The sequence below is a fragment of the Rhinoraja longicauda genome, chromosome 38 (genome assembly GCF_053455715.1).
Source record: "Rhinoraja longicauda isolate Sanriku21f chromosome 38, sRhiLon1.1, whole genome shotgun sequence".
Taxonomy (NCBI): Eukaryota; Metazoa; Chordata; class Chondrichthyes; order Rajiformes; family Arhynchobatidae; genus Rhinoraja; species Rhinoraja longicauda.
In genome coordinates, this window is record NC_135990.1 from 17,535,608 (window position 1) to 17,601,139 (window position 65,532).

The window sequence follows — 65,532 nt, forward strand, 5'->3', positions numbered from 1 at the left end:
GTAGTGTACATGGGGCAGTGGCAAGTATCTCAACTACCACCAGCTCACTGGGTTTGTGTCTCAACTGGCAGCTGATTTGACCAACTGGTATCACAAAATGCTGGAGTAACTCAGCAGGTCAGGCAGCATCTAGGAGAGAGGGAATGGGTGATGTTTCGGGTTGAGACCCTTCTTCAGACTTCTTCACTACCTTCATCAAGGGTCTCGACCTGAAACGTCACCCATTCCCTCTCTCCTAGATGCTGCCTGTCCTGCTGAGTTACTCCAGCATTTTGTGATACCTTCGATTAGTACCAGCATCTGCAGTTATTTTCCTACTGAATAATACTGGATCGGGCTGAATGCTGCTTGACATGTTGGACATTGCTGTGTGATGCTTGATATTGCCAGAGTAACACGCGATAATGAAGATAGACACAAAATGCTGGAGTAACTCAGCGGGACAGGCAGCACCTCTAGAGAAAAGGAATAGATGATGTTTCGGGTCGAGACCCTTCTTCAGACTGAGAGTCAGGGGAGAGGGAAACGAGAGATATGAAAAGGTACAAAGAACAAATAAATGAAAGGTATGCAGTTGGATAAATCACAGCCAGGGGAATGTGGAGCCCAGAGTGGTCCATTGTTGGCTGTGGGGAAGGTGATAACGAGTGGATTGAAACAGTGAAACTAAGCAGGATGGCTGTGAAACCTGTAGGACAACAAGGGTGGAGGAGGGACAGAGAGAGAGGGAATGCAAGGGGTACTTGAAGTTAGAGAAATCAATATTCATATCATTGGGATGTAAATGAAGAATTGTGTTTGTGATGGACCAGGCAATGTATATCACTTACTGCAGACTCATTTGTTCCTGGGTGTTTGAGTCACCAAACCAGGCCAACCCATCAGTACGTCCTGCATTTTACACCGGTAGAAATTCAATAGAGTATTCAGCGATATGCTGAATCTCCATTAACTTCTAAGGAAGTAGAGGCATTGATGGGCTTTGAGCTTGAATCAATATGCTGGACACAGGACATCTTCTATGATATACACGCCCAGGAACCAATCTGTTCACTGTCTCCATCACTGTCCCATTGATGAATTTAGGTTCATGGACTCTCGAAATTCCTTTCCTGATGCCAACCGTCAGCTCCTTGGTCTTGCTCAAGCTGAGAGCGGAGTTGTTGTCCTGGCATCACTCTCCCTCCTGTACTCAGATTATTGGTGCCCGTTCTACATCCAACAATGGTGGGATTATTGGCGAATTTAAAGATGGCGATGGAGTTGGTTACACAGTCGCAGCTAATGAGAGAGTAGAGCAGGAGACTGAGAGGTAGGTCATGTTAGGTTGGGGATGTGGGATTCCTTTCAAAGTGAAATAGTGATAGTTCCTGCCATTGCCACCTGTGAAGGGTAAGGATGGAAAATTCCTGGAAGTCAAGTAATATTGAGGGTTTAATCAAGACAAAAAGAGATGCATCTGAAGATGGGTCCTGACCTGAAAAGTCACCTATTCTTTTTCTCCAAAGATGCTGCCTGACCCACCGAGTGAGAATCAACTGTACAGACCTTTACATTTCAATTCCACTAGATTGGAAATCCCTGAACCTTGATATAAACCACGATTAGTTTAATTTAGTTTAGAGAAGGAGGGTCTCGACCCGAAACATCAACCATTCCTTCTCTCCAGAGATGCTGCCTGACCCGCTGAGTTACTCCAGCATTTTGTGATACCTTTGATTTGTACCAGCATCTGCAGTTATTTTCCTACACAACTTGAAAGACCAAAGCAAAGTGAGTTACAGACCAAGTGCTGGTAAGTGGGATAGGGAGCTGATGGCCGGCATTGACACAATGGGCCGAAGGGCCTGGTTCTGTGCTGCTACACCCTCTGACTCTAATTCAGGAGTAACATCTCATAATTTCAGGTCACTGTTGGATAAAACTACAATATTTCTTGAAAGTCACGGATAACGCAGGATGGATGTTAGTGGATGATTGTTCTGGTAGGGTGGATGTAACAATGGAATAAGTTGGATGATCTGGTGTAATGCAGGGTTTGCACAGGGATTTGACATGGTGCTGCATCAAAGGGCATTGTGTAAAGTAAGCACTGGTGCTAGAGGAGGCAATGTATCGCTCCATGCAAAGATCAGGGAAGAGACACTTGGTGTGCGAGGAGATGCAGTTTAATGTAGATAAGTGTGAGGTTATTCACTTTGGAAGTAAGAATAGAAAGGCAGATTATTATCTGAATGGTGTCAAGTTAGGAAGAGGGGATGTTCAACGAGATCTGGGTGTCCTAGTGCATCAGTCACTGAAAGGAAGCATGCAGGTACAGCAGACAGTGAAGAAAGCCAATGGAATGTTGGCCTTCATAACAAGAGGAGTTGAGTATAGGAGCAAAGAGGTCCTTCTACAGTTGTACCGGGCCCTGGTGAGACCGCACCTGGAGTACTGTGTGCAGTTTTGGTCTCCAAATTTGAGGAAGGATATTCTTGCTATTGAGGGCGTGCAGCGTAGGTTCACTAGGTTAATTCCCGGAATGGCGGGACTGTCGTATGTTGAAAGGCTGGAGCAATTAGGCTTGTATATACTGGAATTTAGAAGGATGAGGGGGGATCTTATTGAAACATATAAGATAATTAGGGGATTGGACAAATTAGAGGCAGGAAACATGTTCCCAATGTTGGGGGAGTCCAGAACAAGGGGCCACAGTTTAAGAATAAGGGGTAGGCCATTTAGAACAGAGATGAGGAAGAACTTTTTCAGTCAGAGAGTGGTGAAGGTGTGGAATTCTCTGCCTCAGAAGGCAGTGGAGGCCAGTTCGTTGGATGCTTTCAAGAGAGAGCTGGATAGAGCTCTTAAGGATAGCGGAGTGAGGGGGTATGGGGAGAAGGCAGGAACGGGGTACTGATTGAGAGTGATCAGCCATGATCGCATTGAATAGCGGTGCTGGCTCGAAGGGCTGAATGGCCTACTCCTGCACCTATTGTCTATTGTCTATTGTCTATTGAGACACGAGGCTGCTGGATGCTGGAGCAAAAAAATCTGATGGATATTCTTAGATAATCAACTGATTGGTCTATTCCAAGTAGAATAATGCAAACTGCAAAGACCCATTCATATCGTCAGAAAATTATGTCAGAAAATGAGTTGCTGCCTTACAGCGAATGCAGCGCCGGAGACTCAGGTTCGATCCTGACTACGCCGTCTGTACGGAGTTTGTACGTTCTCCCCGTGACCTGCGTGGGTTTTCTCCGAGATCTTTGGTTTCCTCCCACACTCCAAAGACGTACAGGTATGTAGGTTAATTGACTGGGTAAATGTAAAAATTATCCCTAGTGTGTGTAGGATAATGTTAATGTGCGGGGATCGCTGGGCGGCGTGGACTCGGTGGGCCGAAGGGCCTGTTTCCGCGCTGTATCTCAAAATCTAAATCTAAAATATGGCACCAGAAAATAAAAGGACTGGACAAGCTAGGTGCAGGAAAAATGTTCCCAATGTTGGGGCGAGTCCAGAACCAGGGACCACAGACTTAGAATAAAGGGGAGGCCATTTAAAACTGAGGTGAGAAGGAACTTTTTCACCCAGAGAGTTGTCAATTTGTGGAATTCTCTGCCACAGAGGGCAGTGGAGGCCAAATCACTGGATGGGTTTAAGAGAGAGTTAGATAGAGCTCTAGGGGCTAGTGGAATCAAGGGATATGGGGAGAAGGCAGGCACGGGTTACTGATTGCGGATGATCAGCTATGATCACAATGAATGGCGGTGCTGGCTCGAAGGGCTGAAAGGCCTCCTCCTGCACCTATTTTCTATGTTTCTATTTTTCTAAAAGATGGCGCCTCTTGCATGCGGGCTCAGTAGACTATTTCTGCACAGGTGCTGATGGAGGATGTGCTGGGCATGGAAATACTGGACTGGACTGGATGTAAGAAAATAATTTCACTGTGTGTGCATGTGTGACAATAAAAGCACGATCGAATCATTGAACCGTTGAAGAGACCTGACCCAAAACACCAAGTGTTCATTTCTCTGCACAAATGCTGCCTGACCCGTCGAGTTCCTCCAACCCTTTGTCTTTTACTTGGTGTGAACGGATCTTTTTCTGGTTAACAAATGTAACCGGTGACACGGTTATCGTTACCTGGCCTCAGCGTTTTAGTTTATCGATGGTTTGGTGAAGGTCTCGAAGGTTGTTTAATTGGTTGCTGAGCGGAGTTGTGCAGAGGATTTATGAGGACTATCGGAGGTGGGTTAAGTAGGTGGGCGACAATCTAGAAATGGAATATAATCCAGGGAAATGTGACAGGGCAGGAGAGGAGAAAGCCCGTTATTTAATATGTGAGAGATCGCAGAGCAGTCAGATGCACTGGGACCTGTGTCTACTTGAGTACAACTTTCAAAAGTCTACTGTACCAGTAAAAAATGAAACTAACAGAATAGAGTTGTTCATTTTCATAAGTCCACAAGACATAGGAACAGACACAAAATGCTGGAGTAACTCAGCGGGTCAGGCAGCATCTGTGGAGAGAAGGAATGGGTGACGTTTGGGGTTGAGACACTTCTTTAAGGGGAGGGGAGGGAGGGATGGTGGGGGAGGGGAGGGTGGGGGAGGTGGGGGAGGGTGGGGATGTGGGGGAGGGTGGGGCAGTGGGGGGAGGGTAGGGGAGGGGAGGGTGGGGGATGTGGGGGAGGGGAGGGTGGGGGAGGGGAGGGTGGGGGATGTGGGGGTGGGGGAGGGTGGGGAATGTGGGGGAGGGGAGGGTGGGGGAGGGTGGGGGAAGGTGGGGGAGGTGGGGGAGGGTGGGGGATGTGGGGGGGGAGGGTGGGGGATGTGGGGGAGGGTGGGGGATGTGGGGGAGGGGAGGGTGGGGGAGGTGGGGGAGGGTGGGGGAGGTGGGGGAGGTGGGGGAGGGTGGGCAGGTAGGGGAGGTGGGGGAGGGTGGGGGAGTGGCAGAGTAGGGTGGAGTAGTGTGAGGGAGAGTGGGCAGTGAGTCAGGGTGGGGGAGGTTGAGTTGGGGCAGGAGCGATGATTGGGGGAGGTGGGAGTAGGGAGTAGGGCAGTGGGGTGGGGCAGGGTAGGGTGGGGCAGGAGGGGTGAGTGGGGGAGGGTGGGAGTAGGGCAGAGTGGGGTGGGGCAGGAGGGGTGGGTGGGGGGGTGGGGAAGGTGAGGCAGTGTTGTGGAGGGTGGGTGGGGATGGGAAGCAGTGGGTGGAGTGTGGGTGGGGGAGGAGGGGTGGGTGGGGGAGGGGTGGGTGGGGGAGGGGTGGGTGGGGGAGGGGTGGGTGGGGGAGGGGTGGGTGGGGGAGGAGGGGTGGGTGAAACATAGAAACATAGAAAATAGATGCAGGAGGAGGCCATTCAGCCCGTCGAGCCAACACCGCCATTCATTGTGATCATGGCTGATCATCCACAATCAGTAACCCGTGCCTGCCTTCTCCCCATATCCCTTGATTCCACTAGCCCCTAGAGCTCTATCTAACTCTCTCTCAACCCATCCAGTGATTTGGCCTCCACTGCCCTCTGTGGCAGAGAATTCCACAAATTCACAACTCTCTGGGTGAAAAAGTTTTTTCTCACCTCAGTTTTAAATGGCCTCCTCTTTATTCTAAGACTGTGGCCCCTGGTTCTGGTCTCGCCCAACATTGGGAACATTTTTCCTGCATCCAGCTTGTCCAGTCCTTTTATAATTTTATAAGTTTCTATAAGATCCCCTCTCATCCTTCTAAACTCCAGTGAATACAAGCCTAGTCTTTTCAATCTTTCCTCATATGACAGTCCCGCCATCCCAGGGATCAATCTCGTGAACCTACGCTGCACTGCCTCAATTACAAGGATGTCCTTCCTCAAATTAGGAGACCAAAACTGTACACAATACTCCAGATGTGGTCTTACCAGGGCCCTATACAACTGCAGAAGAACCTCTTTACTCCTATACTGAAATCCTCTTGTTATGAAGGCCAACATGCCATTAGCGTTCTTCACTGCCTGCTGTACCTGCACGCCAACTTTCAGTGACTGGTGTACAAAGAGACCCAGGTCTCGCTGCACCTCCCCCTTACCTAACGTAACTCCATTGAGATAATAATCTGCCTCCTTGTTTCTGCCGCCAAAGTGAATAACCTCACATTTATCTATATTATACTGCATCTGCCACGCATCTGCCCACTCACTCAACCTGTCCAGGTCACCCTGCAACCTCCTAACATCCTCTTCACAGTTCACACTGCCACCCAGCTTTGTGTCATCCGCAAACTTGCTAGTGTTGCTTCTAATTCCCTCTTCCAAATCATTAATATATATGGTAAACAGTTGCGGCCCCAACACCGAGCCTTGCGGCACTCCACTCGCCACTGCCTGCCATTCTGAAAAGGACCCGTTTACTCCTACTCTTTGCTTCCTGTCTGCCAACCAATTTTCTATCCGTGTCAACACCCTACCCCCAATACCATGTACTCTAATTTTGGTCACCAATCTCCCGTGTGGGACCTTATCAAAGGCCTTCTGGAAGTCTAGATACACTACATCCACAAGCTCCCCTTCATCCATTTTACTTGTCACGTCCTCAAAAAATTCCAGAAGATTAGTCAAGCATGATTTCCCTTTCATAAATCCATGCTGACTTGGACTTATCCTTTTACTGCTATCCAAATGCACCGTTATTACTTCTTTAATAATTGACTCCAGCGTCTTCCCACCACCTCAGGCTAACTGGTCTGTAATTCCCCGTTTTCTCTCTCGTTTCTTTCTTGAAAAGTGGGATAACATTAGCTATCCTCCAATCCACAGGAACTGATCCTGAATCTATTGAACATTGGAAAATGATCACCAATGCATCCATTATTTCTAGAGCCACCTCCCTGAGGACCCTGGGATGCAGACCATCAGGCCCAGGGGATTTATCATCCTTCAGTCCCATCAGTCTACCCAGTACTATTTCTCGCCTAATGAAAATGTCTTTCAGTTCCTCTACCCCCCTAGATCCTCTGTCCTCCAGTACATCTGGGAGATTGTTTGTGTCTTCCTCAGTGAAGACAGATCCGAAGTACCTGTTCAACTCTCTGCCATTTCCTTGTTATCCATAATAATTTTACCCGTGTCTGCCTTCAAGGGACCCACATTTGACTTTGCTACTCTTTTTCTCTTATCATATCTAAAGAAGCTTTTACTGTCCTTCTTTATATTCTTGGCCAGCTTCCCCTCGTACTTCATCTTTTCAGCCCGTATTGCCCGTTTTGTTACCTTCTGTTGTCCTATGAAAGTTTCCCAATCCTCTGGCTTCCCGCTACTCTTTGCTGTGTTATACATCTTTTCTTTTAGTTTTATTCCATCCCTAACTTCCCTTGTCAGCCACAGTTGCCTCCTACTCCCCTTAGAATCTTTCTTCCTCTTTGGAATGAAATGATCCTGCGTCTTCCGGATTATGCCCAGAAATTCCTGCCATTGCTGTTCCAACATCATTCCTGCTAGGATCCCTTTCCAGTCGACCTTGGCCAGCTCCTCTCTCATGCCTTCATAGTCCCCTTTGTTCAACTGCAACACTGACACTTCCGATTTAACCGTCTCCTTCTCAAATTGCAGATTAAAACTAATCATATTATGATCACTATCTCCAAGCGGTTCCTTTACCTCGAGTTCTCTTATCAAATCAGGTTCATTGGACAACACTAAATCCAGAATTGCCTTTTCTCTGGTAGGCTCCATTACAAGCTGCTCTAAGAATCCATCTTGGAGGCACTCTACAAACTCTCTTTCTTGGGGTCCAGAACCAACCTGATTTTCCCAGTCTACCTGCATATTGAAATCCCCCATCACCACAGTGGCATTACCTTTGTTACATGCCAGTTTTAACTCCTGCTGCATGTTACACCCTACATCCGGGCTACTATTTGGGGGTCTGTAGATAACACCAATTAGTGTCTTCTTGCCTTTACAATTCCTCAACTCAATCCACAGTGACTCTACCTCATCAGTCCCTAGGTCTTCCCTCACAAGGGACTGAATTTCGTCCCTCACCAGCAGAGCTACCCCACCGCCTCTGCCCACCTGCCTGTCCTTTCTATAGGATGTATAACCCTGAATATTAAGTTCCCAGACCCGATCCTCCTGCAGCCACGTCTCTGTAATCCCCACAATGTCCTATCTACCAACCTCTAACTGAGCCTCAAGCTCATCTACTTTACTTCTTAGACTTCACGCATTCATATACAATACTTTTAATTCCTTACTCATCTCACATTTCACATCGATCCCTATTACACTTGGCCATATTCCTCTGTGAGCTTTCTTTCCCGTTAATTCTGGGATCATTAACTATCCCTTTACTCTCTTTCCCTTTAACTCCATCCTTGACTATCCCATTTGACACCCCCCCCCCCCTATTTAGTTTAAACCCACCCGTGTAGCAGTGGCAATCCTGCCTGCCAGAATGCTGGTCCCCCACCTGTTAAGGTCCAATCCGTCCCTTTTGTACAATTCCCCCTTACCCCAAAGCACATCCCAGTGGTCTAAGAATCTAAATCCCTGCCCCCTGCACCAGTTCCTCAGCCACACATACAGGTCCTGTATCTCCCTGTTCCTGCTCTCGCCAGCATGAGGAACTGGAAGCAAACCAGAGATACCCACCCTGGAGGTCCTGCTTTTCAGCATTTTTCCGACCTCTCTAAACCCACGCTGCAGAATGTTCATCCCCTTCTTTCCAACATCGTTTGTGCCGACATGCACTACCACTTCCAGCTGTTTACCTTCGCCCTTGAGGATTTTCTGCACTCTGTCCGTGACGTCCTGGATCCTGGCACCAGGGAGGCAGCACACCATCCTCGAATCCCGCCTGTTGCCGCAGAAACCCCTGTCCGTACCTCTCACAATGGAGTCTCCTACTCCCAAGGCGTTGCCTGACGTCGGCCTCTTTGGTTTTGGCTCAACAGCACGTTTTGCTTCGCAGGCCAGTCTGCCGCTCAGTGTGGTAACGTCTTCTGTCCCGACAGCTTCCAAGTGGGTGAATCTGTTCTCAAGAGGTACAACACCCGGTGTCCCTTTGCACTCTATGTTTCCTTCCCTTTCTCACCGTCACCCACCTTCTCTCTTCCAGTACCTTCGGTCTAACAAGCTCACTGTAGGACTTGTCCAGGAACGACTCCGTTTCTCGGACGAACATGAGGTCATCCACTTGCTTCTCCAGTTCCCCAACACGGTCCTTCAGGAGCTGTACCTGGATACACTTCTCACATTTGTAGCAGCCAGAGGCACCAGCAGCCAGTGTCCCTGACCTCCCACATCCTGCAAGCAACGCACTGAATCAGCTTGCCTGACATTTCCTTCTTGTGTCTCTCTTCTTGAGGATGGAAAGCAGTGTTGTGGAGGGTGGGTGGGCAGGAGGAGTGGGTGGGGGAGCAGGGGTGGGTGGGGGAGGAGGGGAGGGTGGGTGTGGAGGAGGGGTGGGTGGGGGGGAGGGGTTGGTGGGGGGGAGGGGTTGGTGGGGGAGGAGGAGGGGTGGGTGGGGGGGAGGGGTGGGTGGGGGAGGAGGGGTTGGTGGGGGAGGAGGGGAGGGTGGGGGAGGAGGAGGGGTGGGTGGGGGAGGAGGGGTGGGTGGGGGAGGAGGGGTGGGTGGGGGGGAGGGGTGGGTGGGGGAGGAGGGGAGGGTGGGGGGAAGGGTGGGTGGGGGAGCAGGGGTGGGTGGGGGAGGAGGGGAGGGTGGGGGGGGAGGGGTGGGTGGGAGAGAAGGGGTGGGTGGGGGAGGAGGGGAGGGTGGGGGGAGAGGTGGGTGGGGGAGCAGGGGAGGGTGGGGGGGGAGGGGAGGGTGGGGGGGGAGGGGTGGGTGGGGGAGGAGGGGTGGGTGGGGGAGGAGGGGTGGGTGGGGGAGGAGGGGTGGGTGGGGGAGGAGGGGTGGGTGGGGGAGGAGGGGTGGGTGGGGAGGAGGGGAGGGTGGGGGGAGGGGTGGGTGGGGGAGCAGGGGTGGGTGGGGGAGGAGGGGAGGGTGGGGGGGGAGGGGTGGGGGGGAGAGAAGGGGTGGGTGGGGAGGAGGGGAGGGTGGGGGAGGAGGGGAGGGTGGGGGGAGAGGTGGGTGGGGGAGCAGGGGTGGGTGGGGGAGGATGGGAAGCAGTGGGTGGGGGGGTTGATTCTTATCCCTCTCTTGCTCAGTTCTGATGAAAGATCCTAGACCTGAAACTAACTGTTTCTCTCTCCACAGATGCTGCCTGCTCGTCTGGGTTTACCCAGCATTTTCTGTATTTATTTCAGATTTCCAGCATCTGCAGTATTTTTGTTTGATTTGTATTTAGATTTTCAAAGTGTGGGTGTGCCGTTTCGTGCTGAGACGAGGAGCATCCCCTTCACTCGGGGTCTTGAGAATTCCCAGTCAGGAAGACCTCATGACCAGCCCGGGACCACTGTGGTGCTGGGAGCTTCCCCAGGGCCTCTCCTGATGCCCACCGCCCACCATCCAGTGCCTCTCACTGTGTCCTGTCTGCAAGCAGTACCCCTCCAACTGGCAGTGCCTGTCCCAACTCCTGACCTGATGAGAGCTTCTACCTGTTTCTGTTTTTATTTCAAACTTGCAGCATCTGCGTTTTGCTGATTTCCGTGATCACAGCCTGACCTTGCCATTGGGAAGCTCCATATCCCAGCCCAGCCTCCCAGACCACAGCTTGGCCTTGTGTTCATATCCCAGCCATGCTTCCCAGACCACAGCTTGGCCTTGTGTTCATATCCCAGCCATGCTTCCCAGACCACAGCTTGGCCCTGTGTTCATATCCCAGCCATGCTTCCCAGACCACAGCTTGGCCCTGTGTTCATATCCCAGCCCTGCCTCCCAGACCACAGCTTGGCCCTGTGTTCATATCCCAGCCCTGCCTCCCAGACCACAGCTTGGCCTTGTGTTCATATCCCAGCCATGCTTCCCAGACCACAGCTTGGCCTTGTGTTCATATCCCAGCCATGCTTCCCAGACCACAGCTTGGCCCTGTGTTCATATCCCAGCCCAGCCTCCCAGACCACAGCTTGGCCCTGTGTTCATATCCCAGCCATGCTTCCCAGATCACAGCTTGGTCCTGTGTTCATATCCCAGCCATGCCTCCCAGATCACAGCTTGGCCTTGTGTTCATATCCCAGCCATGCTTCCCAGATCACAGCCTGACCTTGCCATTGGGAAGCTCCATATCCCAGCCATGCTTCCCAGACCACAGCCTGACCTTGCCATTGGGAAGCTTCATATTCCAGCCCAGCCTCCCAGACCACAGCTTGGTCCTGTGTTCATATCCCAGCCATGCTTCCCAGACCACAGCTTGGTCCTGTGTTCATATCCCAGCCATGCTTCCCAGACCACAGCTTGGTCCTGTGTTCATATCCCAGCCATGCTTCCCAGACCATAGCTTGGTCCTGTGTTCATATCCCAGCCATGCTTCCCAGACCACAGCTTGGCCTTGTGTTCATATCCCAGCCCTGCCTCCCAGACCATAGCTTGGCCTTGTGTTCATATCCCAGCCATGCTTCCCAAACCACAGCTTGGCCTTGTGTTCATATCCCAGCCCTGCCTCCCAGACCATAGCTTGGCCTTGTGTTCATATCCCAGCCATGCTTCCCAGACCACAGCTTGGCCTTGTGTTCATATCCCAGCCATGCCTCCCAGACCACAGCTTGGCCCTGTGTTCATATCCCAGCCATGCTTCCCAGACCACAGCCTGGCCTTGCCATTGGGAATCTTCATATCCCAGCCCTGCTTCCCAGACCAGTTGCTACTCGTCCTTCCCTCAGTCTTCCATCCCACATCATGGTTTCCCACCCTACTCATGTTCATAAGTTCCAGGAGCAGAATGAGGCCATTCGGCCAATCGAGTCTACTCCGCCATTCGATCATGGCTGATCTATTTTTCCATCTCAACCCCATTCTCCTGCCTCTCTCATAACCTCTGACACCCATACTAATCAAGAATCTATCAATCTCCTCCCTAAAAAGATCCATTGACTTGGACTCCACAGCCGTCTGTGGCAAATAATTCCACAGATTCACCACCCTCTGACTAACGAAATTCCTCCTCATCTCCTTCCTAAAGGTACACCCTTTTATTCTGAGGCTGTGGCCTCTGGTCCGAGACTCTCCCACCAGTGGAAACATCCTCTCCACATCCACTCTATCCAGGCCTTTCACCATTCGGTAAGTTCCAATGAGGTCCCCCCTTATCTTTCTAAACTCCAGCGAGTACAGGCCCAGTGCCGACAAATGCTCATCGTATGTGAACCCACTCACCTCTGCCATCATTCTCGTAAATCTCCTCAGGACCCTCGCCAACAGCAACACATCAGATTGGTTGCTAGATTCCAACTGTTTCCATCTTTCCTGAGCTCTTGCCTTAATGAGGGGCTCCCCACATCCATCATCCCTCCCCCCTCCATGTACTGATCGTTAGATAATTAGAATCACTTGACTACCACATTAAGGTCAGTCCAATCACATTCCACATTTGGCGACAAGTTTACCAATGCATTAAGAAATTCTATTTTTTCATTGGAAAGCAATTTATTATTGACCCTTCACTGCCCCGACTTGGAGATGACCCATCCCTACCCCAGTTTCTGTGATGAGAAGCCAAGAAATGGAAGAGATGGAGGCATCCAGTGCCACCGCATGGAGCCCCATGTCCTCCAGAGACACTGCCTGTCCCGCTGACAATCCAACCACTCTGTCCCACCACGAGTCAAGGCCGTGCCCTGGCACCAGCTACGCATCGGCTCAGAGTGCTGCAGTAACTCTAGTCTGATGAAGGGTCTCGACCCGAAACATCACCTCCAGAGATGCTGCCTAACCCATTGAGTTACTCCAGCAATTTGTGTCTATCTTTGCTGGCGTCACTCAGCGGCTCGGGTAGCGTCTGAGGAGAATAATAATAATAATAATAATAATGCATTACATTTATATAGCGCTTTTCTAAACACTCAAAAACGCTTCACAGGGTTTACTAAAACATAGAAAAGAACAGAAATAGATAAATAAGTAAACAAACAGAAAAGGAAAAAGAAGGTGAGGTGACGGTCAGTGGTTGAAGGTGGTGCTGAACAGGTGAGACTTCAGTGATGTTTTGAATGAGGTGAGTGAGGAGGAGTTTCTGACTGTTTGGGGTAGTGAGTTCCAGAGGGTGGGAGCAGCGATGGAGAAAGTCCTGTCCCCCCAGGATCTGAGTTTGGTCCGGATGGGGGGGGACAGGAGGTTAGCAGCAGCAGAGCGGAGGGTGCAGGTGGGAGTGTGTCTGTGGAGAAGGTCAGTCAGGTAGGATGGGGCCAGGTTATGGAGGGCTTTGAAGGTCATGAGGAGGATTTTGTACTGGATTCTCTGGGGGATGGGGAGCCAGTGGAGCTTGTAAAGGATGGGGGTGATATGGTCACAGATTGGGGAGTGGGTGAGTAGACGGGCAGCGAAGTTCTGGATGTGTTGGAGTTTATTGATGATTTTTGAGGGTGAACCATAGAGGAGGCTGTTGCAGTAGTCCAGACGGGAGGTGATGAAGGCGTGGATGAGGGTTTCTGCAGCTGTGGAGGAGAGGGATGGACGGAGACGGGCGATGTTTTTGAGGTGGAAGAAGGCTGTCTTGGTGATGTGTTTAGTGTGTTTGTCGAAGGAGAGGGTTTGATCAAGGATGATTCCAAGATTCCGGATGTGAGGGGAGGTGGATACTGGGAGACCATCAATATTGAGGGTGAAGTTGTGGGTGGATTTGGTGAGCGTTTTTGGTCCAATGATGATGATTTCAGATTTGTCGCAGGTGGATAGGTGACCTTTCTGGTTGGACTCTTCCTCAGGTCAACTCCAACTTCTGTTGATGTCCTTGAAGGACCTCCCCGGTCACAGCCACACAGCCTCGGGAAGGGTGCAAGGTTCACCTCTCTCTGCCCGAGTGCGATTCTCTTCCGAGTATCAGCGTTCTTCAAACTCTCGTTATTTACAATATATGCTTTCCTGTTCTTGTGACAAAATGGATGGGTCACCCTTTCCCGACTGTCCTGTTCAGCAGACCTCTGCTTTCCCATGCCTTGCCCCTGTGTCTGTGAGAGTCCCTGTGTCTATGCCCAGTGCCCAGTGCCCAGTGCCCAGTGCCCAGTGCCCAGTGCCCGGACTCCTGACTCCTCTCCCTGTCTGACTCCCTTTCCCTTCACTGAACTCCGGCTACCATTCTCCCTCCACAGATGCTGCCTGACCCGCTGAGTCGCTCCAGCTTTTTGTGTCCGACCCTCAGCCCTTGCCTGTGGGGGGTGGGGGGGACACCCCTGCATTGTACCCGGTAACCCGACACAGTGGGGCATGGTGTCGCAGCGGGTAGAGCTGCTACCTCACAGCGCCAGCGCACACCCACCCACCCACCCGCCCGCCCACTCGCCCACCCACTCACCCACCCGCCCACTCACCCACCCGCTCACCCACCCGCCCGCCCACTCACCCGCTCACCCGCCCGCTCGACCACCCACCCGACCACTCGCCCGCCCACCCACTCACCCGCCCGCCCGCCCACTCGCCCACCCACTCACCCACTCACCCACCCACCCGCCCGCCCACTCACCCGCCCACCCACCCGACCACTCACCCGCCCGCACACCCACCCGCCCGCACACCCACCCGGCGCCATCCTGACTACGGGTGCTGTCTGTACGGAGTTTGTACGTTCTCCCTGTGACCGCGTGGGTTTTCTCCGGGTGTTCCTGTTTCTTCCCACACTCCATCGACGTACCGGTTTGTAGATTAATTGGCTTGGTATAATTGTAAATTGTCCCTAATCTGAAGAAAGGTCTCGACCCAAAACGTAACCCATTCCTTCTCTCCAGAGATGCTGCCGGTCCCAGCATATTGTGTCTATTTTCGGTTTAAACCAACATCTGCCGTTCCTTCCTAAACTAAATTAAACATTTGTATGAAGGAACTGCAGATGCTGGTTTAAACCGAAGATAGACTCAAAATGCTGGAGTAACTCAGCCCCTGACTCTGTGTCCGACCCAAAACGTCACCTATTCCGTTTCTCCAGACCCGTTGAGTTACTCCAGCTTTTTGTGTCTCAGAGAGCGGTGGCCCATTCCATGGCCGCTGCCGGGGTGTGTGAAACATAGACACATAGAAATAGGTGCAGGAGTAGGGCATTCGGCCCTTCGAGCCAGCACCGCCATTCAATGTGATCATGACTGATCATCTAAAATCAGTACCCGTTCCTGCCTTTTCCCCATATCCCCTGATTCCGTTAGCTCTTGAAAACATCCAGTGAATTGGCCTCCACTGCCCTCTGTGGCAGAGAATTCCACAGATTCACAACTCTCTGGGTGAAGAAGTTTTTCCTCATCCCAGTCTGCGTATTGGTGCAGACTACGCTCCTCTGTGCCCGAGTCCCCCGTGCCTGGCCCGGTCCGTGTGCGGGCGGGTGGGTGGGTGAGTGAGTGTGCGGGTGGGCGAGTGGGTGGGTGGGTGTGCGGCTTGGGAGAGTCCCGCTGTGTGTGGTGGGGCTGAGAGGGGGGAATGTGTGGGTGGGTGTGCGGGCGGGTGAGTGGGTGGGTGTGTGGGTGGGTGGGTGTGCGGGCGGGTGGGTGAGTCCCGCTGTGTGTGGGTGGGTGTGTGGGCGGGTGGGTGAGTCCCGCTGTGTGTGGTGGGGCTGAGAGGGGGGAATGTGCTGACGCGGGCCCGCAGCCCACACCGCTCCCCATATACGGTGCTGGCGCTGGTCAGCGGCTCCCGCAACAAATCAGCTGAGCGAGATCGCCATCGGGCAAGGCGGAGCAGACTGCTTCCAAAAAAGTATTAGATATCGTGAGGAATTCAATCTGCCCCCCTCCCCCAACCAAGGAGATATTTCTGAGGCCACTGGAAGATTTGGTTCACTTCAGCCCCGGCTCCGCTCCGCTCGCTCGCCCACGGTCTCTCCCTCTCTCCCTCTCTCTCTGTGCCGCCACACACCGCCAGCCATGGAGGCCATCAAGAAGAAGATGCAGATGCTGAAGCTGGACAAGGAGAATGCCTTGGACCGCGCCGAGCAAGCGGAGGCCGACAAGAAAGCAGCCGAGGACAGGAGCAAACAGGTCGGACCGCGCAGCGCTCCGACACCGGGGAACGGAGGGAGGGATAGTCCGGGGTCCGGACTTGTCCGTAACGCGGGGTCCGGGGTCTGGACCTGTCCGTAACGCGGGGTCCGGGGTCTAGGATTGTCCGTAACGCGGGGTCCGGGGTCTAGGATTGTCCGTAACGCGGGGTCCGGGGTCTAGGATTGTCCGTAACGCGGGGTCCGGGGTCTAGGATTGTCCGTAACGCGGGGTCCGGGGTCTAGGATTGTCCGTAACGCGGGGTCCGGGGTCTAGGATTGTCCGTAACGCGGGGTCCGGGGTCTAGGATTGTCCGTAACGCGGGGTCAGGACCTGTCCGTAACGCGGGGTCCGGGGTCTGGACCTGTCCGTAGCGCGGGGTCCAGAGGTGGGGCAGAGGTGAACGTGTACATGTTGAGATGGAACAGCGTTGGGGTTAACATCAGGAACTTTCCCTGTAAGTTGTGATTCATTGCGGGATGGGAGTGATGTTAAAACTGTCCAAACTCCGGGGAGTGGGTGAGCAGAGCGTGTGTTTAATGCGCCTTTCATCTGTGCATGGTTGTATGTAGTTTGAGGACGAGGCTTTGCAACTGGAGAAGCAACTGCGGGCAGTGGAGGACGAGAGGGATAAGTTTTTGGAAGATTTCAACAAGGCGGAGGAGCGGCAATTGGCGGCCGAGGAGAACGCGGCGAAGGTATCGCGGCTGACGGACCACTCTGCTTGCTAATCTCTCTGCTTCTCTCTCCTCTCTCTCTCCCTCTCTGTCTCTCCACCTGGCTGCCTGTCGCCTCTGTCCTCTCTACTGCGCTCTCTCTCTCTCTCTCGCCCGCGGTGCGCCCTGAAGCTGGAAGATGAATTACTGTCGCTGCAAAAGAAGCTGAAGCAGACGGAGGATGAGCTGGACAAGTATTCAGAGGCTCTGAAAGATGCGCAGGAGAAGCTGGAGTTGGCGGAGAAGACAGCGACAGACGTGAGTATATGAGACACTCGCTTGTAGTCTGCCCACAGCCATTCTCCGCCGCTCCGGGCACACACTCACTCTCTCTCTCACTCTCTCACACACCCACTCTCTCTCTCTCTCTCTCTCACTCTCTCACACTCTCTCTCTCTCTCTCTCTCTCTCACTCTCTCACACTCTGCATGGGCAGCGCCGTCACATCTTCTGTCACCCCCATCCTTGCCTGAAGAATCTCCTTCCCCCTCCATTGCCCCCGGCCGGAGCCTAAAAATAACCGCGCAAGGGTTAACAGGGGCAGAGTAAACAGCAAAGCGAGAGACTGCTTTATAAGGCGCTGGGCTAATTGTGTCTTTCGCGGCCGAGGCGAGAACTCGTTGCCCGGTTGTTGCCCCATGTTTGACAAGCCCCTGGCTGGCGACCCGGGGAGTGTGGGGTGGGTGGGTGGTGGGTGGGGTCTGATGTGGGACAGAGGCGTCCTCCCCACCCCACCCCCCCCCGGGCCACCGGCGTGTAATGTGAGCGGAAGATCACGTTGCCGTTCACACTCCTTAAAAGGAAAAGTATGTGGACTATTCGGAGCAGCGCTTCCATCCTTGGCATCTGGAGCAAGGAGTACGCGCTGGACGCGGGGATGAGGGAGACCGCCGAGGGCAGGCCACGGCCCCCAGCCCCCGGCTCCCAGCCATCGGCCCCCAGCCCAGGCTCCCAGCCCACGGCCCCCAGCTCCCAGACCCCGGCCCCCAGCCCACCGCCCCCAGCCCCCAACCCACCGCCCCCAGCCCACGGCCCCCAGCTCCCAGCCCACGGCCCCCAGCTCCCAGACCCCGGCCCCCAGCCCCCAACCCCCGGCTCCCAGCCCACGGCCCCCAGCTCCCAGCCCACCGCCCCCAGCCCACGGCCCCCAGCCACCAGCTCCCAGCCCACGGCCCCCCGCTCCCGGTCCCCAACCCCCGGCTCCCAGCCCACGGCCCCCAGCTCCCAGACCCCGACCCCCAGCCCACCGCCCCCAGCCACCGGCTCCCAGCCATCTGCTCCCAGCCCACGGCCCCCAGCTCCCGGTCCCCAGCCCACCGCCCACGGCCCCCAACCCCCGGCTCCCAGCCCACGGCCCCCAGCCCACTCGCTCCCAGCCCACAGCCCCCAGCCACCAGCTCCCAGCCCACGGCCCCCCGCTCCCGGTCCCCAACCCCCGGCTCCCAGCCCACGGCCCCCAGCTCCCAGACCCCGACCCCCAGCCCACCGCCCCCAGCCCACGGCCCCCAGCCATCTGCTCCCAGCCCACGGCCCCCAGCTCCCGGTCCCCAGCCCACCGCCCACGGCCCCCAACCCCCGGCTCCCAGCCCACGGCCCCCAGCCACCAGCTCCCAGACCCCGGCCCCCAGCCCACTCGCTCACAGCCCACAGCCCCCAACCCCCGGCTCCCAGCCATCGGCTCCCAGCCCACGGCCCCCAGCTCCCAGACCCCGGTCCCCAGCCCACCGCCCCCAGCCCACGGCCCCCAACCCCCGGCTCCCAGCCCACGGCCCCCAGCCACCGGCTCCCAGCTCCCAGACCCCGGCCCCCAGCCAACGGCTCCCAGCCCACTTGCTCGGTGTAAATCCCAGGGTCTTTGCACCCAGGCCCGGTCAGCTCCACACCCGGGCACCGCGCCCGGCTCCGCCCGGCTGGGTCAACGTTCACATCCTCACCGGCCACACTGGCTGCTCCCTCCCGGGCCAATCCGTGTCCAGGGAGAGTGGATCCGTGCCCAGGGAGAGTGAATCTGCGCTCCCAGATAGAGTGACCATCCCGGAGGCAATACTTAGTTTCAAGGTTTTCGGAGACAATTCCAAATAATTCCGTTTCTCGCTGTCTGGGCCCCGCTCCCGGCCACACGCTGTCATTGAGAGCGGGGTCTACAGTGGACACACACACACACACACACACACACTGCTAAACGTTTACAGTAATGCAGCCTGGATTAGAGGGCATTAGTTCGAAGGACAGTTTGGACAAACTTGGATAGTTTTTTTCTGGAGCGGCGGTGGTTGAGGGAAGACCTGCGTATAAAATGGTGTGAGGCAGAGATTGGGTAGGTGGTCAGAACCCTTTCCCATGGAGTGGGAATGTCCGACATTAGAGGGCAGAGCTTTAAAGTGAGAGGGAGAAACTTTAAAAAAAAGTTGTGTGGTGCAAGTTTTCCCCACAGAGAGTGGTGAGTGCTTGGAATGCATTGCCTGCGGCGGTGGTGGAATATGGATCAGGTGCAAACAGGGGAGATCAGTTAGCTTGGCGTCATGTTTGGTAGGGACATTGTGGGCTGAAGGGCTTCTTCCTGTGATGCTCTGCTCCAAAATCTAGTCAGTGAGTTTCCACAGGAATAGGTTTATATCAATGATAAGTGTCCAACACAAGCTGACCAGCAGCTCTCTGCCGCCCCTGTGAGTCCTCCCCCCCTCCCCCCACACACACACACAGTGCGACAAGCCTGTGACACACAGCTCCCCACTGGCCACACGCATTGGCCATTCTGCTCAGGGGATAGGTCTGTTCTGTCCCACACTGCCCAGGGGGTGGGCTAGGGTGGTCTCACCATAGCACAAACCCAGGGTCAATACTGTAATCCTAACTCACTGGACACAGGTCATGGTCTGACCCTGGCATTCCAAAACAGAGGTCATGGTATGACCCCTGCACTCTGGGACAGTGGTTGCAGTCTGACCCCTGGTCAGAGGTCATTGTCTGACCATCAATGCTACTGGACAGAGGTCACAGTGTGACCCATGGTGCTGATTGGCACCGTCTGACCCCTGGTCGGAGGTCATGGTATGACCCTTGCACTCTGGGACAGAGATCATGGTTTGACCCCTGCAACTGGAGCAGAGGTCACAGTCTGACCTTTGATGTTCCTGGACTGAGTTCACAGTATGGTGAACCATGGACAGTCATGGTGTGACCTCTGGGATCCATAGACAGGTCACAGTCTGACCCCTGGTGCTCCTGGGCTGAGTTCACCCTCCCCCAGTTACAATCTGACTGTGGGGCTTTGGCACAGAGAGGTGAGTCTGTGTGCTCACCGAGGTTCTTGGGAAGAGGCCAGAGTCTGTCCTCTGAGACCGAACACCAGGGACAATTTACAGAGCCAATTAGCCTGCACGTCTTTAGGATGTGGGAGGAAACCGGAGCACCTGGAAAAAAGCCCACATGATCACAGGGAGTGTGTGCAAACTCCACGCGGACAGCACCATGGTCAGAATCAAACCCTGGTCTCTGGCACAGTGAAGCAGCAGCTCTACCTGCTGTGCCACCATGCAGCCCTGCAACTTTTAGAATCATAGAGTCATAGAATCTTACAGTGAGGAAACAGGCCCTTCGGCCCAACTTGCCCACACCAGCCAACATGTCCATTCACACTATCTCACCTGCTTGCATTTTGCCCATATCCCTCTAAACCTGTCCTAACCATATGATTTTGATGGCGTTGTTGCAGTCTCTCTAACATCCCCCCGGAAGGGGAGAGCTGCTGAGGCCTGAACTGGTGGAGCCACTGTCTGACGGTTCCATTGATCTGGTTCAATCCTGCTGTGTGTGTGTGTGTGTGTGTGTGTGTGTGTGTGTGGTGTGTGTGTATGTGTGTATGTGTGTGTGTGTGTGGTGTGTGTGTGTGTGTGTGTGTGTGTATGTGTGTGTGTGTGTGTGTATGTGTGTGTGGTGTGTGTATGTGTGTGTGTGTGTGTGGTGTGTGTGTGTGTATGTGTGTGTGTGTGTGTGTGTGTGTGTGTGTGTGTGTGTATGTGTATGTGGTGTGTGTGGAGTTTATGTTCACCCGGGTGGGTGGGTTTCCTCCCACGTCACAGGGGCGTGTGGATTTCTATGCCCCATTATCCCCCCAGCACCTACCTGATGCATGATCCAATTCAATTTAATGATACCTTATTGTCACATGTACCCAAGTAGTGAGTTTCTTTGTTTTGCAAACAACACAGTAAAATCATACAGCAGACTACACCTAGGCCACATACAAGCATTGCCGACAAAGTTGCAAAAGATCAAAAACAGTTCTATGTTCTGTGGTTTCCTCCCATGTTCCAAATACGTACAGGATTGTATGTTAATTTGGCTTTGGTAAATTTTGAATTGTGCCTGGTGTGTAAAGTGCTGGTGTGTGGGGATCATTAGTTGACGCAGTCTCGGTGGGCCGAAGGGCCTGTTTCTGCGCTGTATCTCTGAACTAAGCTAAAAGTAAAGAACCAGAAATTATTTTTTCAACTCACCTTTGGAGGCGATGTGGCTTCACATTAAAATGGAAAGCAACCCTCTGGTACAATACAGGAGTCACTTACTCAGTGTCTCAGCCAATGAAGGCAAATGCGTTTACCTCTCTGTCTGTGTCGCCACCTTCAGGGAATTATGTACCATTACCCTAGGGTACCTCTGTTCTATAAACCTCTTTGAGACCCTATCATTTACCATGCAAGTCCTATCCTAGTTTAAATCACTCAGATGCAACATATCCCACTAATCTAAGTTAAATTCCATCTGCCATTCCAGACCGCTTGTCATGTTTATACAGTTCTTGTAGCCTGTTGTAACCTTAGATAATCCCTTCACTGTCCACTACACCTCCAGTTGTTAGAAATGAACATGGGTTATTTTATCTGCAGTAATTATGGACAGTTTTGTGAAGCTAGAAGATCCATTGACCATGGAGAGGGAACAAGCATTCTGTACTAGGTTCTCAGGAGTGGTTGTAAAATGACATCTTCAAAAATGGACGATGATAAATCAGAGGATGGTGTGCACACATTCTGCGCATGTCCTCTCCAGCCCAGCTCTTGGTCGTGGGGTTGTATAGAAACAGGCTCCTCTGCTCTCCCTCCCACACTACTCCATTTCCCTCCCTCCATCCCCACTGCATCTCCTTCCCTCCCTCCCCATTCCATCTTCCACCCTCCCTCCACCTTCCTCCCTCCCTCAATCCCTCCCTCCCCATTTCACATCCCTCTGTCCACACCCCACACCTCTCCATCTCTCTTTCTCCCCCACTCCATCTCTCTCCCCTCACCACTCCATCCCCCTCTGTACCAACCCAACATCCCAACCATTGCTCCATAGACCTCTATGTCTTGGCAGTTATATTTGCCTGGATATTTATACAATCTTGTGACAATATCTGTCTCCACTGCTCTCACCACAGCGATCTCCAGATTCCAACCAGGTTCTGTGGAAGAAATCCACCCCAGATCCCATCCAAATCCCTTACACATTCTCCTAAACGTCTGGTCTTCTGGGGAAAGTTTCTTACAATCTAACTCTCTGGGTCCCTTAATTTTGTATCTGAATCAGGTCCCCCCTCAACCCTCCAAGGAAATCGAACCCAGCCGTTCCAGTCTCCACTCATAACTGAGATACTCCATTCCTGACAACATCCAGCTGAATCTCCTCTGCACCCTCTCCAATCTCATCCCTCCCATGGAGTGGAGACCAGAAGTACACACAATACCCCTTGCCTCCCCCTCGCCTCCATCTCTCTCCCACCTCTCTTTTTCCTCCCTCCTTCACGCCCCTCCTTTCTTCTCTCGCCCCCTCCCCTTCTTCCCGCCCAACCTCCTTCCCTCCCAACCTCCTTCCCTCACCTCCTCCCTCCTTCCCTCCTCCTTCCTCCCCTCCTTCCACCCTCCCTCCTCTCCTCCGTCTCCCTCTCTCTTCCCTCCCTCCTCTCCTCCGTCTCCCTCCCTCCCTCCCTCCTTCCCGCGGCCGGCAGAGGGTTAAACATTGAAGAGCACAGCGCAGATTAACGCCGGGTGACTTCCGGCGGGAGTGCCTGTGCAGCAGGGAGTTGGAGCCGGTAACGTGGTGTAGGTTGTCCCGGGGCTGGTAGAGTTGGTGGTGGAGCCGGAGCGGGTGGAGTTGGAGCGGGGCCGGGAGAGCGGGGCCGGGAGAGCGGGGCGAGGAGAGGAGAGGAGAGGCGAGAGGCGGGGATGGCCAACTCCATGCCGGTGGATGCGGTCAGGAGGAAGATTAGGAGCCTCCAGGACCAGGCAGATGTGGCGGAACAGAAGGCAAACCGGCTACAGCGGGACGTGGACAACGAGCGGCAGAGCCGGGAGCTGGTGAGCGCCGCCGGGGGGGATGATGGGGAAAGGAGCCGGGGATGGAGATGAGGTGTGGGGATAGGTTTGGGGGGGGGGGGGGGGGTGGGTGATAGGTTGGGGAGGGGGGTAGGGAGAGGAGAGAGGGTGGGGGAGAGGAGAGAGGGTGGGGAGAGGAGAGAGAGAGAGGGTGGGGAGAGGAGAGAGAGTGTGGGGGAGAGGAGAGAGAGGGTGGGGGAGAGGAGAGAGAGGGTGGGGGAAAGGAGAGAGAGGGTGGGGGTGGGGGAGAGGAGAGGGGGTAGGGAGAGGAGAGAGGGTGGGGGAGAGGAGAGAGGGTGGGGAGAGGAGAGAGAGAGGGTGGGGAGAGGAGAGAGAGGGTGGGGGAGAGGAGAGAGAGGGTGGGGGAGAGGAGAGAGGGTGGGGGAGAGGAGAGAGAGGGTGGGGGTGGGGGAGAGGAGAGGGGGTGGGGGAGAGGAGAGAGAGGGTGGGGGAGAGGAGAGAGAGGGTGGGGGTGGAGGAGAGAGAGGGTGGGGGAGAGGAGAGGGGGTGGGGGAGAGGAGAGAGAGGGGTGGGGGAGTGGAGAGAGGGGTGGGGGAGGAGAGAGAGAGAAACTAGTGGGGGATAGGAAAGAGGGCAGGGGGATAGTGGTGGGGGATAGGGAATGAATGGATAGTGGTGGGGGATGGGGACGGTGGGTAGTGGTGGGGGATGGGTGGGTAGTGGTGGGGGATGGGTGGGTAGTGGTGGGGGATGGGTGGGTAGTGGTGGGGGATGGGTGGGTAGTGGTGGGGAATGGGTGGGTAGTGGTGGGGGATGGGGCCGGTGGGTAGTGGTGGGGAATGGGTGGGTAGTGGTGGGGAATGGGTGGGTAGTGGTGGGGATGGGGACGGTGGGTAGTGGTGGGGAATGGGTGGGTAGTGGTGGGGAATGGGTGGGTAGTGGTGGGGGATGGGGACGGTGGGTAGTGGTGGGGAATGGGTGGGTAGTGGTGGGGGATGGGTGGGTAGTGGTGGGTAGTGGTGGGGAATGGGTGGGTAGTGGTGGGTAGTGGTGGGGAATGGGTGGGTAGTGGTGGGGAATGGGTGGGTAGTGGTGGGGATGGGGACGGTGGGTAGTGGTGGGGGATGGGGAGGGTGGATAGTGGTGGGGATGGGGAGGAGGTTGAGCCGGCGGCATCCCTGTAGAGAGACTGGGCCGCTGACTCAGCGCCGGACTGCACCTTGAGCGGGGGAGCTGGGGAAATAAATGCCGGCCAATACAGCTCGGAGTGGAGGCGCTCGTCTCTGGCTGCAACCTCTGGGAAACCGTAGCCCACTTATGGATTATCCATTTAATTCAAACCTTCCCTCCTACTCTGCACCGTAATTTCTGAGGTTGTCCCCGTGTGTAGCGTGTTTACATAGTGCGCTGCCTTTAATTTGGTCACGGCGGAGTATTGTTTAATAACACTAATGCGTTCATTCGGAGGTGAGACCCGTGTTTTGTGCATACTGGTGCATTCAGTTGTGGTTGTAGTCCCGGACTTGGGCCCAGGCAGTGTATGGGGAGGTAAGGCCGGGCTGCACTCCTGACAAGCCAGCCTTTGATGTGCTGTGCTGTGCCGTCTGGCACTCAGTGACACTGGTTGGATTTGATCAACTGGCCTAACTTGAAGCGAGTCTGAGCGGCGAGTGCAAAGGAGGGGCTTCATCGGTCCAGCCCTGCATGGTTTGCTGAAAGATCGCCGATCAGCCCCACGATAGCTTATCAAGACATGATGCGTGAGGCTGTTTATGTGCACAGGGACTGTTTCACAGGGCAATAGAAACAAATAACGTTCAGCAGACAGCCTGCAACGACTTTGTATTCACCCACCCCCCACAAGACATCATGAATCAGCACCTAGCCGGCATGACTTAGTGTTCCCTCTTGTACCCCCCCCCCCCCCCCAAATATCACGAATCTGTTGTTCGTTCAGTACCTTTAATTAAGAGTCATAGAAACATAGAAAATAGGTGGAGGAGTAGGCCATTCGGCCCTTCGAGCCTGCACCGCCATTCAATATGATCATGGCTGATCATCCAACTCAGTAACCTGTACCTGCCTTCTCTCCATACCCCCTGATCCCTTTAGGATAAAGGCTAAAGGGATCAGGGGATCGATTTAAACCAGCACCTGCAGTTCTTTCCTGACCTTTAATTAAGATGCTGCCTGTCCCGCTAGTTTGTGCCCACATTTAAATTAACAATAGTTTATCTTTTATTCTCCATTTTGGGACAAGGAGTTTGTGTTTGTTTATATTGGAAGACAATGGCCTTCACTACAAACATAAAATGTCATGCAAAGATTGCACGGATTCCTTATTTGGAGTTCAGTGTGTAACTTTGGCCCGTGTCCAAGACCCACGGCTGAGCTTCAAGACGGTGTCTGTGGGGGAGACTGGGGAAGGTGGTCCACAGCCGGGAGAGTTGGCCTCACTGAAGTAGGTGTAGGACTTGAGAGCTGTGAGCAGCTGAGGCCAGAGTAGAACAGCCACGTGGGGTGGGGTGGGGCAGGGTGGAAGGGCCGAGTGGCCTGCTATCTTTCCTATGTAGGAAGGAACTGCAGATGTTGGTTGAAACCGAAGATAGACACAAAATGCTGGAGTAACTCAGCGGGACAGGCACCATCTCTGGAGAGAAGGAATGGGTGACGTTTCGGGTCGAGGGTCTGAAGAATGGTCTCGTCTCGACCTGAAACGTCTCCCACTCCTTCTCTCCAGAGGTGCTGCTTGTCCCGCTGAGTTACTCCAGCACTTTGTGTCTCTCTTCGTGCTGCTATCTATCTTTCCTGTGTATTTGTGAGATGTCCCATCCTCTGAAAGGGCGGGGCAGTGTGGAATGGAGACCAGTGTTAGTGTGGGGGACAAATGGAGACACAAGGTGATTCTACTTCACTCAGCCAGTCGCTGGGGAGCAGCGGCACAGGCCCAGGCCGAGGGAGGGGTGTATGTAGCCGGGTACAGGATACAGCCTGACCTTGCTCCAAGGACACTCGCACACTTTAATCATTTTTGAATCTTTTTTTAAAATTCAAGCAAATCCAAAGGCTAAATTGTTTCTTAGCACTACACAATAGTGCCGTGGTTGATCCTGTCCTGCCCCTCCCCCCTCCCAGCTTTCTCTCTCCATCTCCACCCCCAATCAGTCTGAAGAAAGGTCCCAATCTGAAATGTGCCTATCCCTTTACCCCCGAGATGCTGCCTGACCAGCTGAGCTGCTCCAGAACTCTGTGTGTGTGTGTGTGTTGTTGAAGCTAACTGGCCGCCTGGTGAATGTTGAGGCCAGGTTTTCATGTCATCCACATTTCCCCTGACTCAGGTGATTCAGTGACCCCTGCTGAGGTTGGGGGAGGGGGAGGAGGGAGGAGGGGGGGGGGGGGGGGGAGAATATCCCATCAGACCCACTGCCCAACACATCTCCCTGTCATCCTTTCTCTCTAAATGTCCTGCAGCTTTGGCCTAAGCCAAATGTTTCAAAGTTGCACATGAATCCCTGCCTTGTATTCTGTGCCCCGGTTGAGGAGGGTAGGTAGGTATCCTTGGCCACCATGTCTACATGCCCTTGTGAAATCTCCTTGTGATGGCAGGTCCTTTGATCCTCCCTTCCCATGAGCTTGTGTTGTATAATCATTAATGTTTATAGCTCTTTTTCAAAATAAAGTCTATAGGCCACCACAGTAAAATGATTGTTATCGGTTCGGCTTGGTGAATTAGCTTCCTGACAGCGCCCATTCTCTTTATCAATTTGGCAAGAGCTATGGGGAGAGGGCAGACATTTCATGAACACAGCTCTGATAACACTCTCCTGCTTTTATAATGCAGTTTATTAAGGCTCTGATAACACTCTCCTGCTTTTATAATGCAGTTTAGTAAGGCTTAGAAATCCAGAGAGAAGGAAACCGAGAGTATTGTATAAATCAGCATATTTACAGAATAGAACCATGCAGCCAGGAAACTGACCCTTCGGCCCACCTAGCCCATGCCCACCTAGCCTATGTCGACCATCATATTGCTATCAATACAATGACAATTTTTCAAATACTCAGTCTTTCGTCTCTGCATTTCAAGCATTCATCCAAATACTTCAATGTTGTGAGGTCCATTTCCCTCACCAAGTCCAGATTTCAATCATCCTCTGGTGAAAACACTCCCCCCCCTTCCTTCCCCCCCCCCTCTGCAGTCTCCCACCCAGTGCCATAAACCTCTTCCCTTCAAGACACCTCTGCCTGTGCTGATAATGTTTCTCACTATCTGTCCCCCTCAATATTTTGTCCCCTCAATCTGCCGCCACCTCCCCTCAGCTTTCTCTGCTCAAAAATAAACAAACTCAGGCAATGCAGCTCTCCTCAAAGCTGAAAGCCTCCGCTCCAGGTAACATCCTGGTGGATCTCCTCCACACTCCCTCTAGTACATTGACATCCATCCTGTAGTGTGTTGACCAGACCCGAGTGCAGGACTCCAACAGTGGTCTAACAAATGGATGATACAGTATTGTGTAGAAATATAGAAAATAGGTGCAGGAGGAGGCCATTCGGCCCTTTGAGCTAGCACCGCCATTCAATATGATCATGGCTGATCATCCAAAATCAGTACCCTGTTCCGGCTTTTTCCCCATATCCTTTGATTCCCTTAGCCCTAAGAGCTAAATGAACTCTCTCTTGAATCCTCCCTGCACTCATGGGGACACAAGAGACTGCAGTTGGGACATGGACATGGACAGGCAACATTTCAGGTTGGGAGCTTTCTTCAGTCTGAAGAAGGGTTCCAACCCGAAACAGCACCCATCCAGTGATGCTGCCTGGCCCGCTGAATTACTCCAGGACTCGGTTATCTTTCTCCCTGAACTTATGTTCTGTGCCCTGGCAAATGAAGGCTATTATCCCAACCACACAGTTCAGAAGAAAGGTCACAGACCTGGAACGTTAGCTGTGTTTCTCTCTCTCCATAAATGCTGCCTGACCTGCTGAGTGTTTGCAGCAGTTTCTGATTTCATTTCAGATTTCTGGCACCTGCAAATTATTTTAGATTTTCATCTATTTTTGCCTCCCTAACCACTGCATCGACCATTGCTGTCACCCACACATGCATTCACATCCCTCACTTCCTGCCTCCATCCCAGGATCCCGCTCTTCAGTATGTATATCCTCTGTCCAAAATGCATCATCTCACATTTCTCCATCCGCCTTATAAAGCAATGATCAATATTGTTCTGTAGCTTCCTCACTGTAGCTTCCTCGCTATCAATTTGGGTGGCAGGGTGATGCAACGGTCCAACTGCTGCCTTACAGCGCCAGCGACCCAGGTTCGATCCCGACTACAGGTGCTGTCTGTACGGAGTTTGTACGTTCTCCCTGTGACAGCGTGGGTTTTCTCCGGGTGCTGCGATTTCCGCCCACCCTCCAAAGACGTACTGGTTTGTTGGCAAATTGGCTTCTGTAAAGATTGTAAATTGTCCTTAGTTGTGTGAGATAGCATTAGTGTTTGGGAATCGCTGGTTGGCACGGACTCGGTGGGCTGAAGGGCTTGTTTCCATGCTGTATCTCAATTAAACCAAACACAGACTATCTTTGGCAGCATCTGTGCACAGTGAAATGGAGATAATGGTTTGGGCCGATGATATCTTGCCAGATGCCAACCTGTAAAGTTAACTGTATTTCCCACTCCCCACAGGTGTGATGAGTTTCTCCAGCTTTGGCAGGACTTGTGTCTTCAGCCTGCGTTTCCTTCCCCCCGTAATATGTCATCACAGTGTTAGGGGACTCTATCAGTGGGAGCTGGAACTTTTGACAGGATCATTGGCCATGTGGGTCAGAACTGAAAGATGCCCAATCTGACCTCACTGGAAACGTTTATTGGCTGTTCTGCAATTTGAAGGAATTAATATTAATATGATTAAGGAGCCAAAATTGGAACTGGAGATTTCAGGGGATTTTTGAGACAGTGTGAAACCCAAGTCCTGCTGGGAGAGGTTGGGAAGAATGTCATTGTTGTATTGAGGGGGAAGCAGGAAAAGACACAAATGAGGAAGGGCTGGCAGGTTTTGCATAAGGGAGCAGGTGAATGAAAGGGAAGGCTTGTGTGTGGCATAAACAACAGCAGTGAGAGGATCAAATACGTTGTTGTAAATCCTATGTAAATAGATGAAATGTTTGGAGCTTTGAAAGTCCATGCTTCTGAAATGCTTTGCAACTGGCACCAAAAAGTGCAAAGTTGAATCATTCAAGAGTCAAGAGTGTTTTATTGTCGCAAACAGAACAATGAAATTCTTACTTGCAGCAGCACAACAGATATGTAAACATAATACTACTGTACAAACTGTAGCAGTGTTCACTTCACACTTCACATTCTGATGAAGTGTTTCAGTGTAAAAACAAGTCAAATGCCATCAGAAGGTCAGTGCCTCCATTTTGAAGAATGGTGCAACTGGGGGGGGGTAGAAGTTTAATTTTAGTTTAGTGTATTGTCACGTGTACCGAGGTACAGTGAAAAGCTTTTGCAGCGGAGAGACAATACGTGATTACAATTGAGCCATTCACATTGTACCTTGGAATGCTTGGAGCGTAGTTTATCTTCCGTGGAGCTCAGAGTTAGTTCGTTTAGTTTTATGCCCACTCCTAGCTCCATGTGGGGGTGGTCTGGGTATTCATTCCAGGACGGGCAGGGGGATGACACAAGAATGTTTGTGGGTGGTCATGTGCACCTTCCAGCCCCGTGCCTTGTGTGTGAGGCACACTCTGTGTTGCTTCTGGGCTCTGACCGCTTGTTTCCCCCCCAGGCCGAGGCGGACGTGGCCTCTCTGAACAGGCGCATCCAGCTGGTTGAGGAGGAGCTGGACAGGGCCCAGGAGCGCCTGGCCACCGCCCTGCAGAAGCTGGAGGAGGCTGAGAAGGCCGCCGACGAGAGTGAAAGGTAAGATTTTGCTGAATAGGGGCATCTGCTGGCTCAGCCATCTGGCTTTGTGTTTCATGCTGGGTTCAAAGAGTCATTGAGTCATACAGCACAGATGCAGGCTCTTTGGCCCAACTCATCCATGCCAACCCAAGTGCCCCCTACACACTAGTCCTACTTGCAGGCGTTTGGCCCATATCGCTCTAAACCTTTCCAGCCAAGAACCTCCGTTTGGTTGTTGTAAAATGATTTTATTGTATCTGCCTCAACTACCTCCTCTATACACCCATCCACGTTTCATTCACCCACCACCCTCTGGGTGATAAAGTTGTCCCTCAGACTTCCTGTGAGAGTTTGTTTTGCCTCTATTTAGCCATACTTTTGTTTAATTGATACAATGGCATGGTGAAAAATTGAATTTATTTTGGGCCTTTTGAGTCAAGGTTTGGCTCCTTGCAGGTGGTTGTTATTTCAACACCAATGACTGATCTGTTGGCCGGGTGGTGATCAGGGCTTGATCCTTTCCATGGTTCCAGATGCACTAGGCTCCTGCCCGGTTTCTGTCCTCAACCAGGGCCGGCGTTCAGCGTTCCAGGGAATTTGATCTTTCACTGACGTGCGGTAAAGTGGGAAATCTGACACCAGCTCCCTGCCACTGCAAGAGGGCATTGTCAGATTTTCCCTTTTCCATTTGCATTATCCAAATTAAAGCTGTGTGGCGTGGGATACATGCCGTTTTGTGCTGGAGTGGTAGCTGACTGCTCTCCACCCTCCACCTTCCCATCCCTCCCCCATTCTGCCAGCTAGTCTGTAGCTGCTCCTGTCAGATGATCAGGCGTGGGAAATTTACAACACAGGAGGAGGCCATTCGGCCCATTGTGTCTATGCCAGTTGAAACACAGCCCCCTAGGCCAATAGCACCTTCCAGCACCAAGTCTACAGTTCTTCAGGTCAGTGGTATCATGGACAGGGAAGAAGGGTGTTGGAGTTGAATAGGAAAGGTTCAGAGGGTTCTGGGCCAAACATGGGCAAATGGCATTAGCTTAGATGGGCACCTTCGTTGGCATGAACTAGCTAGGGCAAAGGGCCTGTTTCCATGCTGTATTACTGACTCCTTCGATCTAAATGAACTGGGGAATGACAGATGAAATTTAATTTGTACAAGTGCAATGTGGTGCACTTCAGTAATTTAACGAGGACAGGTAATTGCCAGGCCCTCAGTGTGTTGTCGAACAGTGTCCAAGTGTACAGCTGTATAGTTCCCTGAAAGTGGTGACACAGGGTGGTGAAAGGTGTTTGGCATGCTTGGCTTCATTGGTCAGGGTATTGAGGACAGGATTTGGGACATTATGTTGCAACTGTATAAGTTGTTTATGAGACCACAGTTGTACTGTGTGCAGTCCTGGTCACATAGATATGGGAAGGACGTCATTAAGCTGGAAAGATTGTGGAAAGAATTCCCAAGGGAATGAAGGGCTTGAGTTAAAAGGAGAGGCTGAATAGGCTGGGCCTTTCTACTCTGGAGTGTAGAAGGGATGACCTTGTAGAGGTGTATGAAATCATGAGGGGCATGGATTGGGTGGATGATCTGGATCTAATTCCAGATTAGCAGAGGCTAGAATTACAGAACACAGATTTAAGGTGAGAGGGGAAGAATTTAAAGGGGAACTGGGGACAATTTTTTTGCACAGAGGGCAGTGCGTTTATGGAACAAGATGCCAGTTGAAGCCGTAGAGGAGAGTATTGTTGCCGTCCTTAAGAATTTGGGCAGGAGCATGTATAGAAGAGGTTTAGAGGGATAGGGGCAAACGCAGGCAAGTGGGAATGGTTCGGATAGTAATCTTGGTCAGCGTGGACAGGTTGGGCTGAGGGGACTACTTCCATACTGAATAAACCTCTGACAGTCTATCCTCTTGTCTGAAGTATGCAATCACAGACAACATCACCTTCTGCACATGAATAATGCTACAAGCTACCACATTCTTCCGACAGTGTGGAGACCTGATCCTCCTGCAGTATTTCAGCTGCATCCTAAGCAGTGTTACATTGAGCAGAAACAAGGAACTACAGATGCTTGTTTACAAAAATAGACATAAAGTGCTGGAGTAACTCAGTGGAGCAGGCTGCATCTCTGGAGAATATGGACAGACAACCTTTCGGGTTGGGACACTTCTGAGTTACTCAGTTTCTGACTTGCTGAGTTACTCCAGTACTTTGTGATTTTTTTGTAAGCTAGCATCTGCAGTTCTTTTTTGCAATAAGAGAAAATCCATTGTTCCCTTATTTATTTATAAATGGATAGATATAATCTATATAAATAGATTGGGAGCTATAAATGGATAGGACAGGTTTGGAGGGATATGTGCCAAACGCAGGCAGGTGGGACTAGTGAGACATGTTGGTCGGCATGGGGAAGTTGGGCTGAAGGGCCTGCTTCCATGCTGCATGACTATAAAGAGGAGGTCGATCGGGCAGTATTTGGTATGATCAGTGGTTCTGTGATTTTTGTTGAGGGGGGCCAGGAATGTGAAGTTAGATGTCACCCAACACTGGTGCTGGCAAGGCTTGTTCAGACTGATTGCCCAGGGGGGGAACTGCTGACGGACGTACCTGACCCAGGTGCCTGCCCAGGAAGGCGCAGCTTGACTCTCTGGCATCAGGCTGGGGTAGCATTTACACATCGTTGCCTCCTGGGAACAAAATGAAAACGCTGGCAAGTGTTGGTGGGATCCCTTCTCAATCCCACCCAGACCAGTGTACACCAACAGGTTCATTGTTGTGTTTCTACTCTTCCTTTCTCCAGAGGGATGAAAGTCATTGAGAACAGGGCCCTGAAGGACGAGGAGAAGATGGAGCTGCAGGAGATCCAGCTCAAGGAGGCCAAGCACATTGCTGAAGAGGCTGACCGCAAATATGAGGAGGTGAGACGTTTGTGTAATCCGAGGCTAGTGTGGATACTGAGGCTGGTGCTGGCTGAGAGGCTGGCAATATGCCCAGTGGTATCACAGTTATGGACCTTGTGTAACACAGCACTGGGCATCAGGAGCAGCTCCATCTACATCGTTTGGACTTTTGGTCCAAGAGGGGAGCACAGTGGCACAGCGGGTAGAGCAGCTGCCTCTCAGCGCCAGAAACCTGGGTTTGATCCTGATTCCGGGTGCTGTCTGTGTGGAGTTTGTCCGTTCTCCCTGTGACTGCCTGGGTTTCCTCCGGGTGTTCCAGTTTCCTCCCATATCCTAAACCGGTCGGTGCAGCAGTAGAGTTGCTGCCTTATTGTTCCAGTGACCCGGGTTCGATCCTGACTAAGGGGGCTGTCTGTACGGAGTCTGTACAGGGTTTCTCCGGATGCTCCGGTTTCTTCCCACACTTGAAAGACAGGCTTGTAGGTTAATTGGCTTGGTATAATTGTAAATTGTCCCTATTGTGTGTAGGATAGTGTTAGTGTGCGTGGTCACCGCGGACTCAGTGGGCCGAAGGGCCTGTTTCCGCGCTGTATCTAAACTAAACTAAATCTGTGGGTTAGTAGGTTAATTGCCCCTAGTGTGTGGAGGGTGGATGCGAAAATAGGATACTGTTGTGAACGGGTGATTGAGGGTCAGTGTGGATTGGGTGGGCAGGAAGGCCTGTTTCCTTGTTGTATCTCGAAGCTAAACAAAGACCAGGTCAATGCGGTCTGCCTCAGTCCCCAGTTGACTCATGTTTCCCTTTCAGGTTGCACGTAAACTGGTCATCATTGAGAGCGACTTGGAGAGGACTGAGGAGCGCGCTGAGCTGTCTGAATCGTATGTACACTGTCTCTTCCTGGGCATTGTCAGTGGTGGCCGCTCATTAAATCCTGCTTGGACACAAAGTGCTAAAACATCCTGAGAAATTAAGTCTTTGAGTACAATGAGTGGAAATTGCAGCCTTCCCTTTGTTAGAGATGATGGATGAGAATAATTTTTCACATCTCTCCTCAACTTGTCGATCTAAAAAAAAATCAGTAAAAACGTGACCCCATCCAGCAATGTGAACCAAGCCCTGTACTCAAAGATTTAAAGCACCAATGACACTTGTTCAGATATTAAATGTCTTGGCCGTGTAACGTTTGGGGTTTTAACTTGTTATCTCTTCTTCACTGCATGCTTTCATTGCACACTGTTTGTGGCCACGTGCATTTCTCGTGATCTCTCATAGTCGTGCTCGCCGAGTGGAAGAAGAGGTTAGAATAATGGACCAAACCTTGAAATCATTAGTGGCATCAGAAAGCAAGGTACTGGAACTAATACTATCTGCACTGGCTCACATCACAATGTGCTCTTATGCAATGACACACTCTGGGGGGTTGCTTTGTGTGAAATCGGTGCTGCCTTTGTGCTCAGGAAGGATTTGCTGACTTGCTTCTTCTCTTTGCTGCCTCTCCTCCACTCTGCAATCTGTTGGTACTGGGTTTTCAGTCTTGATGTGTTATTTCCTCCAGGGACCTAAAAGCATTTGCAGTTTTGAAAGAGAAATTGCCGGCATATTTTCCAAAGACATGAGGAATTCTTGCCGATATTCCCTATTTTCCTAAGGGAAGATAAGAAACAGGAGCAGGTCAACTAATTGGCCTCAAGATCCTGCTCTCTCAATCAATGGCTGTTCCAATCTTGGCCTCAATACTACTTTCCTGCTCTCTCCCCAAACTTCTCCACTCCCTCGTAGTTTAAATGTCCATCGGTGCCTCCTGATTTAAATGCCTCCTAGTTTAAATATCCATCACCTGTGCCCAGAATATTCAATGGCTGCTTCCACCGGTCCTGAGGTAGTGAATTTCAAAGACTTGTGACCTGACAAAATACACTCCTCATCTTTGCCTGCCGTAGGCACCCACTTCTGCAGATCTCTCACTAGGAGTAAAATCTCTCGGCATCCAGTCAGGTAATCCCCATCGGAGCATGTTTCAATAAGATCACCCCACAGTTTTCCAATCTCCAGCTTGCTCGACCTTTCTTCTTGAGTGAACGCCCCTTCTCTCAGGAATCAACCTTCTCTGTATCGTAACTGTGGTACAGCAGGTGTGATCTTGCCTGCATCCTGTAATGTTTCAATAATCAACCATTCCTACACTCCAACTCTTGTAGATGTCCAACCTTCCGTTAGCCTTCCCAATGACACGAAAGTAGTGATTGAGCTGAGTTTTATATTGGACGAGCCCTGCTGCTTTAAGGCCACCTGTTGTGCTCAGTTAGAGCCATTTCATTAAATCTTTTTCTTTCTTTCTTTCACTCGCTCCCTCTCTTGACCTCTCTTCCTGTTGCTGCTTCCTTCTCCCCTCCACTCCCACCTCCACCCTTCCTGTTGTTTTTTATTTTTGCTATTCCTTCCCTTTTTCTATTCTGACTTGAAACAGTAAATCTGCTGAGCTTGAAGAAGAGTTGAAAACCGTGACCAACAACCTTAAGTCCCTGGAGGCCCAGGCTGAGAAGGTAGGCCACGGGCAGCCGCTGCTGTAGTCTTACCCGTGTCAAACATCCTAACTCACCGGTGGGCTTAGTGCTGCACTCGGGCTCAGTTCATGGAGCTGCTGTATTACTGCTCCAACAATCTGGTTTCAACCTCCGGTGTTGTTTATGTGAAGTTTGTAAGTGATAGGAGCAGAGTTAGGCCATTTGGCCCATTCAAGTGAACTCCACCATTCAATCATGGCTGATCTTTCTCTCTCAAACCCATTCTCCTGCCTTCTCTCGATAAACCCCTGACACCTTACTAATCAAGAATCTATCGATCTCTGCCTTAAAAAAATATCCATTGACTTGGCCTCCTGTGACAATGAATTCCACAGGTTCACCACCCTTTGACTAACTAAATTCCTTGTCGTCTCCTTCCTAAAGGAACGTCCTTTAATTCTGAGGTCCTAGACTCCCCCACCAGTGGAAATATCCTCTCCACATCCATGCTATCCAGGCCTTTCACTATTCACGTGCTCCCTATGACCTTGTGGGTTTCCTCTGGGTGCTCCGGTTTCCTCCCACATCCCAAAGACATGCAGGTTTGTAGGTTAATTGACCAATGTAGTGTGTAGGGAATGACCCCTCGTGTGTAGGGAGTGGATGGGAAAGTGGGATAACTTAGAACTAGGTGATCGATGGTCAGTGTAGACTTGGTGGGTCGAAAGGCCTGTTTCCATGTTATAATCACAAAAGTAAACTAAATTGTGTAGGTGAATGGTAGATGTAAGATAGTTGATGGGAATGTGAGGAGAATAAATGGGATTAGTGTTGATGGGGCAATCTCGTACGGAAGTACCTGTTTCCCTGACTCTAAGCTCTCTTTAATTGGCTAGCTGCTGTAATTTTGAATATTTTTAAATGTAGTCCGATTATTTCTGGCAGCTTGTGGTTCAGGTATTTTCTCACTCGGACTGGAGAAAGGAACTTGCAGGACCATTGAGGAAGATAACTCTTGAATAGCGTGTCTTCAAAGTAAATGTGTTAAGATGCTCCATAGTCGAGAAAACGGTTGCAAATAGTAATTTAGACTGGATTTGTTCTCAGTTTGTTTTGGGGGTTGGTGAGGCAGTGAGTCTGATGTTTGTGGCCCAGGGATTGTCACTCATGCAGTGTTTCTTGGTGCTCTCTTTGTGCAGTACTCACAAAAGGAAGACAAGTATGAAGAGGAAATCAAAGTGCTGACTGACAAACTGAAAGAGGTAAGTGGAACGTGCTGTTGGAATTGGATCTGGCTGTGCTCTCTGGTCGGGCAATCCTAACGTGTGCACTCTTGGTGATTTCAGGCTGAAACCCGTGCTGAGTTTGCAGAAAGGTCTGTGGCAAAGTTGGAAAAATCTATTGATGACTTGGAAGGTATGGCTGTCACTTGAAGTCTCACTGTAATGTTCAAGTCTGCCTGTAACCTGTTGGGGTGCAGCTGTTACCTCTTGTGGTCTGACTAACTTGTTGGGGTGTGTCTGTAACTTGGGGTGTGTCTGTAACTTGTTGAGGTTCGACTGTAACCTATTGAGGTGCGACTGTAACCTTTTGAGGTGCGACTGTAACCTATTGAGGTGCGACTAAACTATTGAGGTGCGACTGTAACCTATTGAGGTGCGACTAAACTATTGAGGTGCGACTGGAACTTGTGGAAGTCTCACTAACTTATGGAAGTCTCACGGTGCGACTGTAACTGTTGAGGTGCGACTGTAACTTGAGGTGCGACTGTAACTGTGGAGGTGTGACTGTAACTGTGGAGGTGTGACTGTAACTGGAGGTGTGAGTGTAACTGGAGGTGTGAGTGTAACTGGAGGTGTGACTGTAACTGTGGAGGTGTGACTGTAACTGTGGAGGTGTGACTGTAACTGTGGAGGTGTGACTGTAACTGTGGAGGTGTGACTGTAACTGGAGGTGTGACTGTAACTGTGGAGGTGGGACTGGAACTGTGGAGGTGCGACTGTAACTGTGGAGGTGCGACTGTAACTGTGGAGGTGCGACTGTAACTGTGGAGGTGCGACTGTAACTGTGGAGGTGCGACTGTAACTGTGGAGGTGCGATTGTAACTGTGGAGGTGTGACTGTAACTGTGGAGGTGTGACTGTAACTGTGGAGGTGGCTAGGATCAGCACAGCCCGTACTGTTGTGAGTTTGTGAGGGGAAACACTGGTGGCAGGAGTGTATTTGGCCCATCAGGCTCATCTGCTGCTCCTTTCTGTGAGCACCGTCCTGTGGTTCAGGGCAGCGTGGCTGGAGGTCGGTTAAAATGACCCGCGTTGCCTCCGTTAGATTTTCCGCGAGAGGCTGTGGTGGGTGACGGGTGGGTGGGTGACGGAGGATGGCAAGGTGGCGGGGGGTGGCACCGCGGCTGCTGCAACCTTTAGGGGGTTAGGTTTACAGGGTCTATATCTCGGTCGGTTTGGTACAGATCACTAGTTTGCTGGGGAAGAATTCTCATTGGAGTTTGGGGTGTTTTCTAACTGGCTATTTAGGTGGAGGGTATTTGGAAGGTTTTGGGTGTGGGGTGTGTGTTTGGGTGTGGGGTGTGTGTTTGGGTGTGGGGTGTGTGTTTGGGTGTGGGGTGTGTGTTTGGGTGTGGGGTGTGTGTTTGGGTGTGGGGTGTGTGTTTGGGTGTGGGGTGTGTGTTTGGGTGTGGGGTGTGTGTTTGGGTGTGGGGTGTGTGTTTGGGTGTGGGGTGTGTGTTTGGGTGTGGGGTGTGTGTTTGGGTGTGGGGTGTGTGTTTGGGTGAGATTGGAGGGTGTTATCAGAGTTGGGAGGGGTGTTGGAGGGGCTTGTTGGGCGTATGGGTTAGAGGGCTTGTCAGACGAGGTGGGGGAGGGAGTGTAGTCTGGGTTGGTGGGTGGGGGTTTGGGTATGTTTGGGGGTTCTTTGTGCCTACTGTGAGAGTGAGTTGGTAGTGGTTTGAGTTGGGGGTGGCTGCTTGTGGGGTGGTTTTGGGTGGAGGTCTGGTGTGTTTGGCTCATGTTTGCTGGGTGTTTGGGTGAGTCGGGGACAGGGGTTTTCTGAGGAGGGTGTTTAGGTCAGGGGTTGGTGATGGTTTAGATAGGGGTTGGTGTGTGTTGTCAGTGTCTGTGGGTGTTTGTGCTGGGGTTGGAGTATGTTTGGGCCGGGATTGGGAATGTTGGATCTGGGGATTTGCTGGGAAGGGTGTTGAGGTCGGGGTTGGCCATGTTTATTGTTTACAACAGACAGCTGGCAATAGTTTGCTCTCCGCATGGATTTGATTCTTACTCAGTCAAGCCATTGTTATTCTGTTTCTCAACGGGTCCTGGGGTGGTCTTTGTGTTCTTGGGTGCCGTTTGTCTGGAAAGGTTGTGGGCAATATGTAGAACTCATCAGCTCAACCAGGGGACAGTAGCTTTCTTTCTCGGGGCCTGTCTGTTCATCACTATTTTAATTTTTCCCCATTTTGTTCTTCCCTTGCATTTGCTGTTCACCAACTCCTCCTCTCTTTCCTGCTGTCCTTTCCGCACTGGCGCTGGGGCCTGTCTTCACCCTCTCCATTCATCACATCGCATTCTGCTTGCCTCTCTCTGCCTACGCTGCCCCTGCAGATGAGCTCTATGCTCAGAAGCTGAAGTACAAGGCAATCAGTGAGGAACTGGACCATGCTCTCAACGACATGACATCAATGTAAATCTTTCTCTCTGCTTGTTTCCATCTGTACTCCACATCACCATCGTACCTGTGCATAACACCTAATAAACTCCCATAGAACTCACACCATTTCTTTGTGTCTCCCTAAAACTGATTCGTAACACTCTTCATTCTGTTTCTTAACATTAGTTAACTTGCAGTGCACTAACTTTATGATTCATGAACTGATTTATCTTGACACTCTTTCCAGGAAAATTATTGTCTTAATAGTGGAAATTCAATTCTTTCTCCCTCATAATGGTACCTGTGTAAACCGGGATTTCAGCGTATTGAACATTAGTGTGCTGTACTTAAATCTATGGTTCAGTTTTTTCTAACCATACTTACTTCTGAAGTTCATTTGCTTTGTTTAATTAAAAATTGGATTTTTTCCCCCCCAAAGCAAATACTTGCAATTGACTCTAAACAGGAACGCAAAATGCATTCTACAACGTTGTGTGTTCATTGCTGGATTAACCTTCTGTTTTAATAGCCAAGATTCATTTGCTTTGCAAGAGATACACTATCTCTCCCCAAGCAAATGTATCCCACACAGAATTAACCATGCCTTGGTTGTGGGCATCCTGTGTGGTCTGGTCACATTCACCCACGTGTGTGTGTGTAGGTATTCACCCACGTGTGTGTGTGTGTGTGTGGACATCATGTGTGGTCTGAGTCTGGTCACATTCACCCACGTGTGTGTATCAGTGCAACTCTGATAACTTTCAGTGAGTTCCATTATGTTGTACTAATCAATAAATTATTAGCAAACTCCTCTTACCATTGACCACATCTCCATCTTGTGCGTGTCTTTAACTCGGCGTTCTTTCGGGTATTACTTGCACCTCTCTTGCACTAACACAACACTGGAGTTCAACCAGAGATACTACTTTTCCTAGATTTGGGCACGCAGGTTGAAGTTGAGGCAGGGACTAGACGTTTTAGTTCTTGCACGCTTGCCTTTGAGACCTTTGCAAAGCCTCTGTCCATTCATGTAATGTCAACGTTGGCCATCTGCAAATTTATCATGTGTCTGGCTGGTTTGGTTCCAGTTGGAAACCAAAAGCAAACTGCAGATGCTGGAAATCTGAAATAAAACCAGAAAATACTGGAAACAGCCGGCAAACCGGGCAAAATCTATGGAAAGAGAAACAGTTAACGTTTCAAATCCAAGGCCCTTGGTCAGATTTCATCAGTTCTGACAAAGGATCTTAAACCTGAAAACACCACATCTGTTCCTCTGAAGGGTCTGAAGGGCCTGCAGAAGGTTCCCCACCCAAAACGTCACCTACCCATGTTCTCCAGAGAAGCGGCCTGATCTGTAAACGTCCCACCTGTAAGATATGGCAGTGAACTGTCTACATTTGGTCATTTTGTAAGTAGACTATTATAAAAGCCCCATCAGCTATTCTGCTGGTCCTGCACTTGACATGCCAAACCTGAACATTACATAGCACTTGGTACAAAGCTGGCCATCTTTGCATTCTCCATCGATGGTCCTTTATCCATGTTCATAAGGTCAAGAAGCAGGTCTATTCCGCCCTTCAATCATAAGTGATCAATCTTTCCTTCTCAACTCCATCCTCCCCATAACCCCTGACCCGGTACACCCTGACACCCACTCCTTGCACTGTCCATGCCTCAAAACACAATATCACACTCTCCACATCACCGTCTATTTCTCTCGGTTCCCTTATCCCTAACCAATCTGAAGAAGGGTCTCAACCCGAAACAACACCCATTCTATCTCCAGAGATGCTGCCTGTCCTGCTGAGTTACTCCAGCATTTTGTGTCTATCAAAACAGAATTGTGCAGCATAGAAACAGGCCATTTGCCAATTATCAGAAATCTTGGTGATCCCTTTGGCAGTGGCCCAAGTAAGAGCCTTTCTGAATCCTTTCAAATTTCCTCTTTATTCCTGTCCAAGGAAAACCCTCCCAGTCTCCATGAAAGCAATCCCGTGTCCCTACTGAAGTAATATTAGAACAAGGAAAATAGGAGACATTGGTCAATCATTTCTGTGCTGGTTGCTCTTCTGTTCTCATCCTTTGTCACTTTCTAAACGTGTAATGGCCATCCGAGTTGTAGGCTTTAGTGTGCAGATGGTACATTGTGGGTTGGCCAGCATCCATACAAGATAGTGCTCTAGCTCACTACTTTAGCCTGGCGGTTCATGACATTATTTGAAGTTCCATGGTGGACTCTATTCCAAACCAGTTGTAGGAAAGTACACATTGTAACACGATTAGTCACACATGTGAACCCATGTGGCAAATGCTAATCTCACTCCACCACTTGATGGTCCTGCTTCACCTCAGTGGGAAGTTGGGCTGTGGGTGAGGTGACGTTGTCCGGTGCTGGACATTGTCACTGGACATTGTGAGACATTCACCCTGAGGTGGAGGGTGGGAACGTGATGTGAAAGCAAGGAGAATGTTGGATCAGATTCCTTGATCCTACAGTTCGGGTTGAGTTTGGAATGGTCTATTTTGATCGTGGCCCCTTTTAGCATTCTTGTCCTTTCAGTTCGGTCATATTGAGTTGGAGCTGCTCCAACTAACACAGTTTAAGCAGGACAACGATATGCATTGCTCCATCCTCTGCAACCTGGCATGCGACTAATTAGCTTCTGTTTGACGGCTCCTTCCTGGTTGTGTTGTCGTGCTGATGCGTAACCCTGCACTAAAACTGAAATGTGAATGTAGCCAAAGTTTTCCCATTGATTTTCTTGAATTTTTTTGTTTTGCTTTCACCTGTTTTATTCATTTCTGTTCTGTACCTTCTCTTGTGCAGATAAACTGCTTCTCTGCAATGCCAAAGATTTCTCCAACCAGCTGACTTTAGTAATTTCTGATTCAACGCGAGTATTTAAATGGGCCGAACTGTTGCTCCACCCGCTGTGCTGCCTTGTGCTTTTGGTAACATTAGCAATGCTCTTTGTACAGTGCTTCTCCTCCCAGCTTCATTGTAAAATAAATACTTTCTAGATGAACTGTATCCTTTTGCAATTTCTTTAACTTATTTTCAAGCAGCAACTTTGAAAACTGAAGCAGAGGTTACAACTTGCGTTGAAAGAAATGGCTTTGCTTTAATTTTGCTTTTCTCTCCTTGTGCTGGGACAGTGAGATGGGGCTACAACTTTTAATTGGTGTAACATAAGGTTCACTGTTGATCCTTGCAAGCATTTTGTATGATTTACTTCAAATTGTGTACAATTGGAAGTTTATTCCCTGGTTTGTATAGAGGAATGCCAGGGCACTGCGAATAATGAGCTGAAAAAGTGGCTTAACTACAGCAAACTGCTCAAATCCAAACCAAGGCTACATTTGAAGGAAGTTTACAAAACATCTCTCAATATCTGTGGAAACTTCTGAATTCTATTACTTCCTCCTGGAAGTAGTAATTGAACTAAATGTTTATTTCTTTACGAGAATAGGAAACTGACTCTTTCTCAGAAAACTATCAGTTTGTGTGAAATGATAAACATTGTTTAAAAGCTAACATTCTGTTCCATTAACATAGAGCACAAGAACATTGCATGAGTTGTAATTTCCACTCCAGTTTAGTTTTCAATATTGTTCAGAGATACAGTGTGGAAACAGGCCCTTCATCCCACCGAGTTCACGCCAACCAGCGATCCCCGCACATTATCTTACACACACAAGGGACAATTTTACAATTATACCAAGCCTATTAGCCAACAAACCTGTACTTCTTTGGAGTATGGGAGGAAACAGGAACACACGGAGAAAACCTACGCAGGTCATGGGGAGGACATACAAACTCCGTACAGACAGCACCCGTAGTCAGGATTGAACCCGGGTCCCTAGCGCTTTAAGGCAGCAACTCTACCGCTGTGCAACCTTGCCGCCCTAGTTGGAAGCTCAGCAGTGTAATTCTCCAACAAAAACACCTTCCCCCCATACTTACACCAACAGAGGGATTGTTAGACTGAGTTGCAAAGGGGAGTCTTACAGCGAATTAAGGTTTGATTAAACTACGAGGGATTAACGATGCAAAGTTACACTCCTAGGCCATAGTCACCATCTTATTTATGGTACAGATAAATAAACATCCACTGTTCAAGAATGCAACGTTAAGGTGTTGGTGTGCATGCAAAATCCTTCCTCTCATCTCCGCTTGTGTTCATTCACTCATCGATCAGAAACAAAGACAGTGAAACACAGGCCAATTGCAAGGATAAATAGTTCACACCAATGGTTTATTCTGTAAACCAGTGGTTTAAGAGTTCAATCACGAGATATATGAATGTGAGAGAGCTGGTCATAATATCAGGAGGGACATGGGTGAAATTGTCTCGCCGGGAGTGTGGACCTTGCTCCTGAAGAGGGTTGTGGAGACAAAAGCCACTCGGGAAAGTTGTAGAAGTACATGAGGAAGAAATAGACACAAAGTGCTCGAGTAACTCAGCAGGTCAGGCAGCATCCCTGATGGATGGGTGACATTTCTGGTGAGAACCCTTCAGACTTCTTCCTTCTTCAGGAATTCTTGATTAGTACATCTATCAGGTAATGGGGAGAAGGCAGGAGAATGGGGTTAGGAGGGAGAGATAGATCAGCCATGATTGAATGGCGGAGTAGACTTGATTAGTACATCTATCAGGTAATGGGGAGAAGGCAGGAGAATGGGGTTAGGAGGGAGAGATAGATCAGCCATGATTGAATGGTGGAGTAGACTTTTGATGGGCTCAATGGCTTAATTCTGCTCCTAGAACTTATGAGGAAGAAATAGATTATTTTTAGTTTAGAAGTGGAGGGGTGAGGGAAGCATTTGTACCGTAAACCATTTGGGAAAATGTCTGTACTGTGTAACAAATCAATTCCGTGGTCAGAAAGGTCCACAAGTTGAATTTTAAATTTATTTTTTTCAAGTTTGTAAATTGGAAAGTACACCAAAAGGCCACGTGATCTGGTGATCATACCTCAGTACCAATACCACAGTATTGGAATGAATGGCAACAAAAGTACCTGGACTGTGGAAGAACAATTACGAACAGTGGGGGGAGAGAGAGGGTCTTCGAGCAAATGTAATCAGACTTTTGAATCTGATGATATTTTGGGAGATGGGTTATAACATGGGGGCAGCCTGTAATTAGTTCTCTAGAACAAAATGTAGCAGTGCCCAGCCCTGAAGCAGTTACACTTTAACTCTTCCTGTGTTATTCAGCACAAGTGAGTCCTTGCAGTTGTATACATCACCATGGGCCCAGAACAAAATACTCCCCTCCCCCCCCCCAATGAAATAGACAGTCTGACATTTGATGTCCAGCAGAGACTGTGCGATTGGCTAGTCTTGTTCACTCTCCACTCTCGAGGATGTATGTTTGGCCACTCAGCACCCTGGGCCTTCTGTTCAAGTCCATGTCCTCAGTATAAAATCCTTGCTCCCTGAAGCATGCTACTGCTACTCCCTTGTGTCATCTCATTCAGAGGTTGAGTAAGCTCCAGGCGCACCTAGTTTAAATCATCATGTTCTCTATGTTGGAGTGGTATTGCATTCTTCAATATGCTTCTGATACATGATTGTGAGGAGTGTTTCCTCCATGGGTCTGAGCCCTTACTCGTCCTACTTTAAGGAAGGTAAAACTCTGGTAATGTCCTGGAATCATAATATGTGGGGCTTGGTTTCATTGTCATGACATGAACTGGTGGTGTAAGTGGATGGGATGGTGATAGTTTTGCCTCCCATATTGAACCTGGCTTGTCTTTTGCTCCCTCTCTCTCTCTCTCTCTCTCTCTCTCTCTCTCTCTCTCTCTCTCTCTCTCTCTCTCTCTCTCTCTCTCTCTCTCTCTCTCGCTCTCTCTCGCACTCTCTCTCTGTCACTCTCTCTCACTCTCGCCCCCCCTCATGGTTAAATATATGGGACATGAGAAACTTTGCAAGTGATAGAAATATTAGCTGACAATGATGTATAAAGCTTTGGACTGCACGATGAGTATAGAAGTTGGGTGGTCATGTTGCAGTTGTATCAGACATTGGTGAGGCAGCATTTAGAGTATTTTGTTCAGTTCTGGGCACCAGGTTATTAGGAAAGATATTCTCAAGCTGGAAAGGGTCCAAAGATTTACGAGGATATTGCCAGGACGAGAGGGTCTGAGCTATAGGGAGAGGTTGAGTAGGCTGGAACTCTATTCCATGGAGCGCAGGAGGATGAGGGGTGATCTCTTAGATGTGTATAAAATCATGAGAGGAATAGATTGGGTAGATGCACAGAGTCTCTTGCCCAGAGTCGGTGAATAGAGAACTAGAGGACATAGGTTTAAGGTGAAGGGGAAAAGATTTAATAGGAATCTGAGGGGTAGCTTTTTCACACAAAGAGTGGTGGGTGTATGCCAGAGGAGATAGTTGTGTCTGGGACCACCCCAATGTTAAAGAAACAGTTAGACAGGTTTGGAGCGATATGGACCAAAGGTGAGCAGATGGGATTCGTGTACCTGGGACATGTTGGCCGGTGTGGGCAAGTTTTCATGCTGTATCACTCCATGACTCTATAACATTGATGGGCTGATTTGCAGGCCAGGGAAGTGGCAAATTTATCCCAAGAAGTTTGAGTTTCAGAGTATGGGTCTCAAGGGGCTGTTGAAGCACGTGCTGAATTTATCAAGGAAGATTTTTAATGTTTGGGGTTAATACAGGAAAACGGTATTGAGGTGGAGGGTTCCTGATTGAATGGTGAGCAGACAGATGGAACAAATGCCCTCTTGCTTCTGTTATTGGACCATGTCCAAGATCTTTGAAGGTAGCAGGGCAGGGTGACAAGAGCCTGGAACCTGCCGTGTGAGCGGAGTTCTTGGCCACAGACGTGTACTGTACAAGAACCAGTGTTGAAGGTTGTGTCTGAACCAGTGGGGCAGTGGGGAGGGGGTACTGTTCAACTGGCACCAATTTGATGGGTTCAGTGCACACCTCCTCCATATTAGATCAACAATTTACCTGCATCAAAAGCTGTTTGCTGAAGATTATTCCAAACCTTTTCCACCACCTGCACTTGGAAGTGTTTCAAAACTTTTAAATAATTGTTAAAATGTTGTCAATGCTGCACAAGCTTGTGTGGTCCCTATATAATATAGGAAGGATGTCGACAAAATGGAGAGGGTACAGAGGAGATTTACTAGAATGTTGCCTGGGTTTCAGCACTTAGGCTACAGAGAGAGGTTGAACAGGTTGGGTCTTTATTCTTTGGAGCGTAGAAGGTTGAGGGGGGACTTGATAGAGGTTTTTAAAATTATGAGAGGGACGGACAGAGTTGACGTGGGTAGGCTTTTCCCTTTGAGAGTGGGGAAGATTCCAACAAGGGGACATAGCTTCAGAATTGAGGGACAAAGGTTTAGGGGTAACATGAGGGGGAACTTCTTTACTCAGAGGGTTGTGGCTGTATGGAATGGGCTTCCGGTGGAAGTGGTGGAGGCTGGCTCGATTTTATTATTTAAGAGAAAATTGGATAGGTATATGGATAGGAGGGGATTGGAGGGTTATGGTCTGAGTGCAGGTAGATGAGACTAGGTCAGGGAGAATGGTCGGCGTGGACTGGTAGGGCCGGACAGGCCTGTTTCCATGCTGTAGTTGTTATATGTTATATATATGTTATATGTTATAATAAACCTTTGGCCATCAGAAACTGCATTACCTCCAATCCCAGTCCATTCACTCATTCATCATTCATTTGGGTGGTGCAGCTGGTAGAGCCACTGCCTCATGGCATCAGAGACCCAGGTTTGATCCTGGCCTTGGGTGCTGTCAGTGCAGTTTGCATGTTCTCCCTGTGACCGTGTGGGTTTCCTTCAGCTGCTCCGGTTTACTCCCACATCCTAAAGACGTGCGGGTTTGTAGGTTAATTGCCCCTGGCTTGCAGGGAGCAGGAAAGTGGGATAACGTAGAACTAGTGTGAACAGATGATCGCTGGTTGGCGTGGTCTCTGGGCTGAAGGGCCTGTTTCCATGCTGTGACTGAACTATCTGCTGAAGGCGTGAAGGTTGGAACGGGTTCCAGTTGCAATCTCACCAGGATATTGAGGAGCTCCAGTGTGATTTGCAGCCTTTGGATTTCAGCCACTGAGAGCATTCCCCAGCCTTGGTTGTTCACAGTCACAGACTCCTTGCAAATACCTCTGGTGATCCGAGTCCATTGGCATCTTCAGAGACTCCATGTTCATGTTCAGTTGGAGAGGTGCGATGGGCACTTGCATGTTGTGGAGTAAGTTAAGGGGAACATGAACGTCCTCTTCCCACTGCTGATTCAAAGTCACATCCACTTCCTATTTTGCGGATGACATGCTGTCATTATCTGTTTAAATTGTGTAGATTTGTTTTCTTTGTGCAATGCAGACCCAGACTCTCTGCCCCACTGTAAATGTTGCAAGGTGACTTTGATTTGTTTGCTTCAGCTGCGGTCTATAAATGTGATTTCTGAATAAAGCTGGACAGAGCATCACTTAGTGTCACATCACGTCTCCGCTCACTCATTGTCTCCTACTGGGTCTTTCTCTGTGTTTGACCAAGGGATCTAAGCATGACTTCACTAGTCTGTATGTTTTTCAGATTTGTACAGACCTTTACAGTCATTTTTAATGTTCGCAACATTTTCACGTGGTTCGCGTATTTTTCTGCATTTCTCCTGTGCACAATGCAGATTTATTTTTATCAAACATCTCTGCTAATCACCTGCTGTTTCCTTGTCCTTCCTAACTACCATCAGTTCTGTTAGACTTGTTTCTCATAGTTCACTGTGATTTCATTAGTTTGGGCCAATCCCCAGCTTGGTTTGATGTGGAGTCAAGGAGAGCTGCAGACATTGGAATCTTGCATAAAGCACAAAGTGCTGGAGTAACTCAGAGGGTCAGGCAGCATCTCTGGAAGACATAGATAGGTGGCGTTTTGGGTTGGGATTGTAGTAGGGGGTGAAAGCTGGGAAAATGTTGGGGGGGGGGAGAGACGAAGCTTGGCAAGTGATGGGGGTTTGATTGGCCGATGAGTAAACACAGGCGAGAGATGCAAAGGATATAAAAGGATGTCAGGAAAGGTGAAAAGAGGAGTGAAATGTAAGGCCAGATGGAGGAATGTAGGTGGAAGGGGATGGGAGGAGGAGAAAGGGGGACGGGTTGATGGGAAAAATGGATGCACTTTGAGGTGTGAGGCCTTGGGAAGGAGAAACAGAAAGCTGGAGAATGTGATGTTCGTATTGTTGAGTTGTAAGCTATCCACTTTAGTGTGGATTCCTGACCTGGTTGCAGCTTCATGGTCCTTTCCTGCATCACCCAGCACAATGGTTACTGGAACCTGGTTGCAGCTTCATGGTGCTTTCCTGCATCACTCAGCACAATGGTTACTGGATTGTTGGAAACCCATTTGCCGTATTGCTGTCCTTGCTCTTACTCCTGTCAGAAGATTGATGTGTTACACATGTTCATCTGATTCATCTACTGGGCTGAGTACAGCCCTGGTATTATCTTTGACACTAATTTCATTGAAGCATGCACGGGTCATTTCCAGTATCGATATCTGCATTAACCTTCCTCCTTGTTGACTGTTCGTTTTTCTTATCCTCTGTTACAGTTAGTTATTGGAAGGATGCAATGTACCTTATGAATTGGCTGGTAAACCTAATATCCCCCTGTGATATTCAGACCCATAACCTGTGATAACCTAATATCCCCCTGTGACAGTCAGATCCCCTGTGCTGTTACAATGTCACACCATTTCAGATGCTGTGAAAACTGCTGGATTGATTAATATAGCCGAGATTAAGATGTCCATGCTAGGAACATCCATATGTTTAGTTTAGATATACAGTGCGGAAAAGGGCCCTTCGGCGCACCGAGTCCGCTCTGACCAGCGATTCCTGAACATTAACATTACCCTTCACACACTAGGGACAATTTACATATATAGAAGACCAATTAACCTATAAAACTGTACGTCTTTGGAGTGTGGGAGAAAATTGAAGATCTCTGAGAAAACCCACGCGGTTACAGAGAGAACGTGTGAGCTCTGTACAGACAGCACCCATAGTCGGGATCGAACCTGGGTCACTGGTGCTGAAAGCTCTAAGGCAGCAACTTTTCGGCTGCGCCCTTTCTATACGTATCCCATTTTGCAGCACTTGATTCATAGACTTTTAGGGTCTGGCAATTCAGTGCTCGTCTAGTTACTTGAGTGTTATGAGTGCCCCTGCCTCCACCATCCAAGTGAGTTCCAGATCCCAACCACTCTCTGGAAGGAAATGTTCATCCTCAGATCCTATTTAAACCACTTATCCTGAACCCTAAATCTGTGCCCTCTAGCTTCAGCTATTGCTCTGCCATACTGAAACATTTCCTACCATCTTCCCTATTGTGCCACTCCTAATTTTCTGTACCGGATGGAGGGGGGGGGGTCAGATTCCCCCCTCGCTCACACATGCCATAGTTTGGCGCCAACTGTATTTTCATTTTTGAAAAGCTGAGCAGGCTGATTGCTGGTGGACATAGAAACAGTAAGAAAGGCTTTCACTAAACTTACCAGAACCCAACTGTAAGAATTGATGTGTAACACATCAATCTTCTGACAGGAGGAGTTATTGGCAATAAGACTTTTTGAAATGTAACGCGCATTGGACTGTGGGAAGTGCTGGAGCCAGTTTGAGCCCAACATGGTCCCCAAATGATGAGACAATGTCCACACAATCATTTGAAGTGATGTTGATTGAAGGCTAGCTATCATCCATGACACAGCGAGAACTCCCCTGCTCTTCCTTACAAAGTACCATTGGGGAATCTCTGATATCTGCTTGAGAAGAGAGATGGTGAGATAGACACACAATACTGGAGTAACTTAGTATACACTGAATATTACACAAAATGCTGGTATAACTCAGCGGGGCAGGCAGCATCTCTGGAGAGAAGGAATGGGTGACGTTTTGGGTTGAGACCCATCCTTCTCTCCAGAGATGCTGCCTGTCCCTAGCAATTTGTGTCTATCTTTGGTGTAAACCAGCATCTACAGTTCCTTCCTACCCCAGAGAGATGGGAAGGTCAGTTTGACATCTTATCCAAACAAAAATGTGCAGAAGCTTCAGAAAACTTGGAATCGATTGCTCTGCTCCTGTCTAATTTGCCCTGACCTCACCTTGAAAACTACAACCCGACATTATTCAAAGATGTTTGACATTATGTTACAACTTTACAAAAGACTGTTTAAACCACAATAGATTGTGAGATTTGCAAAGAAACACCTAGGCATTGGTTTTCTCAATTACTGAAGAAACTAGTGAACATTGTCATTCACAAACCTGCTAATCGTATCTCCGCCATTCACATCCAGATTCTTCATGAACATCATAAGCAACAAGGTCCCAGCAATGATCTCTACAGCACATCACTGGACATTGACTTCCAATCAGCCAAGTAGCAGTGCCCTCTGCCTCCAGCATAGACAACATCTACTGCCATGCCACCATTAAACTCCCTGTTACTCCCTCAGGCAACTCAAGGGCAATGAGCTCAGATCTACCCTACACAAACCCATGCTATTTCTGATCAGCTCCTGCCTTTCTAAATGAACATATGTTCAAACTTTCAAGAGTTCCTCCAATAAGTTCTCTAGCACTGTAGACAAAGTCATGGAGCTATACAGCACAAAAATAGGCCCTTTGGCCTAAGTTGCCTAACCGTGCGAGTCAGACTTCTCTACAAGTGGCCCCTATCTCTTTAAACCTTTCCTATCCATGTACCTGTCCAAGTGTTTTTAAATGTCCTAAATCTACCTCCACCACTTCCTCTGGCAGCTCATTCCACATACACATCACCCTTCTAAAAACGTTGCCCCATTAGTCCCTTTACTTACATCTTTCCCCTCTCACCTCAAACCTATGCCTGCTAGTTTTGGACTCCCTACCCTGGGCAAAGGTCTGTGGTTATTCACCTTGGCTGTGCCCCTTGTGATTTTATTTAACTCTATAAGGTCACCTCTCAGCGTTCTGCGATCCAGAGAGAAAATACACGACCTATCCAGCCTCTCCAAGTAACTGAAAACTTCCAGATCTGACAACATCCTCACATCTATTTGCATGCTTTCCAAATTAATGACATCCTTTCAAAAGCAGAGTGAGAACAGGACTGTGCACAGTACTCCAAGTGTAGCCTTACCAATGTCTTGTACAGTTGGTACAACATCCCAACTCCTGTGATCAATACCCTGACTGATGAAGGCAGGCATGCCAACTGCTGCCTTTCACATCCCTGTGTCGCCACGTTCATGGTCCTGCATTGTACATGCATCCCTTTGGTCTCAAAGGTCCTACCATTTACTGTGCAAGTCCTGCCCTGGTTTGACATCAAAATACAACAACTCACATTTATCTGACCTCCATCTGCCATTACTTGACACATTGGTCCAGTTGATCACATTGTTAACCATTGTAGTTAACCTTTCTCTCTTCACTATACCAATAGGTTATGAACCATGCCATCTACATTTACAGCAAAAATTGGCAATATCAATAATATGCAACAATGGACCCAGTAAGGCATGACTTGTTATCGGCTTCTCGTCTGAAAAACCTCCCTCTACCACAGCTCACCTTCAACTACCTCCAGATATCACAAAATGCTGGAGTAACTCAGCAGGTCAGGCAGCATCTCTGGAGAGAAGGAATGGGTGACGTTTCGGGTCGAGACCCTTCTTCAGACTGATTCAACTGATTCAACTACCTCCAAGCCAATTGTGTCAATGAGCTGGAAATAGTGCAGAGAAGTTTTACCAGAGTGTTGCTGGGACTCCAGGGCCTGAACTATGAGCAGAGATTGGGTACGCTAGGACTTATTACTTCGAGTGCAGTAGGTGATCTTATGGAAGTGTATAAAATCATGAGGGCAATTGTAAGGGTCAATGCACAGTCTTTTAACCAGCCTAAGAGAATCAAGAACTAGAGAACAGAGGTAGAAGGTGAGAAGGGAAAGATTTAATAACAACATTTAAAGGACATTTGGACAATTACATGGATAGGAAAGTTATAGAGGGATATGGGCCAAATGCAGGCTGGTGCGACAAGTGGGGGGTGGAGTCAACAACGTGGATGTGTATCCGTGCAGCTAACGGGAAAGAAAGTGTAGGAAAGGTCACATTTAAACTATCACGGCAGGGGGGGGTGGGACCCAATTCAAGGAGACAGTGGGCCATAAAAGGAGGGCAGAAGCAGAAGGGAGATAAGAAAAACTAACCTGAAAGCTTTGTGCCTTAATGTGAGGAGCATTTGTAATAAAGTGGATGAATTGAATGTGCAGTTAGTAGTTAAGGGATATGACATAGTTCGAATTACGGAGACATAGCTCGAGCGAGGGTGACCAAGGCTGGGAACTAAACATGCAGGAGTATATGATATTCAGGAAGTATAGACAGAATGGAAGAGGAGGTGGGGTGGCATGGCTGGTTAAAGAGGAGATTAATGCAATGACAAGGAGAGACATTAGCTTGGATGCTGTAGAATCGATATGGGTAGAACTGCAAAATAGCCTTGGGCAGAAAACACTTGTATACAGACCACCAAACAGCAGTAGGGAGGTTGGGGATAGCATCAAGCAAGAAATTAGGGATGTGTGTAGCAAAGGTACAGCAGTTACCATGTGTTATAAGAAAATAACTGCAGATGCTGGTACAAATCGAAGGTATTTATTCACAAAATGCTGGAGTAACTCAGCAGGTCAGGCAGCATCTCGGGAGAGAAGGAATGGGCGACGTTTCGGGTCGAGACCCTTCTTCAGACTGATGTTAGGGGGGCGGGACAAAGGAAGGATATAGGTGGAGACAGGAAGATAGAGGGAGATCTGGGAAGGAGGAGGGGAAGAGAGGGACAGAGGAACTATCTAAAGTTGGAGAAGTCGACGTTCATGAGGTGCTGTTCCTCCAATTTCCGGTGGGCCTCACTATGGCACTGGAGGAGGCCCATGACAGAAAGGTCAGACTGGGAATGGGAGGGGGAGTTGAAGTGCTCGGCCACCGGGAGATCAGTTTGGTCAATGCGGACTGAGCGCAGGTGTTGAGCGAAGCGATCGCCGAACCTGCGCTTGGTTTCGCCGATGTAAATAAGCAGTTACCATGGGTGACTTTAATCTACATATAGATTGGGCCAACCAAATTGGTAACAGTGTTGAGGAGGAGGATTTCCTGGAATGTATATGGGATGGGTTTTTAAACCAATGTGTAAAGGAACTGACTAGAGGACAGGCCATCCTGGACTGGGTATTGTGTAACGAGGAAGGATTAATTAGCGATCTTGTTGCGCAAGACCCCTTGGGAAACAGTGACCATAATATGGTGGAATTCTGCTTTAGGATGGAGAGTGACACGTTTAATTCAGAGACTCGGGTCCTGAACTTGAATAAAGGAGACTTTGAAGGTATGAGACGGGAATTGGCTAGAATAGACTGGCAAATTATACTTAAAGGATTGACAGTGGAGATGCAATGGTGAAGATTTAAAGACCGCATGGATGAACTCCAGAAATTGTTCATCCCTGTCTGGCAAAAAAATAAAACGGGGAAGGCGGCTCAACCGTGGCTAACGAAGGAAATCAAGGATAGTGTTAAATCCAAGCAAAAGGCATATAAATTGGCCAGAGGAAGCAGCAAACCAGAGGACTGGGAGACATTTAGAACTCAACAGAGGACAAAGGGATTAATTAAGAGGGGGAAAAAGAGCATGAAAGAAAGCTTGCGGGGAATATAGAAACTGACTCTAAAAGCCTCTTTAGATATGTACAAAGGAAAAGATTAGCGAAGACAAATGTTGGTCCCTTATAATCAAAGACAGGTGAATTTATAATGGGGAAACAAGGAAATGGCAGAACAGTTAAACAAGTACAATCTACCAGAAATACTAGGGGACTGAGGATCTAGTGGGAGGGAGGAACTGAAGGGAATCCACATTAGTCAGAAAATGGTGTTAGGTAAACTGGGCAGATAAATCCCCAGGGCCTGATGGTCTACATCCCAGAGTACTCACGGAGGTGGCCCTAGAAATCATGGATGCATTGGTGATCATTTTTCAATGTTCTCTCAACTCTGGATCAGTTCCTGTGGACTGGAGGGAAGCCAATGTAACTCCACTTTTTAAGAAAGGAGGGAGAGAGAAAACAGGGAATTATAGACCAGTTAGCCTGACATCAGTAGTGGGGAAGATTCTGGAGTCAATTATTAAAGATGTTATAGCAACGCATTTGGAAAGCAGTGACAAGATCATTCAAAGTCAGCATGGATTTATGAAAGTGCAATCATGCTTGACTAATCTTTTGGATTTTTTTGCGTTGTACAGGGCCCTGGTAAGACCACATCTGGAGTATTGTGTGCAGTTTTGGTCTCCTAATTTGAGGACGGCCAATCTTGCTATTGAGGGGGTGCAGCTTCCTGGAATGGCGGGACGGTCATATGATGAAAGAATGGGTCGACTGGGCTTGTATTCACTGGAATTTAGAAGGATAAGAGGGGATCTTATAGAAACATATAAAATTCTTAAGGGATTGGGTGGGCTAGATGCAGGAAAAATGTTCCCCACGTTGGGGGAGTCCAGAACCAGGCTTAAGAATAAGTGGTAGGCCATTTAGGACAGATGAGGGAAAACTTTTTCACCCAGAGAGTTGTAAATCTGTGGAGTTCTGTGCCATAGAAGGCAGTGGAGGTCAATTCACTGGATGCTTTCAAGAGAGTTAGATTTAGCTCTTAGGGCTAAAGAAATTAAGGGATATGGGGAAAAAGCAGGAACGGGGTACTGATTTTGGATGATCAGCCATGATCATATTGAATGGCAGTGCTGACTGAAAGGGCCGAATGGCCTACTCCTGCATCTATTTTCTATGTTTCTAGGTATTTATTCACAAAATGCTGGAGTAACTCAGCAGGTCAGGCAGCCACTCAGGAGACAAGGAATGGGTGACGTTTCGAGTCGAAACGTCAGGGTCTCGACCCGAAACGTCACCCATTCCTTCTCTCCTGAGATGCTGCCTGACCTGCTCAGTTACTCCAGCATTTTGTGAATAAATACCTTCGATTTGTACCAGCATCTGCAGTTATTTTCCTACACCTTCTATGTTTCTAGGATGAGGGGGGAGCTCATTATAACTTTCCGTATTGTGATAGGCCTGGATAGAGTGGATGTGGAGAGGATGTTTCCACTGGTGGGACAGTCTCGGACCAGAGGGCACAGCCCTATAATAAAAGGATGGACCTTTGGAAAGGAGATGAGAAATTTCTTTCGTGAGAGTGTGGTGAATCTGTGGAATTCATTCCCACAGGTGGCTGTAAATGCTGTCATTGGGTAATTTTAAGGCAGAGATTGATAGATTCTTGATTAGTAAGGGGTGTCAGGGGTTTTGGGAAGAAGGCAGGAGAATGGGGTTGAGAGGGATAGATAGTTCAGCCATGAGGGTAGATGATGGGCCAAATGGCTTAATTCTGCTCCTAGAACCTATCATGAATCATGGAATTATATAGGGTAAATGCACAAGGCCTTTTTTCTAGGGTAGTGGAATCAAGAACTAGATGACATAGGTTTAAGAAGAGCAGGGCAAGATTTAATAGCAACGTAAGGAGTAACATTTTCATTCATAGGGTGTTGTAAATGGAACGAGCTGCCAGCAGAAGTCATTGAGGCAGTTATTGTAACAGAATTTAAAAGACTTGGACAGGTACATGAATTTGAATGGTTTAGAGGGTTATGGGCCAAATACAGTCAAATGGGACAAGTTTGGAATGGGCATTTTACATGTCATGGACAAGTTGGGCTGAAGGGTTTGTTTTCATGTTGCATGATTCTGTATCCACTCTTCATCCTAATTTTTAAGTTTTTAAAGTTACCCCAAACACACTCAACCCCCCTGAATAGCCGCTCTGTTTTCAGCCCTATACCTACCAAATGCTTTTCCATAGATATGTGCAGGGAGAAACTGCATTTGCTGGTTTAAACCACATGGACACAAAATGCTGGAGTAACTCAGCAGGGCAGGCAGCATCTCCGGGATAGAAGGGATGGGTTCCCCTGCTATTACTTGATGTCCAGGTTCTGTATTTGAATGTGTCTCTAAGCTCTTGATTTACTTGAATTCTCTTGGGAAAGGAAATTTCCACCCCTGTCCAATACAGGCTGTACTTGGATTCCAGGTGACCACCGATGGTTAATAAATGTCCAGGTTGTGAATGCATGAATGCTAGTCGCTTGCATGTGATAATGTAATCCTCAATCCTCTCTGAATTGTGTACGGAGCAAATGACAGAGTAATGCAGAGGAATTGTAAGTTCACTAACAACCTTTCCAGTTCCACGCATGACATCTAGGAGAAAAGTTTTATTTAGCCGAGTTGGTGACAGCAGAAGCCACTCTTCTGCAGAAAAGATTTGGCCATGTGGTGCACATTCAGGGTGTCATGGTGGTGCAACGGTAGAGTTGCTGCCTTACAGCCCCATTGACCTGGGTTTGATCCTGTGGTGCTTTCTCTATGGAGTTTGCACATTCTCCCTGTGACCTGCGTGGGTTTCTCCAGGATGTCTGGTTTCCTCCCACACTCCAAAGACATACAGGTTTATAGGTTAATTGGCTTGTTAAAATTGTAATTTGTCCCTAGTATGTGTAGTAGGAAAATAACTGCAGATGCTGGTACAAATCGAAGGTATCACAAAATGCTGGAGTAACTCAGCAGGTCAGGCTGCATCTTGGAGAGAAGGAATGGGTGATGTTTCGGGTCGAGACCCTTCTTCACACTGATGTCCGTCTGTCTGCACATCAGTCTGAAGAAGGGTCTCGACCCGAAACATTACCCATTCCTTCTCTCCAAGATGCTGTCTGACCTGCTGAGTTACTCCAGCATTTTGTGATACCTAGTGTGTATAGGATAATGTTAGTGTGCTGGTCGGTGCGGACTCGGTGGGCCGAAGGGCCTGTTTCCATGCTGAATCTCTAAAACTAAAGCTAAAAATGCGTTGAATCTGACAATGCCAAGAACGGGTTTGGCATTGTGGCAGGTTGTAGATGTGATGCTGGTGTATTGTGCCTTGTGTTGGGGAATGTATGCACTGTGACACTGCAGACGTTGGGGATTAATAATAACAAGAGCCTCTTGGATTTGCTTTGCTACTGAGCTCTGCTGTTTTTTCCTGACATGTTATCTCACCCTAACTGGATATTTTCTGCTTTTGTTTCCTGCATCTTGCCTGGGATCCTGAAGACCGTCTGTATCACCAACTTGAGCAAAACCGCCTTCTTGCTAATGAGCTTAAGCTGGCATTGAATGACCTGAGTGACTGATTTTAGGGGTGATATCTAGCCTGTTTCTGACAATTGTCAGTTGATTATTGTACTTTCTCCTACGGCTAGATTTGGATTATTTTGGGGATATGTCCTTCAATCTGTTTTTCCTTTGCGTATCAGAGTCAGATAATTTAGCCAGCTTTGCCAAATTTTGATTTTGATTTCTCAATAAGTTAACTAGTCGACTGGAGAACATTTGGTACAGTGCTATGCCATGATTGAATGGTGGAGGAGTGGATTTGATGGGCTGATCGGCCTAATTCTGCTTCTATGGCTTATGGTCCATGAACTTCTTCATTCCATGGCATAAACATTCTGATTTGTGCAACGTTAAGCCAGTATTTTTAGATGTGCATGTGCACGTCCTACCAGATGACACTGTGCCATTGGTATTTGTGTACTCAAATATTATATATCTTTGCATCGTCCTAGTTTGTCATCTTTGCTAGTAAAAAATGAACATTCTGCAGGATCCTTGCACACCCTATTGTCCTGATGCCTTAGAACCATGAAAAGTAGTCTCTCGTATAACATTGGAAAAGTAGATTTCTTATGTTGCTTTGGAGATAAGTTATCTTCATTTTCCCACTTTCCGGACAAGACTTTTCTGTGTACGAGTAAATGGCTTGACCTTGCTGGCTACATTCAGTGTGCATGCCTTGACTGTGAATCTTGGAGATAATGTGTGGTCTATTTAATTATTTTTTAATTTTGCAACAGAGAAATTGGCACAAGCCAAGGAAGAAAACCTCAACATGCATCAGATGCTCGATCAAACCCTGCAGGAGCTTAATAATTTGTGAGCGGCCTACTTAGGCCGCACAGGCTGCCCTCTGTTGCCAAAGCCCAACTTGAGAACAGGGGCAGCCTGCTTTTACGTGGATGTTCGGAGAAGGGGCTTGCAGCCTGGAATCAGACACCCATGATGAATGATGAACCATTTGATGGTAACACTATTGTGCAATTGAATAGATTGCAAATGAAATCCTGCAGTATCCCATAATTGTTGCACCTTATTAAGAAACACTCTCCCAATTGTTTAAAGGTACTGTAATTGCAGACTGTATTTCAAAAAAAGTTTCTCTTTAAAAATAATTGGCTCAACCCTCGATTTTGATGTTTTCCAGAATTTTAATTCCTTACCAAATGTCTTGCACCCTTGCTTAATGTTCTTTTTTGCTGCTTGAGTTTTTTTAATGGACAATTGCACTGCTAACGAAACAAAGATGGGGTTGGGAGCAACGTTTTAAACTCACTTTCGTTTGGTAAAACACTGGGTTTTTAAATGCCAGCAAGTTTCCTTTTGGAGGGAAGAGGAGGAAAACAGAATGTTTTAATTGAAGCTGAGGGTAGTGCAGCCAATAATATTGCCAGCTCAGTTACAAACCTTAGCTGCCCTTGAGACCAATTTGCTCAGACTAATGTCTGAGTCATAATCTTCCCATCTTTTAGTTCAACATTCCCCAATGTGGTTTGAAGTCAGCTTTTTAAAAATATCATAAACTTAACCCACAAATTTGTATCTTAAATATGAGCATGCTTGACAAAATCACCAGGCAGTTTGTTTAACGAGCGATGTCACAAAGGTTTAGGAATATATTTGATAAATCCAGCACTCTGCTTGCAGGCTGATCAGAAATTTTGTCACAATGTAGTAATTATTAAAAGGGTGTCTCCATGCCAACATTGTTTGATTTTTTTTCTTTGGTGAGTTATTAAGACCACAAACATGAGAATAACAATATGGCAAAATTAATTGCCTTTTTTCTTTGTACTCAGTTGAACATTGTACAAAATGTATGAAAAAGTAAAATCTGAAGATTGTTTTGTTGCAAAAACATAACAACGAATGGAACATTCTAATTCTTCCCTGTGCACGCTTAATTGTGAATTGGTTTAACAATATATCTGTCCATAGACTGTATAATGGTATTAAACACATGCTGATGAGATTTTGTAAACATGTCCTTCATATTTCTTAATGAGCTTCCTGTCATGAATTTGGAAATTGCATTCACATCGGCTGCTTTGCAAGCTTCATCTCAAAGGCCAATGGAGTAGTGTGAAATGTTGCAGCTGTTATGCCAGGGCAATTACTTTGTTCTCAACATGAACGAGTTGGGCTGAAGGGACTATTATGACTCTGAGATATAGATATAGAATTAGGGCGGCACGGTGGAGCAGTGGTAGAGTTGCTGCTTTACAGCGCCAGAAACCTGGCTTCGATCCTGTATGGGTGTTTGGCTGTACGGAGTTTGCACGTTCTCCCCGTGACCTGCGAGGGTTTGCTTTGTGAGCTCCAGGTTCCTCCCACACTCCAAAGACATGCAGGTTTGTAGGTTAATTGGCTTGGTAAAATTATAAATTGTCCCTCGTGTGTATAGGATAGTGCTAATGTGCCGGAATCGCTCGTCGCCGCACTCGGGCCTGTTTCTGCGCTATATCTCTGAACTAAACAAAACGAAACAAAAATATTCAGCAGGTTAGGTGGCTTTTGTGGCAAGGGAAAGGTTTACCATTTCAGCTTGAATAGCCCTTTGGCTGTTGGGCCCAAGGGCTATTCAAAAACATGTGCGGGGATCGCTGGGCGGTGCGGACTTGGTGGGCCGAAAAGGCCTGTTTTCGCGCTGTATCTGAAATATGAAATATAAATATGAAATATGTCCTTTGGCCCAACAGCCATGTCAATAAACATGTTCCATCTACACTAATCTCGTTTGCCTGCACTTGGCCCATATCCCTCCATACCTGTTCTATCCATTGTATCTGTCTAATTGCTTCTTTCCCACTTCACCGTAAACCTATGTCCTCTAGTTCTCGATTCTCCAACTCTGGGAAAGAGACTCGTGATTTTATACATGTCTATGAGATTACCCCTCATCTTCCTGCGCTACAAGGAATAGAATCCCAGCCTGCTCAACCTCTTCCTGTAGCTCAGACACTTGAGTCCTGGCAACATCCTTGTAAATCTTCTCTGTACCATTTTCAACTTGACAACATCTTTCCTGTAACATGGTGCCCTTGAATCTTTATCTGAACTGAGAAAAGTTAGAAATGAAACATATTTGGTGTGTTTTCACAGTAGGATATACATCAACTGAGAAACTGGGCATAGGAATGGCAGATAGACAAGTGCCAAGTGATCCTTTTTGGGAAGTTAAACTTGGGCAGGGTGTACACTGTGAATGGCAGGGTCCTGGGTAGTGCTGTGAACTAAAAGTCCTGGGGCGGGGGCGGGGGCGGGGGGGGGGGGGGTAGTGTAGTGCTCTGAAATCGGCAACACAGGTAGAGAGTCATATGGAATGCTTACCTTCAATAGAGTCATTAGCACATAGAACAGTACAGTCCAGGAACATCCCCTTCGGCCCACAGTGTCTGTGCCGAACATGATGCCAAGTTAAGGTAACCCCCTCTGCCATGCACATGATCAATATTGCTGCATTCCTTGCAGAGCAATGCATCTACCTAAAAGCCTCTTACTAAGCCTCCACCATCACCCTGGCAATGTGTTCCAGGTGCCCAGCACTCACTACGTGGGGAGAAAAGAACATCTTTAAGGTATGTCCTCCAATATGAATCTGTATTCATTGAGAAGGACCTGGAGGACACGGAGTTCTGTCTCAAAAATAGAAAAAGCATTTATTTCAAGAGGACTAGAATACAAAAACAGGGATGTAATGCTGAGGCTGTAAGGCGCTGGTCAGGCTGCATTTGGAGTATTGCGAGTACTTTTGGGCCCCATATCTGAGGAAGGATGCGCTGGCTCTAGAGAGGGTCCAACGGAGGATTACGAGAATGATCCCAGGTATGAGTGGTTAACATATGAAGATTGTTTGAGGGCACTGGGCCTGTACTCGCTGGAGTTTAGAAGGATGAGGGGGGGCCTCCTTGAACCTTACTGAAGAGTGAAAGGCCTGGATACAGTGGATGTGGAGAGGATGGTTCCACTAGTGGGAGAGTCTAGGACAGATAGCCTCAGAATTAATGGACGTTCCTTCAGGAAGGAGATGAGGAATTTCTTTGGTCAGTGGGTAGTGAATCTGTGGAATTCATTTCCACAGGAGGCTTTGGAGGCTGTCAATGGATATATTTAAGGCAGAGATTTATAGATTCTTGATTAGTACAGGTGTGGGGAGAAGGCATTAAGAGGGGGAGATAGGTCAGCCAGGGTTGAATGACGTAGACTTAATGGGCCGAATGGCCTAATTCTGCTCCTATCACCTATGAACATATGAAATGCTAGGGCAGTTTTAGATCAAGGAATTGGGGCTGAGGCTCTTCAACATCATGGTGGATAAGTCCCCAGGGTCTGATGGGATGCTCCTCAAATTGTGGAGTATTTTGGACAATAACGGCCACCACACTGTCCTTCCAAACGGCAGACGTGAGGCGGTCCTTCAAAAAGGTCAACGACCGCAAAGCTCCGGGGCCAGGTGGTATTCCAGGGCGGGCTCTCAGAGCGTGTGCTGATCAACTGGCAGAGGTGTTCCCCAACATCTTCAACCTCTCTCTGAGTCAGTCTGTGGTTCCCACCTCCTTCAAAGCATCCATCATCGTTCCTGTTCCAAAGAAACCAGTAACCTCCTGTTTAAATGACTACCGTCCTGTCGCACTGACATCAGTCATCATGAAGTGCTTCGAATGACTAGTCAAAACTCACATCTGTTCCTCTCTCCCTGACACCTTGGACCCTTTTCAGTTTGCATATAGACCAAACAGGGCCACGGACGATGCCATCGCCATGGCAATACATACTGCGCTCACCCACCTGGACAGGAACGGGGTACTGATTGAGAATGATCAGCCATGATCACATTGAATGGCGGTGCTGGCTCGAAGGGCCGAATGGCCTCCCCCTGCACCTATTGTTTATTGACAAAAGAAATACATATGTGAGAATGCTCTTTATTGACTACAGCTCGGCATTCAACACTATTATTCCCTCGAAACTCGTCCCCAAGCTCCTTGATCTTGGATGGATATTCGATTTCCTGACGGGCAGGCCCCAAGTGGTGAGAATTGGCAGCCACACCTCTTCCTCACTGATCCTCAACACAGGCACACCACAGGGCTGTGTGCTCAGTCCTCTCCCTGTTCACGCACAAGTGTACTGCTAAGCACAGGTCAAACAACATCCTAAAGTTTGCTGATGACACGACCATCTTGGGCCTCATCACAGACAACAGATGGCCTACAGAGAGGAGGTAAAGGCACTAAACAGCTAGTGCCAGGAAAATAACCTCTCTCTCAATGTCAGCAAAACTAAAGAGATGATCGTGGACAACAGGAGACAGCGGGGAAGTGGACACCTCCCCATCCACATCGGTGATGCTGAGGTTGAAAGGGTCAGCTGCTTTAAGTTCCTCGGTGTGCACATCACTGAGGACCTTTCTTGGACACTGCACACGGACACAATAACAAAGAAGGCCAGCGGCTCTTTTTCCTGAGAAGACTGAGGAAGTTTGGCATGAACGCCAGCATCCTCACAAACTTCTACAGATGCACCATCGAGAGCCTGCTGACGGGCTGCATTACAGTCTGGTACGGGAACTGTTCTGCCCACAGCCACAAATCACTACAGAGAGTGGTGAAGACAGCACAGCACATCACTGGCAACTGTCTCCCGGCCATTCAGGACATTTTCTACCGGCGGTGCCTGCGGAAGGCATGCAGCATCATCAAGGACCACAGCCACCCAGCACGCAGGCTGTTCTCCTTGTTACCGTCAGGCAGACGATACAGGGGTAAGGCTGCACGTACCACCAGACTTAAGAACAGTTTCTACCGTCAGGCTTCTGAACTCATAAACACATTTCACATCATATATGTTGATTATTTTAATATTGTCTTTTTATCTTACTAATGTCATCTTTATCTTATTTATCCTTGGAATATTACTGTTGAGGTGACCCGTTGTCTTGTCAAATACATTTCATTGTATCGATGACCCTGTGCCAACCTACATATGACAAATAATAAGTTATTATTAAACTTATTAATAAATTATTATTATTATCGGCGATTTCAACGGAGTGGTTCATTTTGTTCCTCTAGTATCTTTGCTTCTCCCCCTCTCTCTCTCCCTGCCTCCCCCTCCTCTCTCCTCCCCTCTCCCTGCCCTCTCCCTGCTCTCTCCCTGCCTCCCCCTCCTCTCTCCCTCCCCTCTCCCTCTCCTCTCCCTGTCTCCCCTCTCCCTCCCCTCTCCCCTCTTCCTCTCCCCTCTTCCTCTCCCCTCTCCTCTCCCTGCCTCCCCTCTCCCCTCTCCCTCCCCCTCTCCCTCCCCCCCTCTCCCTGCCTCCCCTCTCCCTGCCTCCCCTCTCCCTCCTCTCTCCCTGCCTCCCCTCTCCCTCCTCTCTCCCTGCCTCTCCTCTCCCTCCTCCCTCCCTGCCTCCCCTCTCCCTCCTCTCTCCCTGCCTCTCCTCTCCCTCCTCCCTCCCTGCCTCCCCTCTCCCTCCTCTCTCCCTGCCTCTCCTCTCCCTCCCCTCTCCCTGCCTCCCCTCTCCCTCCCTGCCTCCCTTCTCCCTCCTCTCTCCCTGCCTCTCCTCTCCCTCCCCTCTCCCTCCCCTCTCCCTCCACTCTCCCTGCCTCCCCTCTCCCACCCCTCTCCCCTCTCCCTGCCTCCCCTCTCCCTCCCCTCTCCCTGCCTCCCCTCTCCCTCCCCCCTCTCCCTGCCTCCCCTCTCCCTCCCCTCTCCCCTCTTCCTCTCCTCTCTCCCTCCCTCCCCTCTCCCCTCTCCCTGCCTCCCCTCTCCCTCCTCTCTCCCTCCCTCCCCTCTCCCTGCCTCCCTTCTCCCTCCCCTTTCCTCTGCCCTCCTCTCCCCTCCCCTCCCCTCCCCCCTCTCCCTCCCCTCCCCCTCTCCCCTCTCCCTCCCCTCTCCTCTCTCCCCTCCCCCTCTCCCTCCCCTCTCCCCTCCCCTCTCCCTGCCTCCCCTCTCCCTCCACTCTCCCTGCCTCCCCTCTCCCTCCACTCTCCCTGCCTCCCCTCTCCCTCCCCTCTCCCTCCCCTCTCCCTCCCCTCTCCTGCCTCCCCTCTCCCTCCCCTCTCCCTCCACTCTCCCTGCCTCCACTCTCCCTGCCTCCCCTCTCCCTGCCTCCCCTCTCCCTCCTCTCTCCCTGCCTCTCCTCTCCCTCCTCCCTCCCTGCCTCCCCTCTCCCTCCCCTCTCCCTCCACTCTCCCTGCCTCCACTCTCCCTGCCTCCACTCTCCCTGCCTCCCCTCTCCCTCCACTCTCCCTGCCTCCCCTCTCCCTCCCCTCTCCCTCCCCTCTCCCTCCCCTCTCCCTCCTCTCTCCCTGCCTCTCCTCTCCCTCCCCTCTCCCTGCCTCCCCTCTCCCTCCTCTCTCCTCCCTCCCCTCTCCCTCCCTCCCCTCTCCCTCCCTCCCCTCTCCCTCCCCTTTCCTCTGCCCTCCTCTCCCCTCCCCTCCCCCTCCCCTCCCCCCTCTCCCCTCCCCTCTCCCTCCCCTCTCCTCTCTCCCCTCCCCCCCTCTCCTCCACTCTCCCTGCCTCCCCTCTCCCTCCCCTCCCCCTCCCCTCCCCCTCCCCTCTCCCTCCCCTCTCCCTCCCTCTCAGCCGGACTCCTCCCCTCTCCCTCCCCTCTCCCTCCCCCTCTCAGCCCGACTCCTCCCCTCCCCCTCCCTCTCCCTCCCCTCCCCCTCCCCTCTCCCTCCCCTCCCCCTCCCCTCTCCCTCCCTCCCCTCCCCTCTCCCTCCCCTTCCCCCTCCCCTCTCCCTCCCCTCTCCCTCCCCTCCCCTCCCCTCCCCCTCCCCTCTCCCACCCCTTCCCCCACCCCTTCCCCCTCCCCTCCCCTCTCCCTCCCTTCTCCCTCCCCTCTCCCTCCCCTCTCCCCTCTCCCTCCCTCCCCTCTCCCTCCCCTCTCCCTCCCCCTCTCAGCCCGACTCCTCCCTCCCTCCCCCTCCCCTCTCCTCCCCTCCCCCTCCCCTCTCCTCCCCTCCCCCTCCCCTCCCCCTCCCCTCTCCCTCTCCCTCCCTCCCCTCTCCCTCCCCTTCCCCCACCCCTTCCCCCTCCCCTCCCCTCTCCCTCCCTTCTCCCTCTCCCTCCCTCCCCTCTCCCTCCCCTTCCCCCTCCCCTCTCCCTCCCCTCTCCCTCCCCTCCCCCTCTCCCTCTCCCTCCCCTCCCCTCTCCCTCCCCTCCCCCTCCCCTCTCCCTCCCCTCCCC

At 49.8% G+C, this 65,532-nt stretch overlaps 1 protein-coding gene across 28 annotated transcripts; it reads left to right on the forward strand.

Moving 5' to 3' along the window:
- The first annotated feature begins 15,667 nt into the window (after positions 1-15,667).
- On the forward strand, positions 15,668-59,311 carry LOC144610836 (tropomyosin alpha-1 chain). 28 transcript variants are annotated; one of them, XM_078429796.1, is made up of 10 exons: positions 15,670-16,025; positions 16,598-16,723; positions 16,874-16,999; positions 29,853-29,986; positions 32,769-32,886; positions 33,677-33,747; positions 34,142-34,217; positions 36,573-36,635; positions 36,720-36,789; positions 38,987-39,069. In XM_078429796.1, exons 1-10 carry the CDS (start codon positions 15,912-15,914, stop codon positions 39,067-39,069), a joined length of 981 nt encoding a protein of 326 aa, XP_078285922.1. In that variant the 5' UTR covers positions 15,670-15,911. The 28 variants fall into 28 exon arrangements, with proteins under 28 accessions (XP_078285896.1, XP_078285922.1, XP_078285895.1 ...); XM_078429773.1 differs by lacking the exon at positions 16,598-16,723 and adding an exon at positions 58,080-59,311 and having other exon boundaries at positions 15,672-16,025; positions 38,987-39,065; XM_078429797.1 differs by lacking the exon at positions 34,142-34,217 and adding an exon at positions 35,337-35,412 and having other exon boundaries at positions 15,681-16,025.
- The last annotated feature ends 6,221 nt before the right edge of the window (positions 59,312-65,532 follow it).

Bases quoted from the DNA above. Each gene is read 5' to 3' on its own strand.
- LOC144610836 (XM_078429796.1), top strand. From the start codon at position 15,912: ATGGAGGCCATCAAGAAGAAGATGCAGATGCTGAAGCTGGACAAGGAG. The intron at 33,748-34,141 runs GTATGTACACTG...GATCTCTCATAG, and splicing joins CGCGCTGAGCTGTCTGAATC to TCGTGCTCGCCGAGTGGAAG. The intron at 34,218-36,572 runs GTACTGGAACTA...CTCTTTGTGCAG, and splicing joins TAGTGGCATCAGAAAGCAAG to TACTCACAAAAGGAAGACAA.